This window comes from Miscanthus floridulus, chromosome 16 (genome assembly GCF_019320115.1).
Source record: "Miscanthus floridulus cultivar M001 chromosome 16, ASM1932011v1, whole genome shotgun sequence".
In the NCBI taxonomy this organism is placed as follows: domain Eukaryota; kingdom Viridiplantae; phylum Streptophyta; class Magnoliopsida; order Poales; family Poaceae; genus Miscanthus; species Miscanthus floridulus.
In genome coordinates this window covers 103,449,485-103,519,416 of record NC_089595.1, presented here as the reverse complement: position 1 = coordinate 103,519,416, position 69,932 = coordinate 103,449,485, and the positions used below count along the sequence as shown (strand labels likewise).

At 48.1% G+C, this 69,932-nt stretch overlaps 4 protein-coding genes and 1 pseudogene across 6 annotated transcripts; 3 read left to right on the top strand and 2 right to left on the bottom strand.

Annotated features, from left to right (window-relative positions):
- Positions 1-31,960: 31,960 nt before the first annotated feature.
- LOC136512155 (uncharacterized) lies at positions 31,961-36,282 on the top strand. Its single transcript, XM_066506139.1, has 6 exons — positions 31,961-32,232; positions 32,898-33,006; positions 34,904-35,034; positions 35,131-35,205; positions 35,448-35,597; positions 35,730-36,282. Exons 1-6 carry the CDS (start codon positions 32,002-32,004, stop codon positions 35,874-35,876), a joined length of 843 nt encoding a protein of 280 aa, XP_066362236.1. The 5' UTR covers positions 31,961-32,001; the 3' UTR covers positions 35,877-36,282.
- Positions 36,283-37,341: 1,059 nt separating this feature from the next.
- On the bottom strand, positions 37,342-38,211 carry LOC136513126 (uncharacterized; annotated as a pseudogene).
- A 5-nt stretch (positions 38,212-38,216) lies between these two features.
- LOC136513125 (single-stranded DNA-binding protein, mitochondrial-like) lies at positions 38,217-42,927 on the top strand. The gene is made up of 8 exons (XM_066507116.1): positions 38,217-38,430; positions 39,620-39,696; positions 39,841-40,005; positions 40,117-40,324; positions 40,426-40,526; positions 40,772-40,831; positions 41,178-41,233; positions 42,474-42,927. The coding sequence occupies exons 2-7, from the start codon at positions 39,627-39,629 to the stop codon at positions 41,192-41,194; spliced, it is 621 nt and encodes a 206-aa protein (XP_066363213.1). The 5' UTR covers positions 38,217-38,430; positions 39,620-39,626; the 3' UTR covers positions 41,195-41,233; positions 42,474-42,927.
- Positions 41,924-43,034, bottom strand: LOC136511169 (uncharacterized). The gene is made up of 2 exons (XM_066505348.1): positions 42,937-43,034; positions 41,924-42,206 (listed from the first exon to the last, which is right to left on the bottom strand). Exons 1-2 carry the CDS (start codon positions 43,032-43,034, stop codon positions 41,924-41,926), a joined length of 381 nt encoding a protein of 126 aa, XP_066361445.1.
- A 3,600-nt stretch (positions 43,035-46,634) lies between these two features.
- LOC136513151 (signal recognition particle subunit SRP54 2-like) lies at positions 46,635-51,046 on the top strand. 3 transcript variants are annotated; one of them, XM_066507140.1, is made up of 9 exons: positions 46,635-47,250; positions 47,400-47,499; positions 48,386-48,539; positions 48,614-48,764; positions 48,857-49,004; positions 49,840-49,932; positions 50,019-50,179; positions 50,284-50,379; positions 50,464-51,046. In XM_066507140.1, the coding sequence occupies exons 1-7, from the start codon at positions 47,068-47,070 to the stop codon at positions 50,147-50,149; spliced, it is 960 nt and encodes a 319-aa protein (XP_066363237.1). In that variant the 5' UTR covers positions 46,635-47,067; the 3' UTR covers positions 50,150-50,179; positions 50,284-50,379; positions 50,464-51,046. The 3 variants fall into 3 exon arrangements, with proteins under 3 accessions (XP_066363237.1, XP_066363236.1, XP_066363238.1); XM_066507139.1 differs by having other exon boundaries at positions 46,636-47,250; positions 50,265-50,379; XM_066507141.1 differs by lacking the exons at positions 50,284-50,379; positions 50,464-51,046 and having other exon boundaries at positions 46,637-47,250; positions 49,832-49,932; positions 50,019-50,156.
- Positions 51,047-69,932: the final 18,886 nt, after the last annotated feature.

Here is a 69,932-nt window from a genome sequence, read left to right as displayed (position 1 = left end):
CTTTAGGACTCACATTTTGTCTAGGGTATAAATATTGACCCTCGACCATTGTAATAAGGGTTCACAACCAAATCAATACAACCGGCCCCGTGCCAACTTTTGAGTCCTCTTGTCGTGTCGTCGAGTTCTTCGAGAGGAATCATCGATCCGTCGACCTCCGTAAGTTCCGACAACCTTGTTATCATGTTTAGTATCATGCGGTGGATTTAGACATGGTGCAAGTAGTCTTGTTTGTTTTCAATGGTCGTGCGGCGGATCTTTGCTTGACAATCAAGAAGTCTTTGCTTATGCTTCGTTTATGAGTAGATACCGTGCGGCAGGCGTTTACTCATATGCTTAGTGAAAGCGAGATAGTTATCGGCTCTATATTAGATATGGCAAATCTAAATAGATTCATTAAGTTATCCAGTGTTGCATGTTTTAAACCTCTTATATATTTGTAACACACTTCTGCCCAATCTAGATTGATATTGTTCGGCCTTCTTTCTCTTGTGGTTTTATTCGTGCTTCAACGATCATTGTTTATTTTTATATTACCCTTGCAAAATAGATAACATGCTCATAGTGGCTGAATTGTCTTAATCTAGATTGTCACATGTTGCGGGTTCATGCATGTTAATCACGTTTAAGCTTTAACGAAACTAGGTGTCGTGCGGCAGATGCAGGTTTTAGTTTAGTTTAATCGCTTTTATTTGTACGTTCCTTCTTCATGGATCCCAATTCGGCTGGATTGCCGAGCTTGGTTATGCATTAACTCATAATTAATTTCACTTGTTCAAACATGTCTTCCCATGCACATGCATTCGGCAATTAGGTCTTTACGTGCATTTACCCTACAATTAGCTGAATGGTTTATGAACTGGTTGGCAGACAGCTCTCTATAGCCGTATGTCGTTGTAAGTGGCTTCAGGGCCGTATATGTGGAACTGTCCGGTATTACCCGACATGTTCCGGTTTGACATTTAATTGTTTTATCCCTTGTTAGTTTTTTCAGGTCAAACTGACTGGCACGCTTCCGGATCACGAAACACCCGGGAACCCAATTAAAGCCACGCTTTTCGGCTTGCTGTGTGTGAGGCACAGTACGTCACATTTTGTGTCAACAGATAGTTTAAGATCTATAAAAATAACAAATTGCCTGTATTGCCTTACCCCTATTCTGAATAGGCCTGCAAGATTAAATTAATTGGCCTAGTTAGGTTATGAATCATGACTTTGTGATAATACATGAGTTGTAGTACTTTTATTAAGCTTTTCAAAAAGCTAAATATCATGATTTTTGGTTAAGTAGATCTTGAGTTATACTTGCTTAAATATCAGTGGTTGTTTCTGCCCAAACTCTGACAGGGTTACCTTGTTGGTATTGTGGGGCCTTCTTAATAGTAGAATTTGCTTTAGGTGTTTACAACAAAGTTGTTTAGAATTTGATAAGCTTTCTAAAAAGTCTAGAACCACATTTATTGGATATGTATAACTCCATTTATAGCTGTTTAAAGTGGCATGTCAGTTTCTGTCTATGTTTTGGACAGAGATGCAATTATTGGATTAATTGACCCTTCTAACTGTAGAATCATCTTGAGATGATAATAAGAAAGTTGTAGATAACTCACCTAACTAGCTTGTGTTAAATTTTCATGGCATGTGGCCAAGTAGTTTGCGAGTTATGACTGTTCTAAGTTGGTCTTCAGAAATTGTAGCTTTCTGGAATTTCTGGACCAGCCTTGATAAATGTGCCTGTTTAACCTTGTTAACTTTGGAATCATGCTGATAGGTTTAAATATGAATTGTAGAAAATTTCATAAGCTTTCCATAATGTCTTCTTGCAAGTCATTTGGATTTGTGTAACTCCAGTTATGGCTAAATCTTATAGCTGCTGTTTGCATGTCCAGAAATTGGCAGATTCCAATTATAGTGCTTGCTTGTATATTGTTAAGTGTGACGTATGCCTTGAATGATGACTGAGTTAGAGCACTTGAGATCTTGGGAAAAACTTGTGTCATGATTGGTGTTGTCGTCTTCTTTGCCATCTTAACATAATAGATTGTGTGATGTTTAAGTTAAGCATCGCAAAGTACTTAAGTGTGTTAGTGTAAACTATGCTTGTCTGCTTGCTATTTTGTGATGTGTCTCATGGTACTATTCTTCATATTTATGCACTTGCATATTGCATCTCATCTAGGAACGCTAGATGAACCACGTGAAGGACGTGATGTTGGAGCCAAACCCGAAGACGGTGTTTGATGGATCTATCCCGAAGATGGAAGGACTAAGCGCTTGCTAGGATCTGAGATGTCACCAGGATGGTGCAAGCTAACTGAACTGACTTGTGTCGGATCCCAGGCAAGCCCCGGAGCATTATAAGTCTCCTAATTTATAAAAGCAATTCTTTCTATATATGAGTTATATATTGTTGCATTAAGTTGTAGGAGTTGATTGAAACCGTTGATGCATTTATTACTATCCTTGCCTACCTTATTACCTTTTTACCCTATTAGGTCAGGATCGAATAACTGCTTAGCCTTGCTTAGACCGGTAGCGATCGGTGATATCCGGTCACCTACATTTATAGGTGGTTACTGGAAGAATTTAGCTATGGAAAGAATGATATCCTGGAATTAACCATGTGTGATGGATAATTGGAGACCGGATGGAAAAAGTTGGAGGCAACCAGACAGGGTTCTAGGGTGCTGTTAGTTTCCGTCTGTGTCGATTAAGGACCGACCGTTGTTGGGCCTCGAGTCATGTTAAACGCATGCCTTACATTTAGCTGGCCGGATAAAGTACCTTCCGACCGCGAAGCTGGGAGATTTTTTAGGCCGAGTAGATTACCCACAACGCACTGTGCCGGAGCAGGTGTGGTAGGACACGGGGGCGAGATGATAAGACCAAAGTGCAGTCGGTCGGCCCCCGGGTACATGTGGTTCCTGGCAAACTCGAGATTCCTGGAAAGTTGACTCGGTGATCAATATCTCACTTTAGCGGGTGAGTGAGGTTTGTGTAAGGAATAAATCACCAGCTGGTTAGGAATCGATTCGAATCGCCATCGCTCCTGGATAGTGAGCACTTGACTCGAGTTACTTCATCGTAGTAATTATTATGGAACAATGATGGTTATCTGGATGGTATGGGATATGCTAAATCTAAATTGGTAACTGGATGTTATTGGTTAATCAAGTGATTGCTATAGTACAGGTGCTTACCTAGATGGATAGGTCATAATAAAGATGATGCAAAGTACTTAAAATGGTTTCTTCATGATAGCTTATGCTTTTCGCAAATAAGTCAGCTAGCCCACTAAAGAAAGCCTTGCATAATCCTTGGTGTCACTCTATTTCGGGTTTACGACAGGTAAGTCTGGCTGAGTACATTCGAGTACTCAGGGTTTATCCCACCTTGTTGCAGGTGATGTTCTCGACCTGTTGATGATGGTGGCTAACCACCAGTGGGCTCGGTGATTCTATACTTACTTCTCATCTATATGCTTTTGTCGGATGATGTCACTATGCTAGCAATATATTTGGAACTTATATTAATGTAATCATTTGAAAGCTATGTTGTTTTCACTAAGCGGTTTTGAAACCCAAACTCATACTATTATTTGTTAAACCCTTTGTAATATTATTTCCGCTGCAACCCGATGTACGTGATGTGTATTTGCTTAATCACGTGATCTTGGTTGTGATGTTGATTTACCGAGGTCTTTCGGGACACTCGGCGGACTACCAGGTTTATATGAGTGAAGGTATGGGTGTGTCAACGTGTTAGCGGGGACAACCGTACTTGATCTTGTATAAATTGGGCGGTTCTGTCACATGTCTCTGGCTCGGAACGCTGCTAAAAATTCCTCCCATTGTTAGACCTAAAAGGCTGGTGTTGTTTGCGTCCCTGTACTTCTCGTTCTGCCTTAATAGCAAGATGATACAATTGGGAAAAATTGCGCCATTCTTTGTAATCAAGTATGTTCTGTATATCATGGTTTAAACCATCAAAAAATCTAGCACTAGCATCATGATCATCTTCATTTATACCACAACGTGCTAAACCAATAAGCAATTCTTGATAGTATGCTTCTACTCCTTTATCACCTTGTTTTAAAGTTTGTAGTTTCAAACATAAATCACGTTGGTAATAAGGAGGAACAAAATGAGATTTCATACGTTGCTTTAAAACATTCCAAGTTTGAGGCACAGCAGCAGCATTATTGGCATTGCAAAGATCACTCCACCAGAACAAAGCAAAATTAGTAAACTCACTAGTAGTAAGTCTAACTCTATGCTCAGTAGAAACATTATGAGAATCAAATTTTTGTTGAACAGCAAGCTTCCAATCTAAATATGCCTCTGGATCAACATTACCAGCAAAAGGAGGTAGACTAAATTTAATTTTAGTAAAAGGATCATTATTACCATGATTATTACCTTCCATACTGTGACGATTGAAGTTGAGGCGGCGACGGGCACCACCGTCAGCATACGCATCTTCATCACCAAAAGCATCCATATCTTCATCATCAGCACAATAAGGTGGAGGGCGTTGCTCAAGCTGTTCAATGTGGGTGACCAGATTGTTCACGTTGCGCGTCAGCTCGGTCATAAGATTGCGTTGTTCAGTCATGAATGTTGTAAGCTCGCCCTTGGACACGCACTCATTGAAGTCCATCAAAGTTCCTGCCATGGTTAGAAGATAGAAAAAGACAACACCAAAGCATTATCCCTATCAACTAAAAGGAAACAAGTGGTGGTGGTGGTGATAGTGGTGAAAGTGGAATGCAAAATCACAAGCGGCTTACCATCGTCTTGCATGTATTCTTACCAATGCCAAACAGAAGCAAAACCAAAGTGGCGAAGCAATCTGTTGTTGAGCATGGGTAACAGTTGCAAGATAAACCTGTGCTGACAGAAGAATATGTGGAGCTATGGGTAGGCACACAATATGACAGCAAGGATTAGCAATTAACGAGTGCAGAGTAACGATTGTTCAATCCGGATCCAAAGTACAAATCACAGGTGCTGGCTAAGACGTGTCGAGACGTAGCGCAACAAGGTGAAAATAAAGGACGATCGAAAGAACTCACAGAACAAGCAAATAGCCCGGACTTCTCCTTTTTTCCTGAAATTTTTTCCCGGATTTTTCCAAAAGGCACTAGTAGGAAACAAACTTTTTTTATTTTTTTCACTATTTTTTATATACTTTTCTCTGAACAAGGATCACAAAAGATGCAACCACAAAAATTGGCACCTACAACTGAGGTGGGATGTGGTCTACAGAAATTCAGCACGTGCTCTGAAAAGCATGCAAAAACTTTGACAATTTTTTTTCTATATTTTCCCAAATTTTTTTGGCAATTCTGATGAAACCAAACAGGGCATAGCCAAGTTTGGGTCAGCTCCAAATGGTGTCAAGAAGCTGCTGAAAAAATTTTAGATTTTTCTGATAAACGAGCGAAAAGTTATGCCTGTTTTACCAAAGGTATCTCAAGGTATGTTTTCCGGAAGGCACAACACGGCGGCGGTAGTTAGGGCAAAGCGTCCCTAAACTCTAACACCGATCACAGGATCGTCACTATGACTAATAGCAGTAGGTATTCGCCTGATGATGTAAGGAGGGCTACGATGCAGGCAAAATAAGAGCGGCTGGCAACCTATCTAGGGTTTGCGCGGCGGCGAGAAGTTACACAAGGCGGCTAGCGGGGCAAGTCGAGTAATGTGGTGGCTTCGACTTGTTGTTTGGGAATGGTGGATGGGATAGCGGTGGAAAACAAAAATCACAGCAACGGGCGATTGAACTACGACCACAAACACAATCCTAAACCAGCAACAAGACTCGGCCACGGACACAAACTCAACAACACGAATCTAAAACGAAATTGCAAAGGCACAAAGGGCGATAGGACAGCAGAAATTGAAATATTTTTGGGCTTTTTGTAGACTCTAGGTAATGAACAAATATGAATCTAAGGCAAACGAGATTATACCTCATGGTAAACCTAAAATATCTGATACCAATTGATAAGTACAGGCTTGATCTTCCGAGAGGTAGCCGGTAAGTCGATTTTGTGGAGATCTCGACATTGGCGATCTGGCTTCCAATCAGATGTGATTCAAACCCTACAACCATTACACCACTGCTTCGTTGGTTATCAACCAAGCACAACTTGATTGACCTCGCCAAGAAGGCTTTTCCTGCAAACGAATCAAAGAGCACAAGCAAGAAGGTAAAACACGCAATTTGAAATTGCAAATATGAATGACGCGAATATCAATAGAGGATTCAAGAACTCGGTTCTAAAGGACTAATCGACACAGTGGAGGAGATCAAGAACGGGGGCCCTGGATCACTGTAAAAGGATTTATCACCATAGTTACAATGAACGATTCAGTTTCACGATGGAAAACTAAACTCTAAACAAAAACCCAATTGTGTAGCAGTGGCGGCGGCTGTGTTTATAGTCTAAGACTCGACCTAGGGTTGGGGACGGCCAGGGGTTGGGCGCCCACAACTTGGGCTTAAGGCCCGACACGATACATGGCCAAGTTGGCCCAAATAGGTGACACAGCACCTTGCCGTGGTCACACAGAATGATCCTCAGACCTTCTAGAGCTGGGACCAGATCCAAAATGACGGCGGCGGCATCCCCTTTCCAACACATCCAAGAACGGCCCGTTTCGATGTCGTATGAGAAAGTTATGACCGAAACAGTGACGATGTGTCTACTGAATCCGAGGGCAACGTGGCAGCTGAGTTGGAAATGAATTGCAACTTGGGGAAGACCATGGCGTCGGTGTGTCCAGCATGGCGATGTCCTCATCAATGTTGGTATGACTTGTCTTAACTCTAGCATCATAGTAACAACTGAAAGATGAAAGGTGATGAAATGGAACTGATTGCTCAACACTTGCTTGAAAATAGAACATGTGCTTACATAGAATGGTTAGATAATAAATTAATCATGGCTGCTAATAATAACATAAATAAGGATTCACTATTAGTATTGCTTTCTACAAAAAGAAACCTAGCAAATCAATAAGCTTATCATATTCGTTGGAGTTAGGAAATTATTCCCACTAGTCGGATAAGTCTTGCGAGTACATTGTGTACTCAGGGTTTATTTACCCCTATTGTAGGTAATGCTTGAGGAGTACCATTGTGTGAAGGATTCTTCTAGTGGGCACAGACAGATCCTTATGTCTTGTTGATAGATGTTTATTTACATTTTCCGCACTCTGAATTTGGCAATGTAATAATGAATTTCTAAGAACTCTGGATGTATGAAATGTATTAAGTATTGTAACTCATTCTCATTATTAGATCCTTGGGGAAAAATGTGGATCTTTTGGGCTTTCCCTTAGGGTGTGTCTGACAAATACCACCCGTTGTAGCTTGCTTTCGGGGTGCTTAGTGTCTAGTGGAAGACGAGCGCCTCCGTAAGTGTGTTATTTTGGGCGGTTCTACCACAACGCCCAATGCTGTTCCTGATGTGAATCCCTAGGTATGGCCCATCATGGCCACAGGTTACATCGGGGCATGTCGATCTCTTCCTTGGCATTAGAGTTTTGACCCTGGCCCATAAGCTTGGACCTATAGTGGTTGGCGGCGGTAGGGACACCATCGGGCGAGATGAAGCTCATACCCTTGGGGTCGGGCCAGGTGGAGCCCATGGCCTCGGGGTCGGGTGAGGTGGAGCTTGCCCCGAGAGGTTAGGCGAGGTGGAGCCCGCCCCTAGAGGTCAGTCAAGGCAAAGTCCATGACCTTGGGGTCGAGTGAGACGGAGCCTACCTCTAGAGGTCAGGGGAGGCAGAGATCATGGCCCCCGAGGTTGATAGAGGTAGAATCGTGGCCTCAGCGTCAGGCGAGGTAGAGCCCGTGACCTTGGGGTCGGGCGAAGTGGAGCCCGCGACCTCGGTGTCAGGCGATGTGGAGCCCATGGCCTCAACGTTGGGTGAGGTAGAGCCTACCCCTAGAGGCTCCCAAGAGGTTGGTTGAGGCGGAGCCCATGTGCCTGGGGGGCGATTGGAGCCACAGTCGCGCTCTTAACTACTCGAATGAATTAATGTTGATGACCATTAGCCCCTCCTCTTCGGGTTCCCTAGTATTGATCCCCGATAGTAGCCTTGAGCCTACAGAGGAGTAGAATACTCCTTTTGAAGCTTTTTCTGAATAGGAGGACTCTAAGGGCCTTAGCCTTCCTTTGTCACCCATGGCACGACCTAGGACAGTGATTCCCTTTCGTCGAGATCGGACCCCTCGAGGGTATTGCCGTGAGATCTGGTAGGTCGAAAAAGGTCTTTCCTGATTTCAACCCCTATGGGGGTCTATCGTTTTGTGACTGAGCGTTCGACCTTTGTGTGAGTCCGACTTTCCTTGAGCCCCTACCCATAGCAGGGGTTTGGTGGAGGATAAGCTCATCTTCATGATTGTCTTCCCTCAAGCATTTTTTCTAGTAAAAACGGAGAGGGCGAGCCGTGTCATGATTTTCCTCTATGGATGAATCATGGTGCTCGGTGGGCTATTAATGGGTTAGTGCGAGTGGGGCTCCAACATCCCGTTCACAGGGATCCGGCTTGGGTCAGTTGGTGACTGGCTCTAGATTCTCAGTGGTCAATCCATATAGTTCTCGGGTCCGTTCGATCAGTCTAGAGGGCTCTCTACCTTTCTTCGAGGAAAACCATGGATCAAATCTGGCCATGACTCAAACATGGGCTGGGATGCCCACGATGCTTGTGCACTCGGATACTAGCTGCTAGCGAACCCATCCTTTTCCTCCTCTTACTCTAAAGGTGCCTAGAGCGGTTATTGAGCCCGTCGGTGGGCCAACCTTCGAACTCCTAGGCCTAGATAGGCCATAGAGGTGTCTTCAGCTCTGTATCCCTCTTACCCATGGTGGGTCATGGCCCATTCAGAAAGGCGAAGCATCCAGTGAGTTTTCTGAGGGAATAGACATAGGTTGCGTGTGCCCACCCCATGGTGAGACGTGGTGGCAGGTCATGGAGATCTAGGCATGCGGTTGGTATCCTCACACTTGTCGCCCCTATAAAGCCAAAGGGTTAGCCCTCTGGGTTCCATACATTGCATCCTTGCCTCTACAGCCACACCACCACCATTGAGCCTACATCCATCTGCTCCCACCACCAATGGAACTATGGTGCCCTTCTGACATCACCTTCCAGCGCATAGAGGGCCTCATCCGTCATGGTCTTCTCTACACATGGACCTCGGCCGAGGAGTGGTTGCTGCTCGGTGAGGAGGATTTGCCATCGCCACCCGACGGCTATGTGGTGTCATTTGCCCACTTCCATGAGCATGGGTTCGCGACCCCGCCCACAAATTTCTTCGAGGGTTGTTACACTACTACAAGATTGAGCTGCAGCATCTCAATCCCAATGGGATCCAGCATATGGCGGCATTCATCGTCCTATGCGAGGGATTCCTAGGGATCAGCCCCCACTTTGACTTGTGGAGGCACTTCTTCGCCATCACCCTCTAGAAGAAGAGGGAGAAGAGCGGTAGGCAGGAGCTGCACATGCCGATGGGGTGCGCCGGCATCCAACTCTGGAACAATCGGGTCACCAAGTACTCATCGATGCGGCTGTCAACGTCGATTAAGGGGTGGCACTCATAGTGCTTCTACCTCAAGAACAACATCGCCGCCCCTCTACTAGAGTTCATCGAGCACCTAATCAAAGAGGCCCTGGAGCTATGGAGGAAGTGGGGCATCCCAGAGAAGGACAAGAAGAAGATCTAAGACCACATCACCGACATCCACATCATGAAGGAGAATGGCCTAAAGGGGTTGGGTGTCATTGGGGCTTACCACGCAAGGAGGGTGGTGCCATTGATGATGTGCACGCTCCCGCTATATGCGATGGCGCCTAAGGTGTCGTTCGATGGAACGGCGCTGAAAGGTCCTAATATGGCTATGGGGGGTGAATAGCCTATTTAAATTCTACAAACCAGCTAGAGCAATTTGATTAGTAAGACAAATAGCAAAATGCAAACTTGCTCTAGCTCTACAAGGGTTGCAAGCCACCTATCCAATAATTCTAGTTGCAATGATTACTAGACACACAACTTGCTATGATACTACTCACTAAGAGCTCCCAATCTTGCTACACTAAAGAGCTCCACTAGATGAACTTAAATAAAAAACAAGCGCTCAATTCTAATTACACTAAAGAGCTTACCACAACTAGTTTGCAAGAATATAAAAGAGTGAGTAGGGTGATTATACCACCGTGTAGAGGGATGAACCAATCACAACATGAAGATGAAATCAATCACCGAGAGAATGCCAAATAGCAAGAGACAATCGATTTTCTCCTGAGGTTCACATGCTTGCCAACACGCTACGTCCCCGTTGTGTCAACCAACACTTGGTGGTTTGGCGGCTAAGAGGTGTTGCATAAACCTCGTCCACATGATTGGACATTGCAAGAACCTACCCACAAGTGAGGTAACTCAATGACATGAGCAATCCACTAGAGTTACCTTTTGGCGCACCATCGAGGAAGGTACAAATCCCCACAAATCACCGAAGATGGCCACGAACAATCACCAACTCATGCCAATCCTCCATCACTGCACCAAGCCATCTAGGTGGTGGCAACCACCAAGAGTAACAAGTGAAATCCGCAGCACAACACGAATACCAAGTGCCTCTAGATGCAATTACTCAAGCAATGCACTTGGATTCTCTCCCAATCTCACAAAGATGATGGATTAATGATGGAGATGAGTGGGAGGGCTTTGGCTAAGCTCACAAGGTTGCTATGTTAATGAAAAATGTCCAAGAGAGTGGGCTTGAGCCGGCCATGGGGCTTAAATAGAAGCCCCACGAAATAGAGCCGTTGTACCCCTTCACTGCACTGAACACGGGCTGACTGGACACTCCGGTCATATTGACCAGACGCTGGACCTCAGCGTCCGGTCGTGCGATGTGTGCCACATGTCATCAGCTTCAAATGTCGATCATCCGATTTCAGCGGTCAAGTGATGACCGGACGCGTTAGTTAGAAAGTGACCGGACGCTGGACCTCAGCGTCTGGTTGTTTCCAGTAAGGTTCCAAACGTGAATTTTCACGACCAGACATGTCCGGTCATGCCCGACCGGACTCACCCAGCGTCCGGTCACTCAATGTCTCTTCTGTGCGCCCCACGTCAGCGTACGTCAGCACTGACTGGACGCACCCTACCAGCGTCTGGTCACTTTTAGCGCCAGCGTTCGGTTGAAGACCAAAACGCGCGCTCACTGCTGCAACTGACCGGATGCACCGGTCCAACAGAGACCAGCATCCGGTCACTTACAGTGACCTTCGTCTTTTTTTGTCTAGGGCGCCGGTGGAGTTTCTTACCCTTGCACCTAAACTTCACCTCCCTTGATCAAATGTGCCAACCACCAAGTGTATCACCTTGTGCACATGTGTTAGCGTATTTTCACAAATATTTTCAAGGGTGTTAGCACTCCACTAGATCCTAAATGCATATGCAATGAGTTAAAGCATCTAGTGGCACTTTGATAACCGCATTCCGATATGAGTTTCACCCCTCTTAATAGTATGACTATCAATCCTAAATGTGATCACACTCACCAAGTGTCTTGATCACCAAAACAAAATGGCTCCTATGGTTTATACCTTTGCCTTGAGCCTTTTGTTTTTCTCTTTCTTCTTTTCCAAGTTCAAGCATTTGATCATCACCATCGTCATGATCTTCGCCATTGCTTCATCACTTGGAGTAGTGCTACCTATCTCATAATCACTTTCATAAACTAGGTTAGCACTTAGGGTTTTATCAATTAACCAAAACCAAACTAGAGCTTTTAGGCGCTCATCGAGGGGATGCTCCCCAATTCTGAGATTGTGCAATGCATCAAGGAGGTGATGGAGCCTTTGTGGGACAACGCGGGTGCCACCCTCGACTTCATCTACCTAGTGCCAGGGCATCCTCCAATGCGGTCGGAGCCACGCCACGTTGTCTTCATAAGTTTCCCTTTCTCTTGCCTTCTCTTCAACTGATTTCCTGACCCCTTGATACTAACTTTGCGAGGGGCGCGACCAGCCGAGGGACCTCATCCTCATGTATCACCTAGCACCGTTGCCGAGGGATTCAGCTATGAGGATGACGAATCACGTCGAGGGTGAGCAGTTGAGGAAGGCGAAGGAGGACAAGAAGAGGAAGAAGCAGTGGAAGCTGTAGGTGTAGGAATGAGGGGAGGACACTGACAGCGATGATGACGATGATGATGAGGTAGTCAACGATATTGAGTGGGACAACCTAGAGAATGAGGATGCGTTGATAGGTATTGGTTCATCCTTGTAGGCATCAGGACCCTTCCCATTCCATGGAGGGGAGAGTATGTCCAGGGAGCCAGTAGAGGTGGGCCATACTGTCGGCCTGCCCAAGGAGCTAACAGGGGCAGGTGGCTCTACCATCGCGCTCGAGGTGCCAGCGGAGGCGTGTGGCTCCGCCGTCATGCCCCAAGAGCCAAGGGGAGTGAGCCCCTCTGCCTAAGAGTAGGGGGCGGGCTCGAAATGGCCTCATTCCCACAAGGTGGAGCAAAGGTTCGGGGGCTCACCCCCCAAATGCATCTGCTACCTGATGGCGCTAAGGTGTGTTATCACTTTCTCTGTTTTTTCCTGTTTTAGTCGGATTTCATCGTGACTTATGTTTTTTTGTCCCTTACAGTGTCAGTAGGCAGTGAAATCCTTTGGTGCTGGCGCCAAAGAATAGCATCTCCCTCCAATCGAGGCGGCAGCCGTCGGCTGGTGTCATGCCCATTTCGGGTGGGAGCGGTGCCAGTGTGACTGCATCACTGGTCGGTCAGGCGCAACCCATGGTGGTGCTCGTGCCCTTGGTAGGACAGGCAGACATGGGCGTTCAAGGGCGCCTTTAGAGGTCACAGAGCAACCGACAATGGCCAAGATACCACTACTGATGGTGAGGCAAATGGGGCTGTCGACCACGCTCATGGAGCCAACCGCGTCAGGCATGGTGTAGCCAGTCATGACCCCACCGACACCGGTGGAGGTGGCGATGGCCGTGATAGATGGGTCATTGCCAGGCACGACCATAGCGGCATCTGAGGCACCGCACGTGACCCATGCCATCGACGGCCCAAGCAATGATGCCTGGCATGGGCCAGAAGGAGGGGGACATGGTTGAGGGGTCCTTGGGAGTCATAGTGCTAGGAGAGAGGTCGGTGTCCACACTGCTAATCCCTTCCATCGCCGGAGGGGGCGTCTCAGCGGGGACATCATGGCGAGAGGGGTTAGCGGTGCTTGGAGCCAGCGGGGAGTCATCCCTGGCCCTAACATTGGTGGGTAGTGGATCGCCTATGTAAGGCAAGCCCCTGCTCTGGTGGATGAATCCATAGGATTCGACATCGATGCTTTTCACCCTTACCGATGATGCCAAGAGCATGGAGCCGGAGAGCCTCGATGTAGGGATCGCGTTTGTGCTCAAGGCCCTAAACCACGCCATGGGCACATTACACAATGTCGTTGTTGCCTCCGGCCAGGTATTGCTTCATGCTGCTTCTTGCCTTTATCTTCCTTTTTCTATTTTTTGTATCATAATCATCATCTTCTTGTAGTCCCTCATAGCTCATAGCCGATGGAAGTCTAGGTTCCTTCATCAATAGAAGGAGACCTAGGAGCGCTTCATCGAGGAGGCATGGCTACATGAGGAGGTGACCACTCAACTTATTGCCACCCAGTAGAGGGTGGCCGAGCCAACTCCCCTCATCAAGGAGGTGGCCAATCTCTAGTCATGGGTGTCCAAGGCCTATCAGGATGCTGATGAGACTGAGAAGGCGTTCAAGGCCCTATCGGCGAGGTTGTGGAAGGATGAAGAAGAAACTGCTAGAGTCAGGAAGGAGTGGGATGAGCTACTCTAGAGGGACACTGAGACCTACCAGTGGATCCTTGACCTTCTAGGCGAGGTTGAGAAGGAAAGGGGTCTGAGGCTGGGGGCCAAGGAGAAGCTCGCAACCCTAGAGAAGAGGGCAGGCCTGAATACTGCTGTGGTCGCTTGGCTGCACAAAGGAGTGGGATGAGCTGCTACAAACCATAGAGAGGCTCCGCTCAGAATGTGGCGTGGCTCACAAGGAGCGCGACCAAGCTTTCCAAGAGTGCAACCAGGCCTGCCAAGAGCGCGATGATGCATAGCAGAAGGTTGGCTCCCTCTAGGCTGAGCTCAAAAGTGTGACGACCCAGAAGCTAGAGGTTGAGAGCATTCCTATGGGGCTAGCTATGGACCTCGCCGAGGTGAGGAGGAATCTTTAGGCGGAGGGCGATGAGCTCGGTATCCTAAGCACCGCCCTTAGAGTGGCCTACGATGACCTTCAGGTGGTGCTGTCAGAGGGGACCAGGTCACTCGTGGCTCATGCTGTCGAGATCACGGCTCGAGTGTGCCAGCTCAAGAGGAATGCTCTTCATGCTGAGGTCAATCAGTCCTTCACAATTGCTCATTCTCATTATGGAGACAGCATCGACCTAGAGACAATGAGCCACGGCTACGTGCCTAGCTATGAACTCCATGAGCTAGAGGAGATGGAAGCGGCGGTGGCACCCTTTTCGTAGGACCTGGCAGACAGGATAGAAAACATAGTTCTCTCCAAAGGGGCTAGTTAGTTAGATAGGTCGGACAATCATTTTTTTAATAATTGGACAAGTTATGACCCCTGCTTTTGTTCGAACAAGTCTGTTCTTTTATTTTCGCATGAACAAAAATTTTTCTCCCTTTTTCTATGTGAAAAGGGGTTAGTGCGTTCCAACCCTTCTGTTTGTTAAGACCGTAGAGTTCGAGGTGTAGGCGGGAAACTTTAATCATGCTGGTAAGCAAGAGTGTTGTAGCCGCTAGGGCGTAGGTTTCTTGTAGTCTGACCAGCCTTACTCAGTCATTTGTTTTTGCAAACCTTGCCACTAGGATTTTTAACAAGAGGAAGGGGTGGGGCACAACGATTATTTTAGAAGGGTATTTATACCCTTATCAGCCCCTGAGTGAGACCCGACCCCTTGTTGTTGCTGGGGTCGGGTGTCACTAAAGATCGAGGAGAGGATAGCGAAACTAGCACAAAAAGTGTCGCTTGTTTTAGAAACGTTATTCTTAGTTTTTGCATGTACCCCCTCCCTAGGATCTAAGCCATCATTTTGCGACTGCGCATTTGGTCTCCTTGTGAGTCAAACTTTCCTCGAGTCCCCATGCATAGTGGGGGTTTGGTGGAGGGTCGGCTCATCTTTGTGATCATCGCCCCATCTATGGTTTTCGTAACTGGAGGGGTTGAGCTAACGTCACTTGCCTCGATGGCTCGAGTGATGCACTTGGTGAGCTCGCTAACGGGCATGTCCGAGCAGAATCTGAGTCTGTCATTCATGATGGGGTTAGCATAGCCCTCAGATGGCATTCCACTGCTCCTTAACCCGCCTCCTGGTAGATGTCCAAGTCATTCTAGAGACCGACTTAGGTGGCTCACTGGCCTCCCCTCGATGGAGATTCTATGGGCTTAGCCCGAGGTTAGGATCGAATGAGAAGGTTGAGATGACCCTATCTACTTCTAAGCGGGTTAGGCAAAGGCTGTTGGGGTTCATCTATGTTCTCCCCTGGCTCTGTTCGATGCGAGATAGCCTCAAGCCCTTCGCGGGCCAGCCTTCGAACCCTGGTCAGTTGGATTCCTAAGTTAGGGTCAGGCAGCTCAAGCCCTGAGCCCCATTAGGCTCGATAGGGGTTGACCGAGTTTCTTGTGTCACCCTATCCATGGTTTCTATAACCGTAGGGGCTGAGCTAACAACACTTGCCTCGACGGCTCGAGTGTCATGTTCGGCAAGCTCGCTAACGGGCATGTCTGAGTGAAATTCGGGTCTGTCGTTCACTGATGGGGTCAACATAGCCCTCATGTGGCATTCCACTGCTCCTTAACCCGCCTACCGACAGATGTCTGAGTCATTCTAGAGACCGACTCAGGTGGCCCGCTGGCCTCTCCTCGATGGAGATTATGTGGGCTCAGCTCGAGGTTAGGATTGAATGAGAAGGTTGAGATGCCCCTTTCTGCTTCTGAACAGGGTCAGGTGAGGGCCGCTGGGTCTTATCTATATTTTCTCCCTTGGCTCTGTTTGACGTGAGGCGGCTTGAGCCCTTTGTGGGCTGGCCTTCGAACCTCGATCGGTCGCCACTCATATCGAATGAGATGACTACAGCTTTGTGACGCAACACGAAGCGTTGTGATGCAGCAATTGCATATGCAATGCTTGGATGTATGGTATGAATGTATGAATGTATGAATGCATGCATGAGAATGGATGAATGAATGATCATGCACTAGAAAAGTACAAGTGGGGGTTGGTAAAGTTACCTCAATAGCTTGAGTGATGGGTTCAGGGAGCTCTTACTAGATATGTTCGAGTGAAATCTGGGTCCATTATTCATGACAGAGTCAGCCTAACCCATATGGGGCATCTTGCTGCTCCCTACTCATCTCTCGGCAACGGCTCAAGCCGTCCGATTGACTTGGGTGACCTACTGGCCTCTCCTCGATGGAGATTCCATAGGTGGGTCCCTCCAAACCCTTCTTGGGAAGGCAGGGGCTAAAGTTTGGGATGCGGGGACAAAAACTCTGATCACGCTGGTGAGCAAAAACACCATAGCTACTGGGGCATAGGCTTCTTTTGGTCCGACCAGTTTTACTCAGAGTTTGTTTCCGCACACCTTGCCTCTATGTTTTAGCGTAAGAAAGGGGTCGGGCATAGAGAATGTCTACCGAATAGACACTCTTGCCAGCCCTCGAGTGAGGCCTGACCCCTTGTCATTGCTGGGGTCAGGGGCTCGATAGCGAAATTAATAAGAAAGAACGTGCAGAAAATAAGGGTGACCCATCTCTCGGCAGCAGCCCAAACCGTTTGATCGACTTGGGTGACCCATTGGCACAGGACTTACCTCGATGGCATGAGTAACGGGTTTAGGGAGCTCTTACCAAATATGTTTGAGTGGAATCTGGGTCCGTCGTTTGTGATGGAGTTGGCATAACCCTCATGTGGCATTCAACTGCTCCCTAACCGTCTCTCGGCAGTGGCCTGAGCCGTTTGATCAGCTTGGGTGACCCACTAGCATAGGGCTTTCTTGCGGAGATAGAGGATGAGATCACCCCTAAGAAATTAGTTAGGCAGATAAGCCAAGCGGCAAACTTGTAATAAATGGACAAGCTCTTAAATTTCACTATGGCCTAACAGATTTTTAGCCCTTCTCTCCTTTTCGTATAAAAAGGTTAGTGTGTTCTGACCCCTTCTGTCATTAAGGCTGTAAAGCCTAGGGTGCAGGTGAACAAAGTCTGATCACGTTGACGAGCAAAGGCGTCGTAGCCGCTGGGGCGTAGGTTTCTCACAGTCCAACCAGTTTTACTCAGCATTCATTTCCGCAACCCTTGCTTCTAGGTCTCAACATGATAGAGGATCGGGCACAAAGAATGTTTGTCAGGTGGATATATTCTTAAATGTGTACCGACTCTTTCCTTAGTTAAGGCTAAAAAGCTCGGGGTGCAGAAAAAACTCTAATCACGCTGGTGAGCAAAAACGTCGTAGCCGCTAGGGCGTAGGTTTCTTGCAGTCCAACCAGTTTTACTCAGCGTTAGTTTTCACAAACCTCGCTTCTGGGTCTTAATGTGAGAAAGGGTCGGGCATAGAGAATGTCTACTGGATTAGATACGCTCTTATTAGCCCCCGAGTGAGGCTCGACCCCCTGCCGTTGCTGGGGTTGGGTGTCACTAAAGATCAGAGAGTTGATAGGAAAACTAATAAGAGAAAGTGTGCATATATTAAGGGTAAAAGCGACATAGCTGCTCGATGTTCTAGGCATTGGTGAAGACTACACCGTCAATGGTCTTGAGCTTGTAGGTGTCTGGTCAAAGCACCTTCGTGAGGACGTATGGTCCCTCTCACGGCGGAGAAAGCTTGTGGCGGTTCCTATTGCTATGGGCGAGGTGGAGCACTAGGTCCCTAAGGTTGAAGGCCCGACCCCACACTCGATGGTTGTGGTAATGGTGCAGCGTTTGCTGGTACTTGGCTGACTGGAGGAGGGCAATGTCACGTGCTTCATCTAGCTGGTCCATGGTATCTTTGAGGGATGCCTTGGCTCCCTGTTCATCATACGCCCTGACCCTTGGTGCTCTATAGTCGAGGTCGGTCGAGAGGATAGCCTCGAAACCATAGACCATGAAGAATGATGTGTAGTCAGTGGCCCGGCTGGGGGTCGTTCTTAAGCTCCAATGGGAAGCTCTGCGACCCATCATCTGCCAAACTTGTTCAACTGGTTGAAGATCCTAGGCTTGAGGCCTTGTAGGACCATGCCATTTACGCGCTCAACCTGCTCGTTCATGCAGGGGTGCACCACGACAGCATAATCAATGTGGATGTGGTATTCATCATAGAATTGGAGGAACTTCTTTCTAGTGAACTACATGCCATTGTCCATGATGATGGAGTTTGGGACCCCAAAGCGATGGATGATGTCAAGAACAACACGGCTTGCTCAGACTTGATCGTGTAGATCGGTCGAGCCTCTATCCACTTTGTAAACATGTCTATGGTGACAAGCATGTGCGTATAGACCTAGGGCGCCCTCTTGAGAGGTTCAACCAGATCAAGCCCCTAGACTACGAATGACCACATGATGGGGATTGTTTGGAGCGCTTGGGCTAGCAGGTGAGTTTACTGAGCATAGTATTAACATCCTTCGCAGGTACACACAATCTGTTTGGCGTCGGCTACCGTGGTCAGCCAGTAGAAGCCCTATCAAAGTGTGTTTTTGACTAGGGTTCTAGGCATGGCATGGTGACCGTAGGCCCCACCATAGATATTGCTCAGCAACTGCTTCCCCTATTCGATGGGGATGCAACGCTGCAGGATCTAGGTGTGGCTTCTCTTGTAGAGTTCACCCATAATAAGGACAAGGACTTGGCGCAATGCGCGAGCTGCTGAGCCTCTGTCTTATCCATCGATAGTACCTCACAGAGGAGGTAGTCGAGGTAAGGCATCTTCTAGCCAACCAGAGGGTTGGGCTCTATCACTGGATCCTCGTCAAGCTCCATGACCTTAGGGTCGGATGGAGTTGACGACTGGTTAGCCCCTGAGCCTAGGGTAGGTGGCCTATTGCTAGCTTGTTCCAGCTCATCATAGCAGATCAAGGGCTTGTACTGATCACTGACGAAGATGCCTATCAGCACTAGCTCTTGGCCAGACACCGTCTTTGGCAGTGCATTAGCTGTCTCATTGAGACGCCTCGGGATGTGATTGAGCTCAAGACCGTCAAACTTGTCCTCTAGCTGGTAGACTTCTCGATAATTTGTAGCCATCTTAGCATTGTGGCAGCTCGACTCCTTCATGACTTGGTCGACGACCAGCTGGGAGTGGCCCTAGACGTCGAGGTGTCGGATACCCAACTTGATGGTGATACGTAGGCCATTGATGAGCACCTCATACTCGCCCACATTATTGGAGGAGGGGAAATGGATGTGAACCATGTATCTCATGCGTACCTCAAGGGGTGAAACAAAGACTAGTCCCGCATCAGTGCCTTTCTTCATCAGTGATCCATCGAAGTACATCATCTAGTACTCTTGGTCGATGACTGCTGGCGGCATTTGGATCTTGGTCCACTCTGCAACTAAATCAACTAGCACTTAGGACTTGATGGCTGTCTGAGGGGCATATGAAATGCCTTGACCTATCAGCTCGAGTGCCCACTTCGTGATTCTTCCCATGGCATCCTGATTCTAGATGACCTCGCCGAGAGGAAAGGACATCATGACCATCACTGGATGTGACTTGAAGTAGTGACGCAATTTCCTCTTGACAATAAGGACGACATACAAGAGCTTCTAGATTTGGGGTAGCAGGTCTTGGAATCGGACAAGACCTCGCTAATGAAGTACACAAGATGTTGCACTTTGAGGGTGTGCCCCTCTTCTTCTTGCTCCACCACTAGGGCGACACTGACCACTTGTGTGGTGGCCGTAATGTAGAGCAGAAGCAGTTCTCTGTTAGTCTGAGGGACAAGGATCAGGGCCTTCAGTAGAAGCTGCTTGACCACGTCAAGTGCCTCCTAGGCCTCAGGCGTCCATTCGAAATGGTTGGCCTTCTTCAAGAGCTGATAGAGGGGGAGACATTGTTTGCTGAGGCACGGGATGAAGCGGATGAGTGCGGTGAGGCACCCTACAACATGTTGTACCCGCTTTACATTCTGAATCGAGCCCATCTTCATGATGGCCGAGATCTTCTCTGGGTTGGCTACGATGCCATGCTCAGAGATGATAAAACCCAGCAACATACCCCTTGGGACCCCAAAAACGCACTTCTCAGGGTTGAGCTTAATGTCATTTGCTTGGAGTTTTGCGAAGGTCTTCTCTAGGCCGGCTATGACCTGGTTAACCTGTTTGGACTTGACCACAATGTCGTCTATGTAGGCCACAACGGTTCACCCGATGAGGTCCCCAAAACGCTTGAGCATACAGCGCTGGTAGTAGCCCAAGCGTTCTTTAGACCGAACGGCATCGTGACATAGTAGAACAATCCAAATAGGGTGATAAAAGATGTCATAAGCTGGTCAGACCCTTTCATTGTGATCTGATGGTATCTAGAGTATGCATCAAGGAAGCAAAGGGTTTCACGCCCTGAGGTCGAGTCAACTACTTGGTCAATGCATGGCAAAGAAAATGGATCCTTTGGACACGCTTTATTGAGACCCGTGTAGTCAACACACATTCTCCATTTCCAACTCTTCTTTCATACAAGAATGGGATTGGCTAACCACTCGGGGTGGTATACTTCTTTGATGAACCTGGCCACCAAAAGCTTCGCAATCTCCTTGCCGATGGCCCTGCGCTTCCCCTCATCGAAGCGACATAGGCGTTGCTTCATTGGCTTGGAGCCTAGCCTAGTCTTCAAGGCATGCTCGGTGACTTCTCTCAAAATGCCTGGTATGTCTGAGGGTTTCCATGCAAAGATGTCTTTGTTGGCGTGGAGGAAGTCGACGAGCGTGCTTTCCTATTTAGAGGAAAGCGTGGTTCTAATGCGCACCACTTTGCCCTTAGAGCCGCTAGAGTCTATGAGGACCTCCTTGGCACCCTCTACATGCTCAAAAGACCCGGCCGACTGCTTGGGGTCAGGTGTTTCTTCGGAGATGACGATTGCCCCGACGTGTTTGCAGCACTCGACCTCGCACTTGTAGGCGCACTAGAAGGAGGTGCCGATGGTGATGATCTCGCATGGTCCTAGCATCTTCAGCTTTAGATAGGTGTAGTTAGGGATGGCCATGAACTTCGTGTAGCATGGACGTCTGAGGATGGTGTGGTAGGTTCCATGGAACCTGACCACCTCGAAGGTAAGGGTCTCCATCCTATAATTGGATGGATCCCCAAATATGACGGGCAGATCAATCTGCCTGAGTGGCACGGCCTGCTTTCTAGGCATGATGCCATGGAAAAGGCACCCTGGTCGGCCGAATGCGCACTCGGTCGATGCCCATGGCGTTGAGTGTTTTGGCATACATGATGTTGAGACTGCTGCCTCTATCCATCAGTACCTTGGTGAGCCACTTCATGCCAATGATAGGGTCCACCATGAGCAGATATCTCCTTGGTTATGGGACACTCTCTGGGTGGTCGATCCGATCAAAGGTTATAGTGGACTCCAACCATCAGAGAAAGGTAGGCGCGGTCGGCTTGGCCGTATAGACCTCGCGGCGCGTGAGCTTCTAGTGGCACTTAGAGTCATAGGTCACCGACCCTCCAAAGATCATAAGGCAGCTATCCAGTGTCGGAAAGCCACCGTCCTTCCCCTTGGTGTCATCCATAGTTGGCTTGGGGTCCTTCCCATGCTCCCCCTTGTTGAAGCTTTCAGACAAGAACCGCTTCATGAGGCCATAGTCCTTTCATAGATGCCTGACGGGAAAACATGGTTCGGGTATGGCCCTTCGAGCAGCTTCTCAAAGTGGTCCGAGATACCCTCAATGGGCGTTTGACCCCCTTGCGATCGACGGTGGCCACGAGCGAGCCCTCACACTACTGCTTGTTCTTCTTCTTGCTAGGACGATTGGAGGCGCCTTCGCTGGCGTCCTTGTCCTACTTCACCTTGCCCTTGAGATGGTCAAAGATTGCTTTGACCGCCTCCTCGCCCAAGGCATGGCTGGTGGTGATGTCGAGTAGCTCCTTGGTGGTTTGCCGGCCCTTACGTCCTAGCTTATGAACCAGTAACTCATAGGTGGTCCCTGATAGGAAAGCTCCTATGATGTCGGTGTCGGTGACGTTAGGCAGCTCATTGCACTGTCGGGAGAAGCAATGGATGTACCCATGAAGGGTTTCCCCAACCTTCTGTCAGTAGTTTTTAAGATCCCATGGGTTCCCAGGATGTTTGTATGTGCCCTAGAAGTTCTCCACAAAGATCTCTTTTAGATCCACCCAACTTTTGGATTATGTTAGGCGGAAGGTGCTCCAACCATGTTTGTGTCGAATCGGCCAGGAACAATGGAAGGTTGCGGATATTGAAATCGTCATTATTCGCTCTACCGGCTTGGCAAGCAAGCCGATAATCCTCAAGCCATAGTCTGAGGTTTCTTTCCCTAGAGTATTTTGGGATGTTGGTTGGTGGTCGGTACCATAGAGAGAAGACGGCGTTGAGGATGTGTTGGCCAAAGTCCTAAGGTCCTAGCAAGTCAGGGCTTGGGCTTCGGTCCTCACCGCTGTCATAGCGTCTACCATGATGAGGGTGGTAGGCACGGCTAGGTCCCTCCCTCGCATCGCCGTAGGCACGCCTATGGGCATCGAGGGTGTTGCGCGCATCACGGTTGCGACCAAGACGCTCATGCACTAGGATCGCGGTGCATAGCCTACCACCTTATAGCGCTTGGTGGACTGACGCGTCCTTGTTGGGTCGCTCTGAGGGTGTGCGCTAGCTGGTGTCAAGCTCGCATCATCAGGACAACAAGCTCTTGGCCTGTTGTGCCGTTGCTCACTTGAGTAGCGTGCAAATCTCACAATGGGCCCGATGATCCTCGGGCGTCGTGGGCCTCGAAAGCCCCTAGAGCAAGGCCACCGCAACAATGATGTTGTGGCTTGCTTGGGTGAAGTGTGAGAGGGCTTCATCATCCTCGATGATCATCCGGTTCACATCGCGGGCCATGGCGCGCGCATGTCCACCATCTCCGTGGCGCTCAATCTCTCGATCGAGCTCCATGCGTTCCTGCTCGAGCTGGAGTCATGCTTCCTCGAGCTCTTGGTGCTGGGCCTTCAGCTGCTCCATCCGCGGGTGAGGTGGGGCCTCCACATCCCCCTCGACCTTGTCGTCAAGGTCGTTTGTCGGAGTAGCCTCTTCCTCATGTTTGCTTTCGATATGTCCGTCGGAGGTACCTACCATAAAACATTCATGAGAGGGGTGATGGCTCCCCTTGCTAGAGTAAGAGGTGGAGGGCGACTCTGTTTCTCCCGTGAGGAGGTCATGGAAAGACTCCGTGACATATTTGGTCATCCCCATGAACTCGTCGTTCATGGGGGATGGATGCGTGTGTTGCACCATAAGGTGGCCAATGGTCTCGATGGCATTGCAAAGACTGGATGGGAGCGCTATCGGGGTGCTCCAGATGAGGTATCCCAAGGAGAGTGGCTCTCCTCTAGCAAGCTATGCCATGACATTGGTGAACAAGAAGGTGAGGTGGCACAAGTCCCTCGGGATGGTCGGGGTCCCAGGAAGGCCCTAAGCTGGTGCTCTAACCTCCTATAGTCGAAGCTGAGGAGCTAGTCGCTCTCAGGGGCGCATGCCTCTGGTGCATGTAGCTATAGCTCCTCAAGCACCTCGGTGATGGCGTCGAGGCCGGCGGAGTGGAGAGGTTGGACAGCGGCGGGAGCCTACACCAACTCTTCCTCTATCGTGATGATGAAGTCTAGGTCCTCGAAGCACACGTGTACGCCTAGGACCCAGCTGATGTTGTGACTAGCCTCAAAGGCCTGGTGTGGATGTCGAGACACGTAAAAGGCCCCTATCTGGTGCGCCAACTGTCGGTGTTTTGAGTTACCACCGATGAGTAAATTTCTAATATTGCGTGTCTAGCTCGAATGGTGTGCTAAGAGGACACAAGGTTTATACTGGTTCAGACAGAATGTCCCTACGTCCAGTTCATCATTGCTGCTCATGTTACTAGCACTAAAAGTTTGCAGTAGGGGTTACAAATAGGTGAGAGAGGGAAAGGATCCTAGGTCTCTGATGGAAGGAGTGAAGGGTGCTGAGAGCTCGGTTGCTGCTCAGCCGTGTGCTTGTGTCATGTTTTGATTGGTTCAAGGTTCGATGGGTTCTTGATGGTTCGATCGGGTCTGGCCTGAATCGATCCCCTTCATGGGACACCTTGCTTTCCCTTTTATAGGCCAAGGGAAAACAGGGTTATAGCAGAGGGAAAGAGGAGAACGAGAGAGAGAGCCGAAGGCCATCAGGATCGCTGGGTCCTTCTTCTCCCTTATGTGGGTCCCATCGACCCTGTAGATGTCAATAGGGATAGCTCCACGTCATGACCCTGTCCATCACTAGCGCCATGCGCAGGCATCGTCTGTCGGTCATGGTGTTCCATTCCATCGCAGTGGACGTCATGGTGAGCTGATGCGCCTATCAGCGTTCATACGGGGGTTAGGCGGAACAACATCGGTATGCTTGACGCTGTTCCTGATGTGAATCCCTAGGTATGGCCTGTCACGACCACGGGTTACATCAGGGCGTGCCGGTCTCTTCCTTGGCATCAGAGTTTTGACCCATGCCCAAATGCTTGGACCTATAGTGGTTGGTGGCGGTATGGGACCCCATCGGGTGAGACAGAGCATGTACCCTTGGGGTCGGGCGAGGCGGAGCCCGTGGCCTCGGGGTCGAGCGAGGCAGAGCCTACCCCTAGAGGTCAGGCGAGGCGGAGCCTGCGACCTCAGGGCCGGGCAAGGCGGAGCCCATCCCCAGAGGCTAGTCAAGGCAGAGCTCACGACCTTAGGGTCAGGCGAGGTGGAGTCCGTGGCCTTAGGGCCGGGTGAGACGGAGCCTTCCCCTAGAGGTCGAGCGAGGCGGAGCCTGCAACCTCGGTGTTGGGCAAGGCGGAGCCTGCCCCCAGAGGTCGGGCGAGGTGGAGCCTACCCCAAGAGGTCGGGTGAGGCGGAGCCCACGGCCTCAGGGTCGGGCGAGGTGGAGCCCGTGACCTTGGGGTCGGGCGAGACAGAGCCTGCCCCCCCCCCCCTCGAGGTCGGGCGAGGCAGAGATCATGGCCTCAGGGTCAGGCGAGGCGGAGCCCGCAACCTCGGGGTCGGGCAATGCGGAGTCTGCCCCTAGAGGTCGGGCAAGGCAGAGCCCATGAGCTCGGGGTCGGGGGAGGCAGAGCCCGCAGCCTCGAGGTCAGGCGAGGCAGAGCTCGTGACCTTGGGGTCGGGCGAGATAGAGCCCGTGGCCTCAGGGTCGGGCGATGCGGAGCCCATGACCTTAGGGTTGAGCGAGACAGAGCTTGCCCCCCTAGGTCGAGCGAGGCGGAGATTGCAGCCTCAGGGTTGGGTGAGGCGGAGCCCACGGCCTCGGCGTTGGGCGAGGTGGAGCCTGCCCCCAGAGGCTCCCTAGAGGTTGGTCGAGGCGGAGCCTGCGCACCTGAGGGCCGGTTGGAGCCATAGTCGCGTCTTAACTGCTCAGACGAATTAATGTTGATGACCATTAGCCCCTACTCTTTGAGTACCCTAGTATTGGTCCCTGACACTATTGCTTTTACTAAATTTATAAAAAGCTTTGATATATTCTTATCAAATGGATGGAGTAAGCATGTGATGAGTTGATGGCATCTCACATGTCCGGAATCTAGTCCGAATTGGATCAAAAGATCTTGGGGGTGTCCGCTGCACCTACAGTAACATATGGGGTGAGAACAAGCCGTTGTCGCTGCCACTGCCGCTGTAGACGAACACCCCCTTAGCTCGATCCCGAGGACAATTCAGAAGCACTTGGTCAGTATATTATACTCCCTCCGTCCCAAAAGAATGCAATTTTAGAACAGTACCGTATTTTATTATCTCACATTTGACCAATTATAGATAAAAAAAGTATAAATATTTATAATATAAGATAATTATCATTAGATTAATTATGAAATGTATTTTTCATAATAAATTAATTTAGAGCCATAAATGTGAATATTATTTACTAGAAACTTGGTCAAACTTGAAGCACTCAAAGTGACACGTAACCCATAGTTATATTCTTAGTGGTACTTGCTGTAACCGCCCTGTGAGGGCCTATTTGGAATGCAGGAATCAAAAACACGGGAACAGGAAAAAGCACAAGAATGGGGTGAATGTGTAGTGGTAAAACGGAGGAAAGAAAAAATGCAGAAAATAACTAGAAGAGGTGTTTGGAACGCAGGAACCCATAAAATAGGAAAAACGTAGGAATCCATGACACAGCGTGAGCGCAAGCACCGTAGGAAATTTTCCATCAACTCAGAGCTCATTTTTTGTTTCCTACAAAAGTACATGCTTCTCTACCGTTCCTATGAAAAGTTCGTTGCCGATTCCTCCATACCAAACGCGTAGTGACATCAGCAAAACAGAGGTTTGGGTTCCTTTGAAATTCCTTTGAACTTCCTCTATTCCAAACAAGGCCGGAATGCAGAAGCACCACCAGCACTCATCAAGCACCATTGAAAAATTGAAATCAAGCTGTCATAACTGTAGCCTTAGCTCTAGAAGTGCAACTGAGCACTCCCATAATACTACCAACTAGTCCATCACGCGCGCCCTCGCACGCACCGGCCAATACCTGGTTAAGGAGCAGGTAAAAAATATGTTTAATATCTGTATGGAAACAGTATTATGAGTTTAATGTAGATATCTGTTGTACAAAAGCTGAACGATTGGAGGTCTTTTTATATTTAATACGGTAAAACAACAATAACGAATAATTATGGGTTCTATAGGAAAATAGAGTAAAAGAATACGTAGTTCTGTGACCGAATCCTGTAGACACATATCAACAATCTTTTCTTACTATATGACGCCTTACCTATTCATGAGGTTGCTGTATCTTTTAGCGTTCCATATAAATAAGTTTAAAACTTTCCTAATCTCTTCTTTCCTAGGACTATCTGACATATCAATAATAATCTTAAAAAATGTATAAAAAATGCAGCAATTGGAGCCAAGAATTTAAGCTTATTGGCATCTTAGTGTCAAAGACTATGTAAAGCAAAAGAAGAGGAAACATATTTTATATCATACCATTTATGACAATATCCCTATGTATGAGTATTGTGATATAATGTTGAAAGGACTACTGTTCTGAACAATAAAATTGGTTATGTGCAACAAGGAATTTTAATGGCTTATCAACACACACTATAGTTCACAAGAAATGGTGGCAGGTATGAACTGCGCTGTGTGACTTCAGACGCAAAGTAGATAGTAGAAGCTAAAGATTTATGGCTAAAAGGTTGAATTTCAAATCGTTTGATCATCAAGTATCCAGCATGAACACCAACCGCTTAAAAGGGTGATGAAGGTGTGTAACAACCAGAGAAATAGGAGGAAGGTGGAGCTATTAATTGCCATAGACAGGTTATCAGAGCTAGAGCTCAAACTCATGCATAGCTCAGTCATTGGAATTAAAAGAGCAATTCCCATGAACCTGCGGCAAAATGCAGAACAGTGAGGCCACACTGAAACTATTTTCCCATCAGAAATAGTAGTTTAATCAATATAAGAAAGTGTGGGATAACCTTGTATTAAAACAAATGATGGAATGAGATATTGAGAAACAACCGTCAGATGGTGCGTGAATGAAGAGAGCTGTTGAATTAGCAATATAACAATGGGGCTTCAAATGTAATAAGCTGTGTAGGCCCACATTCAGTTAATGTAATATAGCATGGGACATGAATTACCAACTCCAGAGCTATGGTTGGCAAGTACATGTAAACGGTAAATAATTGGCAAATAATTTCTGATTGATATAGTATGGGCTCTCGCTGAAAATGCTGCAGTGAACAAGGAAATCAGAGAATTGCATTATAGATGTGTGGGCAGCATGGAAGGCAAAATAAAAGGCCAGTGTATATAAGTAGAGCTCTAAATGGTTTCAGACATTTTGGTATTCAAAGCTGAATTACTTTATAGTGACGCACCGGTGACATGACTGCATTAGCAGAAATAATGAATTGAATTTAGTTTGTAGGTAGGCTACTTTGCGGAAAGTAACCGGGAACAAATCATCAGTGAAGAAGAACAAATCATAAGTCTAAAATATTGGAGCCTGATATATTCTGTGGCTATGAAGAATATAGGAGCCTAATACATTCTACAATTTGGTACTGAAGCATAACCAGAAAAACCTAGAATTTTGCTCTGTGGACAAATACATTTTTGCTATGGGTTTGGCAGTACAATTTCGCAGAAGCAAAAGTTACAATTACAAATGCTAACTTGCCAGTGAATTTAGATGTTTGCGGTGGAAAATAATAGCAGCGGCGTAGTTGCTTTTCGTAGAACAAATTTAAGTACCCTATTACTAACCTGGAGCAGCTGAATCATGACAGGTAAAGTCTGTTTTATGAACTTTTTTTTAAACCATGAGGTAGTTACTTCCTGATTTAGTAGGCTTACCTGCTTAGGCAGTCAAGCTGAAGCCTCCTGATGGAAGGCTTGGTCCTAAGCACTGGCATACTTCTTCATTTGAAATATAAATATAAGGTAGCAGAGAAAACAAAGGCAACTATTTTTATTCATAGAGCTGCTATTGATTATTATTACTTCTGCAAATACGCTTGTGTAATTAGTATGCACTCAAATGTTCTATCCTTGGTAATGCAATATCCTGATATCTGTATTACCAAAAATATGTAGTCCTATTTTGGCATTGACACTATTCTAGCAAGCACTGCTGGGGGCCAACCATGTATGAACAAACCAAACTATTAAGTTTCATCGGGCTTTGTTCTATTCTCAGAATCAAACACACATGATATGAAGGTCATTATTTTGTAAGCTAAGAAATAATTGTTGCAATAGAAAGATATGTAAGCTCTGAAACATCACTGATCAATGGAAGGTGAAGGAAAAGAAACAGGTCATATTTATACCCCATAAATAGATACCAGTAAGAAAGAAGGAAAAAAATGGATGAACATACCTTAGTCCTGTGGCTAGCCAGATGTCAATTGCATCTATGGCAAAAACAACTTACATGGGGAAAAAATCAGCTTAAATGAGAGGAGCAACCTAATGTACCTTTAAGAAGAGGGTGAGGAGATTAATCCAAAGAAGTACCTAAAAGTAGCAGGTATTGACTGGGTTATCAAAAGGAAAAAAATAGTGGAGCGATTAATCCTGCTCAATTGATGAAGCCCAAGCAACATAGCTGTAAAAAATCAGTAAGATGAAATGAGATTGGAAAAACATCAGAATGCAGAGACCCGATCAAGAAGAGGCTTGCTTACATTGAGTTGGACTACTGCTGCTTAAGCCTATAAAGGGGATCAGTAAAAACAAGGGCTGCATGCAGTATATTTCTCAGAATCAGCATACAGCTAAAAACACGGGAACTCGAGCTCCAGGATGCACCCCTAATTTCATTTCCCTAAAGCTGAAAAAAAATTTAATGTCACCTCAGCTTTCCCATCTGAAACAATGTAACAAAAGAAGGCACTCCCTTGGAACAAAGAGGTATGTCTATTTTACATGAGGCGCTTGCGCCGGGACTGCCGCGGCCGAGGGCCGCCGCGCCAGGGAGGCAACGCAAGCTGCAGCGCCGTCCAATCCACCTGTGCAAAGGGGAGATGGATGGAGAGAGGACTTGGGGAGGAGCGATGAGACAAACTAGGAGGAGGAAGAGAGGGTGAGGTACCAGGAGGTATGCGTGAGGAGCTGAGCCGCTGGCGAAACCCTAGGTTGGCGTCACCGTCGCGGCGCTGGCTGGCCGCCCAGGCCAATGTGGCGATCCGGGGGCGGAGAGGCGGACGCGGCATCCGCCAGTGGCAACCTCGCCGGAGGGGCAGCCTGGGCGAGGGCAGGGGCTGATGTGTCGGTCGGCGGGTTGGGGACGGTGCGGGTGAGGAGAAGCATCGGGAGGCCGCCCGCTGCCTTATCGGGAGGGAAGAGGAGAAAGAGGAAGGGGAGGGAGAAACGGAGGGAGAGGCAGGCGAGGGAGGGAGGGAGGGAGGAGGAGGAGGAGGGCGAGCGCCGCCGCGGCGGGCGGCACGCGCCTGGCGTCGTCGGCGCTATCCGCGTCGGGAGGAAGAGCGCGAGCGAGCGAAGAAAGAGAGAGCAGAGGGGGCGAGAAGAACGATCGGGAAGCAGAGGTGGGAGGCGCTGTAACGGTCGGTGGAGTCGTTTTTGAGCGTCCATCGTAGAATCGGAGGGCTGGAACTATTTCGGGTGACGTGGATGGCGTGGGCGGCGGCCAAAGTCTCCCTGTTTGATAATAAGAGATACCGAAGCATGTATGTATTAATTCTTTTTAAGGAAAAGCGTTCTGATGTGTATTTTTATAAGCTTCTTAATGTGCTTCTCTGATCCGTAGACTCACGCTACTTGCTACTAGTACTTGAGATCGCAGCTGAGGCTGCTGGGTCCGTGGCTCCGTGCCTGTGCTCCCCAGTTGCCACTTGCCACTACTGCTAGTGTGCAGCTGTGCACTCGTCGTCTCACCGACTCGCCGAGCTCTTACACCTGCCGCAGCCAGCAGCGCGCGCTATGGAAAAACGCTAGTCACCCTTGGTACTGTTGAGTGTTGGTGAGGTGAGCATGGGCATGATGCTAGTGATCTTTGTGGAGGATCTGGATCTCCTGAAACGGGATGGTTTTCGACGGGCGAAGGGACTCCCTGCAAGAGGTGCTGCATGCCATTGTCCGAGATGTTTGAATCGTGGGCATGTAGGTATAAGCCAATGAATACGATGTGCTATGTGTGTTATATACTTTTACTTTAATCTTTATTTGCATATAATGACTGTGTTCTTCCAAATCTATTAATAAAAAGGAAGATACGTAATATTAGCTAAATTGAGTAGATATCCGAATGTGAATTCGAATCTGACTTATTTGTTTTGTATTCGTACTCGAGAATATTTGTATATGTATTCGTATCTGGCAAAAAATAGATATCTGAACTGTATCCGTATTTGTTCCATCTCCACCCTAGTATACAATTATGCCGCAGGTCGGGTAACAATGGTTCTTTCGCTTCTTTGCTGAACTTGCCTCGCCTCATCAGCGGTGACAATGAGGAACTTGCTAGCCGGAGCGAGCCGATTTGGCTCTCCTAAGACAGTAGGCTCACACATATATAAGTCATCATGATGAGAAAGGTTCACTTGACACTAAGGGTAATTTGGAAGAAAGGTGGATGCACATCCAGGGATGGAAAAAACCCTCCATGAAAAACTAAATTGTTATTCAAATTATTTATCCATGGATTTCCCACTCTGAAAAAAATCAGGGATCCAAGAGGATTTGAGTTTCCAAATTAACTCTAAATACATTACTGGTTCGGCAAGTATATATAATGCTTAGCATAAAAACCAAGTAAATCCTAAAACCCTGTTTGGTTTGAGCCCAATCATAAATCATATATGGAGACATATATAATTTTGAAAGCCTTGGGCTAAGATTGATGCATGGGCTGGAGGATGTCTCGGAGGCCTCTAACCAAATAGTCCCAAGTCAATCTAAAAAAAAACTGTCTCATTACCGACAAGTGGGACCAGAAAAAGAAAATAGAGTTCTGACAGGAAGGGCCCGTTGGAAGCCTCTCCTGACCTGCCCTCCGCTCCGAACCGACGCTATCCGCGTCGCAACGTGCCCTCTCTCCCCCCTTATTACGCCTCCGTGTTCGGGGATCCCCCGTGTTAGCTCCCTCCGCAGCGTCAGATCGTCCGTCGCTCGCCGAGCCCTAGCGCCGCCGATTTCAGTGCGAACCGGAGTAGCACGAGAGCCTTGCGGATCGGAGTCGCGCCGCGGCGGCAAGAACGATGGCCGAGGAGGCCAAGTACCTGGAGACGGCGCGGGCCGACCGCTCCGTGTGGCTCATGAAATGCCCCCCGGTCGTCTCCCGCGCCTGGCAGGCCGCCTCCGCCTCTTCCTCCGACCCCGCCAACGCCAACCCCGTCGTCGCCAAGGTCGTCCTTTCCCTCGACCTACTCCGACCAGAAAAGCCCCCCGAAGAGCGCCCCGAAGAGCGCCCCGAAGAGCCTACGCTCCAGGTAAGTATCCCCCAATCCCCTCCACCCCGCTGGTCCCTTCCCCGTGCTTCGGCTATAGATTCTAGAATCTCCTCGATCGAACTGATGGGGAATTTTTGAAATTCCTGTCTTTGTAATTGGCTGCCACACTGAAGGCGTATGCTCGAACAAATTGTGAACCTGTTTGAGTTACTCCAAGGGTTGGGGAGAAAATGTGCATAGGAATTGGAGTTGTTTCTAGATTCGAGGACTGGTTTTGAATATATTTGGCACGAAACAGGCTGGTAGATAGAGACTCATGAAACAGGCTGGTAGAGACTAGAGACTTACGAAACAGGCTGGTAGAGACTCATTGGACCACAGTAAGAACAAGAGGAAGAATCCCTTGTTATTGTGGACAAACTAAATTGATATTCAACCAAAGTAAGTGTGCATATTTCATTTGACTGCAAGCAAGTGTACTTATTTCATTTGACTGCATAGTTTCTGTGGTCTACATACGCTACATACCACACATCGGTTTTTGTTGAAAGTGATTGCAAATTGTTAGGTGACTAATTTTAAGAGCAGATGCCGTAATCGGATTCCTTGGTGGTTAATGCTGCTCATTGTGTGTTTGTTTCATGTATATCATCATCTCTGCTTTTGGTGCCTATCATTCTTACATCATGCTATTGCAATGACAGTTCAAGATGGAGTTGGCTCAAACTAACACTGGGAATACACCTAAGAGCTACTCTTTGAATATGTTCAAAGATTTCGTGCCTATGTGTGTTTTCTCCGAATCTAACCAAGGTAGGATCCAGATTCACATGCTTGTCAACTTTACATTGCTTAAATTAAATGCACGTCTCTCTATCTATGATTGAAATCAAGTTTACTGCTGAGACAGACATGATTTGCCTTTGTTCTTGCATGGCAGATATCCATTAATGCTTAGTTCTAATGATGCCATTTTATTTAGCACAGTGATTTTGTTTGGTACAATCAGAATAGTATATCCTCATATGTTTTAGCATTGTACATTTCTGGCTATATTCTTGTAACATTCTTGTGGGATAGGAATTCATTAAAATCTCTCTGTTTCTATATTACCTTTTACTCCCTCCATTCCAAATTATAAGATGTTTTGGCTTTTCTAGATACATTGTTTTTATTATGTATCTAGACATTGTGTATATCTAAGTGCATAGCAAAAACTATGAACCTAGAAAAGCCAAAACGTCTTATAATTTGGGATGGAGGGAGTACATTATAGTGATTTAGTCATCTGAAATAAGTTTGTGCAGTTAGGGTTAGGCATATGTGCAATTACATGTCTGACATAAATAAATGTGGTTTGATGGTTATTTGTTTACCACAATACTTCTAGAATTCTAGATCATTTGATTCACAGTAGGTTTGGTTCCTATATTATGTTAATATAGGGAAATTTTTGCTAATGCTAAGAAACTTCCACATAATTAGTGCATATTGACTTATCTTGTCTGAAAGTTATTTGGAAAGAGATAGGAAAATAAGGCCATATCTTAAGTTTCCCTTAAACGGTTAAACTTGTCTGAGCCAACGGTTTCCACTTTCCAGACTGATTTAATTATTATATTATGCTCACTTTGGTTGCTAATACATGTCGTTTCCCGAGTCCCGACAACCTAGTAGAAATAAATTAAGGACAGTGCTTTTTTACTCTTTTGCCCCATTATCTATTCACAAAGCTAATCTCCCAGACGGTCACCCTTCCTAGCAGATAAATGTCACCACTGTAGCAATGCAGTGCCCCCCCCCCCCCTCCCCCCCTTCCATCCATGCGCGACCTAGCGTCGCTGCCTTGGTCTACATCCAGGATCCATTGGTTTCCTCCCTTCACACACTGCTTCTGTGCTTACAAGCATGATCTGTCGATTCCGACGTCCCTCATACACACACCGCCACTGCCATGGTCCGTAGGCACAATCCTTCAAATTAGGGCTTCGGTTGCCTCCAGCACTTGATGACCTATGATTCTACAGTTGCTCACCCTTGTATGCAGCCATGAATCCACCTTTCCTAAGCACTGCGTGCTGTTGATGGTTGTTGACCTCCTCTGGCGTCCTGAGATCTGCATGCCACCGCCCATCCACAAACTCCTCTGCCCAAATTGAAATCTTACAATAGGCAGATGCCTATTTCCCTCTTTCCCCCATGGAGTAATTTCTGCCTTAGTCTAAGACCCGGTGTGCCCTACCCCTACCCTACTTCAATTTTGTGCAAGGGGCAGCACTTGCTTAAGCTGAAGCTTTTGTGAACCAGCTGGTCTGCAGGCATGTATTGTCTGTGGACGTTTGAGAAATCTGTCAGTTTTTGTGTGGGACGTGAGAAAGGTCGAGATGCCTGTTTGCCTTTCCTCATGTGGAGAACCACGTAGAAATCTGAGCTGGCATACAAGTTTGTGGGGACAAATTTGGACAGGCCAAATGCCCAAACATCATGTTTCTGTGATCATTCTGCAGCATGATATATAAACAGCTAGAGGGAGTATTCTTTTTTGAATAACCAGCTGGCATCAGTGGGTGTTACTAGTAACTGTTTGCTTGCAGGTTTACTGATTGTAACCAGCTAGGAACCTTACCACTTCCCAGCAGTTTTTTCTTTTCTTTTCTTTTCTTTTTGAATTGGTGTTTTGGTTCATCCAATAGTGCCCTATTTGTTGCAGGGAAACTTTCATGCGAAGGAAAAGTAGAGCATAAGTTTGACATGGAACCTCACAGTGATAATTTGGCGAACTATGGAAAGTTATGCCGTGAAAGAACACAAAAATATATGGTTAAATCTAGACAAGTGCAGGTGGAATTCTTTGATGGTTGAATTATTTTACCATATTATGCCATTTTTGAAGTATATTGTGGCTTACCAATATGACACTTTCTGATCACTTGGTAGGTACTTGACAATGACCACGGAATGAGCATGAGACCAATGCCTGGCCGGGTTGGTCTCATACCTTCTGGTTCAAAGGTAGTTTTGTCTTCCACTTAACATTTGAAATTATTCATTTTGCTGTCGTCTTTAATGAGAGATCAACATTTTTTGTGTTACCTAAATATGGTCGCTGCTTGGGAAAAAGTTTGCAGTGTTGAATTTTACTCTCCTTCTAGGTCTTCCATCACATTGTCGGTCTCAATCATGTCTTGTCAGTCTCTTTGACTTGCGCTGCCAATTATAACATCTTATGACTTGTTGAACTTTTTGCTTGCCAGGAAAAGAAGAAGCAAGCACCAGCGAAACCATCCGATGTCAAAAGAACTCGTAGGGATCGCACGGAGATGGAAAACATTATATTCAAGCTTTTTGAAAGGCAACCCAATTGGGCCCTAAAGGCACTAGTGCAAGAAACTGACCAGCCAGAGGTATTTCCTTGTCTCTTCCCTGATATGTCAGTGGGGAAATGCTTCTAAGATATGCAGATTGCAACTACAGATATTTCTTTTATTGTTCTCTAACTGCTCATGTGGTTATTATTTATGTTTGTTTCTATGCAGCAATTCCTCAAGGAGATATTGAACGATCTGTGCGTGTATAATAAACGAGGACCAAACCAGGGAACGCATGAGCTCAAGCCAGAGTACAAGAAATCCACAGGGGACGCTGACGCCTGCTTGAAGATGACAGACGATTTGTTGGTCTGACGTGTAGAATCGTTAGTTCTATGTTGGTAACTCAGGCCACACAAACACAAGTGTGATCCAGTTTCAGTTGTATGCTTTAAGAGGCGTTATTTGAAACAATATAAGCTGGATACACATTTGTTTTGGGAAAGGAAAAAAAAAGAACCAAATGTAAAGAGTCTGAATTTCCGGACAAATGTGCTTCATGGGTATCAAATTTAGCCAGTTAATGCAGAGAAAATGGACGATCTGAAATTTGAATGAGGGTAGCCATGGCTCCCGAATCTGAACGAACTTCATGGTGCTGTCCGCTAGAGCTACACTTTATGCAGAATCATGATAGTTGTCAGCAGATGCATGAGTTGTGAACTTGTGATCCGCCTCTTCCATACCGAGGCCCTGTTCGGCTTACCTCATATTCGGTTTGTTCAAATTTTTTTTAGCTGGAATAGTGTTTTTCCTTCACAATAATGCACTTATATTCGGTTTGTTCGATTTCTTTTTTAGTCGGAACAATGTTTTTTTTGTTCACAATAATGCAGTCGGAACAGTGTTTTTCAGCAAGTTTCAGACCAGCGATGGGGCCTCAGGCTTTGTTCCTCCCCTAAAGTTTACTCCTTATCTCATCGAATGTTTGGACACATACGTAGAGTATTAAATATAGACTAAAAAAACAATTAATTATATAGTTTGCGACTAATTTGCGAGACGAATCTTTTAAGCCTAATTAGTCAATGATTTGATAATGTGGTGCTACAGTAACATATGTGCTAATGACGGGTTAATTAGACTTAATAAATTCGTCTCGTACTGATTCTGTAATTTATTTTTTATTAATGTCTAAACAGCCTATAATAAACGACGTGACACCCTAAAACTTTAAACCCTATATTTAAAAAGGCCTCTGATTCAGCACAGCATGCGCGCTGTCAGTGTAATCTGAGTTCCCTGCAGGGAGCCTGCGCCTGCATGTTCGCTGCGCACGCTCAGATGCCGGCTTGCCGCCTCCTTTCCGAGGGATCTCAGCGGCTGGTTCCACAAACTCGCCGCCGCTCTCGATTTCAGGTTTCCCAGCATCACTGAATATCCAAACATTTTCAAAATGTGGTGACAGATCACGTTGATAACATCTTCCCCATCCAGCCATCCTCAACTGCATCATCGCATCTAGTACATCACTTCGACATTTTTCTTTGTTTTCCTCTTCAGTCTTCAGCCAGGTGCCCTGTAATTTAATTGTGTTTTTGCTAAGAAGTTATCAGTTATTGAGTATTACCAAAACACCGTTGGCTGTCAATTCCCTTCCCAATAGGGCAATTATCCTGAGTGGTTTTTTTTTTTGCTGAATTACTAGTTCAATTGCCCCTTTTTCTGATATCTGTATGTGTTCATATCAAAGTAGTAGATCACACAGAAGTTTCAGCAGTGATATTGCTACACACAGAAAGCTATGGTGTTCAAGTTCAATAAACTGGAGAGTCAAGGGCAAAGGCTACTGAAGCAGCATAAAACAACACATAACAATAACATGCTCAAACTTTCATACTTCTGTGAGCTCTAGGAACACACTGGTGAACTGATGTTGTTTCAGACGTGCGGCCTGTGGTCGCCCTCGTCGTCGATGCGGAGGTTGACCTTGACCCCGTGGCTGCGCAGCGCGTTGAGGATGGCCATTGCCCAGACCTTGGTTTGGTTCTTGAACACTTTCTTCGCGACCTCTTTCTCCGCGTTGGCGTATATGGGCTAGCTCCCGCGCGAGGCCGAGGCCGTCCACCTGAGGCGCATGGCGAGGACCTCGCCGACGGCTGCCGCCGCCTTGGCGTTGCAGGCGCGGACGCGCTCCAGCCCGTCTCGCAGGTCCGCGGTCGTCACGATGCGGCCGCACTGCCGGTCCACCACGTTCGCCGTCACGTACTTGAGCGAGATGAAGAGGTGCAACACGTAACGCTTCACGACGGTCATGGATGGATCGGTGGCCTCCCTCCGACTCTGAAGTCAACTGCGGGGTGGCGGAGGAAGATGGAAGTGTGACCCGCGTGCGGCGGACGCGTCGGTAGCTCCGTGGCGTTTCGTCGTTGAACCGCTGGAGGGTGCGGCCGTTGACGTGCGCGACGGCGCAGCGAACGGGCGCGTGGGCGCAAGCCGACGGCGGCAAGGGGGAGGCAGTGGGGTGGAATTGGTTGGGTTATCGCCGCGGCGGAGGCTCCCTGTCGTCGGGCTCACCGCCTCCGGGATGCGCCGATGCCTGGGTAAGGTTTTGCTCGCCGGGGAATGGTGCGCCGCCGTACGCGCGGTGCGCCTGCGCACGACGAGGGAATGCCTAGGCCACTTGCGGTTGCGGCTGGCGCCTGGCGGGTCAGGACTCAGGAGTCAGGACCCTTTGCCTTGGCGTAGCCCAGCTCTTATAAAGAAAAGAAAAAAACCCCGGACCCGAAAGAAAAACAAACGAACCTCAGGAAATGGTAGCGCCGCCGTTTTTCCCGATCGCTGTCTCCCTCTCCCATTAGCGCGGAGAGGCGCCTCTGCCCGCCGCCACTCCAAAACCCAGCTCCGACGGCCCCTTCCCTACCGTACGGTACGTTCTCCATCTCGGTATGAACTGCAATCCCCATCTAAAACTGTTACCACCTCTGGCTTGCTGCGAAGGCATCCGCCGCGCAAATGTTGGATGCTTCTGTATGTAATCGGAGATGGGGTTCCCCGATTGATGAATTTGCTTGCACGGTTCGTGTTTCCCATCTTATGGCGCAGCAGGCAACTTCTATGCACCATGCACGAGAGGTGTTCGTTCATATGCCTGTATGGCTTATCCTTGTCCTTTGATCTTTGCCTTGATGCCTCATTGACTTATCCTTGCCCTTTGATCTTTTCTATGATCCCCCTTTTGAGTGACCGGATTGCCTTGATGCAAATTGTACAACTCGACATGGATTATAGGCGAGTATGGACAACAGAGAACATGTGGAAATGGGTGGAGGATGTGTTTGATACAACATGTCCGTGCTACTTGTTATGGGGAGCAATACTGTACTGTGCTGAGACTTAAACCCTGTATTATGTGTTAGCTTAGTTTAAAGGGATTGCCTCTAGAAAGGTGAGGAAATAATGGAAGGCCAATTGACAGTAGTGTGCTAGGCATATTATTTAACCAGAACAGAAACAGTTTAGTCTTGCAATACGTTATGCTGTCCAGTCCAACACTGGTATTGTGTGTTTAATAGAAAATGCTTATGTTGCACTACATTAAGGAGGGAAAAATAAGTGACTGGGTCATCTCTGCTCAAATTGCCATCCCTTGTATTCGAATTGTCCCCCCATTATGGGTCATATACCTCCTAATAATTAGTTCACGTTTTGATAGTTGGTTAATGAAAAGATGTGCTATCTAGGAATACAAACGATTCGCTCTAGTTTTATCAAAGCAGGCAGACTGCAGTGGACAGCTATCTGCAGTTTACATACAAAGTGTTCCTCAGATGCATATAATTATGAGTTAGTTATTCTGAACCTTCTCCTGTGAAATAATTTCTCACCATTCTGATCACGCTGTCCATGGTCAGTTTTTTTTTTTCTGACGTATCATTTTCGTCATGTTGTTTTTTTTACTGTTAAGTGTTAACATTAAGGTCATAAAAAGTTTTAAATGATACACTGTTAGCTTGAACAAAATTGCTCTGATGTTTTCTTTAAGTTCATGGATGAAACAAGAAAATCCCATTATTGTGTTTATGGTTATATCTTCTTCATTTTCTCTGTTCATGTAGTTTCACCATGACTCATGTCAGCACCGGATTGCTGAAGGGCTTGAGGAGGGTCATGGAACAGCAAAGGGTTTCAACCGGTAGGTATTTGGTTCAATTGTTCCTCACAGTCACAGATTTCACCTAGCATAGGAACATGGAAACTGTGTTCACTGATCAATCATTTTATATGATATATACATTTACATTGACGTGCAAGATATATTAAACCTTTCTCTCTGCAGTTTTCTGCAGACAATCACGAGTTTGGAGTTCTACCGTATCTTTTTCTGATGTTGATGAGAAGGGTGATATGGAATATGATGATAATTATTCAGATTCAAAGAGAGAGTTACGACCCCAAAGCGTAGATCCCAAAAAGGGCTGGGATTTCCGTGGCGTGCACAGAGGTATGGACATAAAAAATTGGATATCCTATATCTTTTATATGAAATTCTGCCTGTTGTTTTGTTTTTGAGGAGCCCTACTTTACGTTTATAATCTGTTGTGCTTTTGCTAGGCCATCATCTGTGGCAAAGTTGGACAAGTGCCTGTGCAAAAAATTTTAAGGAATGGGCATACAGTAACTGTTTTTACCGTTGGAACTGGTGGCATGTTTGACCAGAGGGTAATTGGGCCTAATGATTTGCCGAAGCCAGCTCAGTGGCATCGCATAGCTGTTCATAATGACCAGCTAGGTGCTTATGCTGTTCAGAAGCTGGTGAAGAAGTATGTGGTTTAAATCAAAAGATCCTCTTTTTACCTTGAATACAACTATATCTATCTTTTTCGCCATGGATGCTTATATTTTTTCTTTTACCTTATGTCAGTTCTGCAGTCTATGTTGAGGGCGATATTGAAACCAGGGTCTACAATGACAGTGTTAATGATCAAGTCAAAAACATACCTGAGATCTGTGTTCGACGTGATGGTATGCTGATTCACACAAGCTTCTTTCCTAGTATGTTGATTAGTGAGACTGTATTCTACATAATTAGTTTTCATAGGTAACTCAATGGCAATGACCATTTTTTATGTCCTAACAATCACACAGCTATGTGTTTTTTTTTTCAGTTGAAATAGGATGTCCTTGTATGGTAGCTTACATCTACCTTTTATTTTCCTGTCTCTCCATTGAACAAAAGCCTAATGTTTGGATAACTATTCTATGTGCAGGCAAGATTCGATTGGTTAAATCTGGGGACAGTGCTGCTAACATATCATTAGATGAGCTAAGTAAGTTCACTGATTATATTAAGATTCTGATATCGTAAGAAAGTACACACAAGCAACCAAACATATGTGTTTGATTTCTTAGACAATCAAGAAAGCTATTTGATCTATAAAGTCTGACCTTTTTGAATGGTATGTATGGAATTATAATTATCATTTAAGTGTCTACCTAAATTCATGATTTGGTAATACAGTTAACAGCATGAGAAGCTCCAAACATTTGAAATGTGGAAAGTCATTAGTACTTAATCATACACTTGAAAAATGGGAATGGCCATCCATATGCTACCTTTTCTGAGTCCAAGTTTTCAATCATGCAATTGATAATAACAATTGTCTTTGGTTGCAGGAGAAGGACTGTTCTAGCTATAGTTAATGATCTCAGGAGTATGCTTCTAGCTTGAGGCAAGTTTGAATATGTTTGTTCTTCTTAGTCTCAGCACTACTAGTATGGATTTTCATTCATTTGAGCTCTAGCTTATAGTGCCAAATTTACATATCTGCAGAATATTTGAGCCCTCAATATCTTCCTGTGTAATTTAGTGCTACTGTCTTTTCCATGTGATGCACATCTGTAATTATCCAGGCCTCCTTGATACTCATGTTGGCTTTCTTTTAGTAAAAAAAAAAGTACCCTTTGTTTCCAGTACTCTTCAAGTACCTTATGATTAATAATCAAGTAAAAGTTTGTAAAACTACTGTTCACTCTTCACACCATTAGAACTGAATAGTAAGAATTGACTCCTGACAGCAAATTATCAGAATAAATAAATTGAGTAAAAGAAACAAATAACCAAATTTATTTTCTAGATTTGAGGGAAACAAATGCAGAAGATAAGAAAATAAAAACAGAAAATAAGCTAGATGTATCTCATGTGGACGGCACTTGATTCATGTAATGATCATGAAACCTCAGATTAATAAGATTGCTCATATTTACACTTGACATGCTGCCTGTATATATATAAAAAAATATACTTATAGGACACAAACATTTAGTAGATTGAGAGGCTCTCACATCAATGCACTGACCTTAAGGCGACTGAAAGCATCTCCGTTGACAGTCCTCAACTGCGAAGGTTGTTACCTACCTTGCTATGCTGAGTGTGCCTTTGATGGTGTTGTTGGCCTCCTCTTGTCCCCTGACCTCCTCCTAAGCATCTCCTTCATGCCATCAGCTACCCGGACAGCTGGGCTTGACAGCGGCATCCTGCAGAATTCCATATGAGCCTTGATAGCCTCTTCAATTCCATCCTGGCTGCTCCTGTGTTTACTGAGTTCATCCCTTACAGCCTCTGAGCATAAGCCACAGAGCCATTTCCCTCCAAAGTTGCCCTTTACATTGTCTATGTATTCCTGGGTGCAGTCCTCTTTGAAGCTACAGCAAGCACACCTCACCGATTCAATGTCCATCTTCAGTGCTCATGAAAGCAAGGTCTGTGAACCAGCAGAAGCATAGAAATAGAGCTGGAAAGCGATAGCAAGCAAGGTAGAGGGGGACAATATATACCAGCAGGGGAACAATTGGGGCCTCATCCCTCTGGACTAGGTTGCTACTTGTATGGAAAAATTGGACAGCTTGTCTTTTCCTCTGGATTGTATTGCTTAGCTCTGATCGATGATTGAAATTTCGTGATTTGCCCAGGCCCATTGTATCTTGAGCAGTGCACTAGCTGGTGAAGGCCTATGATCTGCGTTGATGGCTGCCGCGGTTCACATGGCTGTAACTGTTATGAAGGTACGAGTATCAGCAGAAGCCTGTACTCTTGATTTGAAGATGCAGTAAAACTTGGTAACAGGTCGTTTATGGTTTTATACCTGAAATTGGGTTTCATATGCTTGGTATGTTGGCCCTAATTACTGAACTTTTAACTTTGCTCACGTTACCTCTAATCTATGGTTTGCGCTTTGCTGGCACTGGGCAGGCTAGCAACTCGTGTATTATGTCCAGATGAGAGGCTCTGTGGTGAGGTTGTTTTGCTGAATACTTGGATCATGAACTGGTTGAATTGAAGGAGTGCTTGGGTGAGAGAATTGCTCTAAGATGCAAAGGTTAATGGACAAGAAAAAACGGTTTTCCCTTGCTTCCTCCGGTTTCCATCACTCACCGGGAACGCAAAGCCTGCACTTCTCTTCCCTGCCCATGCCTATAGGCTTGGACGTTGCCGTAGCCAGTAGCCATGGCGGCATCGCCATCACTGGCCATGCCGCCGTAGATTTCAGTCGACGGTCGCTCTTCGCCATGTTCCCGGGCCTCGTCAATGTCTCCCTGTCCGTCGAATGGAAATTGGCAAATTGCACCCGGGAGTTCTCACCGAGAGGACAAAACAATGCAAAGAGGTCCCAAACGCTACTGCTACGCGAACAAAGTGACAACGAATTGTTGTAGCTACTACTACTAGCATGATACTGAAGCAGATCGTCGGTCATCAGCTTGGCAGATTCCAAGCAAGGTGGTATAGTGAACGTTTCCTCTGCCCGAAACACCAGTAAAAATGGCAATGGAAGCCATGCATGCCGTTACCCTTACCTGCAGGGAGGAGTAGATGCGCACGAATAGTTGCCATCTTGTTTTCACATTCTCAACGACACAGTGACACACTGTCCGGTCTCGTTCTCGTCCACCTGCTAACACTCTTCTGTGCACACCGGGATGGGCGACGACTGACGACAGGACACAGCATGCTGCCATGCACCCTAAATTTCACAGCGCCTGGAGCCCTACCTGCTCCCGATCGACCGCACCGTATACGAAGGGCCCGGGATCACGGCGCGTTGGCGTACGTGCATGTGCCGTGAACAGGCGCCTCGCTCTGTCGCCCTCGACCAGGTTTGCCTCCAAGGCCAGCCCCGCGCCGCGCGTGCACGATCGCCATCGCGATCGCGAGCCGCGCCAAACCTGCTGCGTGCGCCGCGCGCGTTTCTTCCGGGGACGTCGACGCACGGTCACGGGCCGCGCGGCGGGCACCTGAGAGGCTGAGACAGCGCCCTCTGCGCGGCGGAGACATACGCGTCACGCGTGGTATGTTGAGCCGTCCAGCCGGCCGGCCGGGTTTCTCTCTCGCCCGGGCCGGGGGCCGCGCAGGCCATGTCCATGTGCCCGCGCGCGCCGCGGCGGGGGTCACGGGCCGGCCGCATCAGGCACGCGTGGCCGCGCCCTGGCGTTTGGCGCGTTCTGCGCCGCGGCTCCGACAGCCCGGTGGCCATACCCTCGGCCAGCGCCTTGCTGCATGCCTGGGCGCTAGCTCACTGCCGCCTCCACGTGAAGGCTTCAATTCTCGCCGCGCACAGGGATGGTCGATCCGCCCCGGCGCGCCAAGATACCCGGCCCGCGCGCACGGCACCGATCAGACGATCCCGTGCGTACCGTGTCGGACGCCGGACAAGTTTCCGAAATGGTCCTGGAGATCTGGGATTGACACTAGCCGCCAGTGTGTACCTGTCGTCGGTACCGCACATCCAAGCAGTGGGAGACCAAAAGATGCGTGCAATCGACCGAGTTGTAGGATGGGCCATGAATTTTCGTACAGGTGGTCGATCTCCTTCAGCTGCCTGCAGCTTTCATTTTTTTTTAAGGATCCATCATTCTAGTTTCTGGACGGCCCACCGCCGAAGGATTGTACGAAGTGAACAAACAAAGAATTGGCGAGAGGCAGGCAGGGTGCCATTTTATTATTTGTATATGTTGTACACACATGGATTCATTTATCGCCTTGTTTAGATGCACGTACATTCTGTTAGATTAATTTAGGCCAGGTCCATTATTTATTCTAATTAATTAAATAAACTTTAAAGGCCCACAATTATTGTTAGGTGGAAAAGTGATTAGTACCATATGGGAAATTCACTAAAAAGGTTATCATCTTAAATAGTGAGTCTTAGGACTCTCACATAGACAAGTTGAGAGGGAGAACCGGGAGGCCACACGCGCGCGCCGCCGCCGAGCCGAGCCGCCCGCGCGACGGGCCGTGGGCCGTGGTTTGGTTTGGCCTGGTTTTGTCGCTGGGCCCAACCGAAACCCTAGCCGCCGCAGCCAACTCCCAACGCCCAACCACCCTGTTCAGGTTCATTCCCCCGACAGGGCCTAACGGACAGATGGAGAACTGCGCGGCTATAATGAGGGGGGGGGGGCCCTGTTCCGGGTGTGCGAGACCCGACTCTTCCTCTTCCTCCTCACAGGAAGCTTCGGTAGCAAGCCTCCGGAACTTCCCCCGTCAAGCGTACCTGCACGGGTAGGCGGGGAATCAAGTTTTTGGGGTGCGACTGCTGCCCCGTCTGCAGTTTCCTGTTCGGGGGCTTCTGCTGCAGTTTCCTGTTCGGGGGCTTCTGCTTCCTGACGGGAGAGTCTCGTTCTACTGCTCCGACACCGCACCTGCAGGAGCTTCCCGTGCCACTGCTTCGACACTGCACGGGAGAGTCTCGTTCCACTGCTTCGACACCGCACCTGCAGGAGTCTCCCGGCGCGACCTCCTCTGCAACATGGTGGACACGAGGAGGACTGGTGGCCGCACCAACACCAACGACGGAGAAGATGGTGGCTCACTGTCCGCGGGGTACCGGCAGTCCCACCCTAGGGTATAAATCTAATCCCACTGTGCGCTATTGTTCATATGCTATTCTGTTAGCGTTTTTAGCTTACTTGGTTGCTGCACTGTTAAATACTATCTGCAGTAGTTGTGGTGTTACAGTATGGTTAGTGGTACTGTTACTATTGTTTAAGTCGTATTTATGGATTAATATAAGTCGTAAATTGACCAAATGCTCAACACATTCGTTCCAATCCACATGTGTTGGAGTGGAATAAAATAAAACTTAGTTTAATTCTATTATCAACATGTGTGGATTAAGATAAATATAGGTACATGGCCTTGCCCGTGCTCCGCGTCCTCCTCGTGTCCGCACGCGTAGCGGAGCCGGAGGAGGAGCAGCGCGAGGAGGGTGTGGACCCCGAGGTGACAGCGCGCAGGCAGCGGCAGTTCGGCGCGGCCGAGCGGCGGTACTGCCTGCGTCAGTGCGACGAGTACGGCCGCGCCAAGCGCCGGGAGGAGCAGCGGGAGGAGGGCGCCAAGCGGGAGCGCAACCGCTGCCTGCACGAGTGCCGCGCCGGCCCGCCAAAGCCCGGCTGCGAGCGCCGATGCCTCGAGGCGTACGAGCGGGCCACCCGCGGGCGCGGGGACACCGGCCCGCGAGATCTGGCCTCCGTGCCGGCCCGCCGGGTTGGTGGTGGCAAGTTAGAGGCCGCTGCGGCCTAGCTAGTTACTCCGTACATGTTTGAGCGGTTCATGATCGTGGCACTGCCTGCTGGCAGTGGCACGATTCCTGGAATTCTGATCCTGTGGAAGATTACGTGCATAAATAAAAGTTAAATTCTGCTTTTCTTTTCTTTGGGTGTTATTTTCTTGTTTCGTTTATCGTTGTCGAACTCATCGGCATCCAGAAAAATCCTAAGGCCTCGTTCGTTTCTTACGGGAAGGCCCGGAAGGAGACCCAATCCGTCCGGATCAGAACAACCTGAACAAAAACCCGCCCATAAAAGATTGCAGTTCGGTTAAGCTTGGCCTGAAACGGAATCTGATCCGTCTTGGACATTCTACGTGATCTACGGCCAGGTTTGCTTCCTTCTCTCGACATCCGGAACCGATCCCACTTGTTCCCCTCCTAGGACCATTCCTGCTGCAGTTCATTCCTAACAGAACGAAGGCCTCAGGTAGGTGGCATTCGGTATTTCGGTTCGCATCATCAGACGGACTCGGCTGCCAAGCGCCCGGGATTCGGGAACCCAGGCTACCATGGTACACACGAAGTCAGAAACCGACTCGTTTCTTGATCGGTTTCTTGGTCGACTCGTAGCAGTACAGGAGGTCTCTCCGTCTCCCACGCCGTAGCTACGTATAAATACAGCCGCACCCCGCAAAGGCGCAAACCACGCAACCACATTCTCGCGTTGGTGGACCCGATCCCTTCCGTTCAGAAACGCCGGATCGCTTGATCCAACGGCCCCAACCCGCTCGTTGCGTTGGCAGCCTCACAACAGCGCCCGCTAGCCGCGCGCGAGTCACGAAAAGAGCCGCCGCGCCTCCGACTCCGGGTCGGTGATCAATCGTCTCGGTGACCCGTCCGTCCGCCCACCGTCCTTCCCGCCGAAGAGGAGAGTGGGGGGGTCTCGCGGGGCGTCCGACCGACCGGCCGAGAAGGTGCTCGCGGAGCTGGGCGGGAGCATCGCCCGCGCGCTGGCGCGGATGAGCAACGCCACCGTGGTGGACGAGAAGGTGCTCGCCGACTGCCTCAACGAGATCTGTCGCGCGCTCCTACAGGCCGACGTCCGCTTCGAGACGGTCCGCGACGTCAAGGCCAACATCAAGCGCATCGTCAACCTCGACGCGCTCGCCGCCGGCACCAACAAGCGCCGCATCATACAGCAGGTACGCACGCACGTCGCTAATAACTTCCCTCGACCCGCCCCCTAGCGAGTCGCGAGTCGCAACCGCAGTCGCAGGCCCTAATTCGATCGGAGCCTACGGAGCGGGCGGCGGACGGAGGGCTAATCTCTCTGTCTGTTGCGTGCTTGCAGGCCGTTGTCGATGAGATACGCAGGATGCTGGATCCCGGGAAGCCGTCCTTCACCCCCAGCAAGGGGAAGCCTAATGTGGTCATGTTCGTCGGCTTGCAGGGTCAGTATCATTCATCTGCCCAATTGCTCGTTACATCTTACATAACAAAATTTGTATCGGAAGTTTGAACTTACGGACTTACGGTAGAAGATGTTGTCTGTGTTCATTGTTTATTTCCGAACGCCTGCGATAAAATATCACAAGGTGTTTGTTCGAGAAGCAACAAAACACTCATGTTAGTCATGTAGTTGTTTCCTTTTTCATGTTTTTATTGGGTGTCTTAATTTCTGATGATAAGATGTATATATGATTCAAATGCTTGAGGCTGTTATTTCAAAGGTTTCGGACCGTGTTCAGAAGAATTTATGAAGGGGTTAGAAAAGTATGAATGGCTGTGATTTGGATCGCTTTGTTATTTTTTTCTGAAATTTTTGATACTCCTGTTGGTCATAAGGGTTAACCACAATAACTTCTCATAGCCTTGCAGTCTTTATCGCCTTATCTGGAAGCAAGTTCATGGTCAACTTCATAACTATTGTTATGTTATACCGACAGGAATTGTCAGTTTGATTTTTAATATGTTGATTTATTTATTTTGCTACAAAACTTGATCAGGCATTTGTACAACTAGTTATAGACATTTTATTGTTATGTTATACCGGCAGGAATTGTCAGTTTGATTTTTAATATGTTGATTTATTTATTTTGCTACAAAACTTGATCAAGCATTTGTACAACTAGTTATAGACATTTTATAAGAGACCATTGACCCTCTTGTTTTATTTTCTGTTTACTGGTATGGACTTGTGAATTGTCACATGACATTTCCTTCCTTCTTTTCCTATTTCCAAGACTAATGTTTTCTGCTGATCATTGTTTTCATGTTCTTTTCTTAAGATCAAACATAGAAAATTTCATTTCACTGAGTAACATTTCATTATTGCAGGTTCTGGGAAAACCACTACCTGCACCAAGTATGCAGATTATCATTGGCGTAAGGGATTTAATCCTGCACTGGTTTGTGCTGATACATTCCGAGCTGGTGCTTTTGATCAGTTGAAACAGAATGCAACAAAAGCCAAGATACCATTCTACGGAAGGTGCTTATTTAAAAGTTTTCTTGGTTAGAAACCTACATCCAAAATTGACATAGATGAAATATTTGCTCTTGCAGCTACACCGAATCAGATCCTGTGAAAATTGCTGTTGAGGGCGTGGACATGTTCAGGAAAGAAAAGTGTGATCTCATTATTGTTGATACAAGTGGACGCCACAAGCAGGAAGCTGCCCTCTTCGAAGAAATGCGCCAAGTTTCAGAAGCTACGGTATTCTCACTTTCTCAATCTCCAGCATATTCAATCTAGCCTTGCACTGCTAATGAGAATTTAACCAACCTTTTTTAGTGTGTTCTATGCAGAAACCAGACCTGGTAAAATTCGTTATGGATGGTAGTATTAGTCAGGCTGCATTTGATCAGGCACAAGCGTTTAAACAGAGTGCTTCGGTTGGTGCTGTGATTGTTACAAAAATGGATGGTCATGCGAAAGGCGGGGTGCACTTAGCGCGTAAGTATCCTTTATCTCTTGCATACGTGAGAGACTAGGGGTAGCGCCTATTGAAGAAAAGCTTGTCCAACACCGGTTGAGATGGTTTGGACATGTGCAACGGAGACCTCCAGATGCACCGGTGCGTAGTGGAATCCTAAGTCAGGATAGTAACGTGAAGAGAGGCAGAGGAAGACCGAAGTTGACTTGGGTAGAGGCAATAAAAGGAGACTTGAAAGGATGGAATATACCCAAAGACTTAGCATTAGATAGGAGTGCTTGGAAGACAGCTATTCACGTGCCTGAACCTTGATTGCTTCTGATGGGTTTCAACTCTAGCCTACCCCAACTTGTTTGGGACTTAAAGGCTTTGTTGTTGTTGTTGTTGTTGTTGTTGTTGAGCTGCACACTTAAAAGCTCTCTCTCTCTATATATATATTAAATTCCACACAAGTAAAATCAGACAGGACATATTAAATTCAAAAGGAAATGGAAAAAGCAATCTTTCATTTAATGGAAATATCATTCTTTCATTTAATGGAAAAGCAAAAAGAAAAAGAAAAAAGGTAGGGGATTCACCTATCGTTTTGGTCAAAAAAAAAATTCAAAAGGAAATGCGTCTGTCTTTTAGGTTACTTTCAGTTAGGTTTAATGTGCATTTTTCTTCGAGAGCAAATGTTTAGTATGAATGAAACATTTCAAAGTTCAAACTATTACACATGTAATATTTGCTCACTCTAAAAAATAATCCTTGTTCACTCCCTTAAAATGAAGTAATGGTTTTTGTTTTTTCGAGTAGATAGGTGAAGATTCTGAAGAACTTTTATTTACAATTTCTTTGTTTTCAGGGTTGCAGCTACAAAAAGCCCTGTGATATTTATTGGAACTGGAGAACATATTCCAGACTTCGAGGTTTTCGAAGTGAATCCATTTGTTAGCCGTCTGTTGGGTCAGCAAAATATGTTCAATATACTCTGTAACTTCGTGATTCTTCTTTCCAGTTTACAGTTTACCTAACTTCAGTGTACTTGTCAGGTATGGGTGACTTGTCTGGCTTGGTGAACAAGATCCACGAAGTTATTATGCCTCATAATCAGCCACCGAAGAGTGTTCCTCAGTTGGTTGAAGGAACCTTCACACTCAGGCTTCTGTATGAGATGTTCTAGAGTCTCCAGAGTATGGGCCCTCTTGGACAGGTTAGCTATCCTTTCATTGCTATAAATGTGATTAAATTCGATGAAATTATCCAACAACATAGGAAGATATAAAATTCTCTTGCAGGTCGTCTCTATGATACCAGGATTTAGCGCTCAGTTTATTGAAAAAGGAAAGGAGAAGGAAGGTCAAGCAAAGATTAAGCGGTACATGACGATGATGGACTCCATGACTGATGCAGGTGAGCCTGTGCAACACTTTCTCTTGGGTAACCACAGTCTGGACAGGCACTGTGAAACTCATTTCTCTCTTACCGTCTACTTAGAGCTTGACGGGATAAACCCGAAGCTGATGAACCAGTCACGAATCAACCGGATCGCTCGGTGATCTGGTAGGCTCGTGGAGGAAGTGGTGAACATGCTGGAGGAGTACAAGCGAATTGCCAAAATGTGGAAGAAATTGCCGCTGCCGACCAACAACAGGAGATTAAATACTAACCGCGACATAAGGCCCATAGCCAATGCCATCCCTCCGCATATGCTGATTCAGCTTGGTGGCTTGGTTGGGCTGCAGAATATGATGAAACAAATGGGCGCTCAAAGTCGTGGATAGCAACCGTTAGGTATAGGTAGGTTGTGAGTACTACTCTGGAGTGTTGACCATGGAGGGCTATCATCGGCTTGGTGCTAATCGTTGATTTTGCTGCATTGGATCCAACCACCACTACTTGGGAATTGGGATTGGGCTGCTTTTGAGCTTCTCGTGTCAAGTTAGTTTTGCCAGGCGTGCTTGCACTGTATAGAATTTTTACAAGTTGAAATCTGAAGATTCCCTGCACTATTCTTGATAGAGGTCTTCCTGAAAATTTCTGGACGCCTGGACCTATGGATATGCATTTACTTATTCCTTTTTGTGGTCCTCTGTTTCTGACTATGTTCAGATCTTTGCGAAAGAGGCCAGTGTAAAAATTTTACTCGAGGGAAACTTTAGTCATTTAGTGTTGCGTCAGTGGCTTTGCTAAAGCTGTAGAAATTGTGCTTGGAGCCGGTGGAGCCGTACCAAATGCCTTTTACTTTTAAGAAATCATTTTCTGGTGAAAAGTAGAGGAACCAAAGCCGTTTTTAGGTGAAAGTGCGCTGTAAAAAGTGGTCTTTGAAGAGCACTTGAGGAGAGTTTTTAGGTGAAAGTGCGCGGTAAAAAGTGGGCCTCGAGGAGCACTTGAGGCGAAGTCGTACAGGATTAGGAGGTTTGAATCCTTTTGTCCTAGATTTTTTTCAGATAAAGCGAAACATAGAATCATATTGTGTCCTGCACAATACGAAAATTTGTTAATAAATAATAAATTATCTCTTATGAACAGCATTTCTAAGCATTTTTTTCTTGAAAAAACAGTGTCAAGTCTAGTGAAATTTAATATTTTATTTTTCATGATTTTTTTGTCTATCAGGCACATTCAGGATATGGCACTACTATTCATTGCTTATATGTGTTTTGAATATGTGTTACGCAAATTTACAAAAACAACCATGAAAGAGTGAAAGTGATTAAGTTTTAAAGTACTTAATATTTGGACGACAATAATATTTGCACATTTTTTAATTAAACAAAATTAAATTTGTTTTTTTAGATGGATTATAAGTTCTTCCATATCCAGTACAATGAGTAACGACGTAATTTAGTAAAAAACAATATAGAGGAAATAAATAAATCAATAGTGGTTGCAGCTGACAAAACAATGAGTTAGATAGGTCGAGAAAGCTAGAAAGATATTCATCCATCGTTACTCCTATTCCAAATTATAAGATATTTTGACTTTTTTATATATATTGCTTTTACTATATATCTAGATATATCATATATCTATTATATAGCAAAAACTATGAAAAGCCAGAACGTCTTATAATTTAGAACTAAGAGACTATCATACATCCTACTATATCACTGCTACAGGAATCTTAACCGAGGCGGGCAAGCCAACCGCCTCTGATGAAAGGTCACAGTTAAGGAGGCAACCACCTCGGTTAATCGATTAACCGAGGCGGGCGTCTAAAGGCAACCGCCTCGGTTAATGCTATTAACAGAGGCAGTTGAGTTAAGTAGCCTGCCTCGGTTAATAATTTTATGAAATAAAAAAGCCCACCGAGCCTGGTAGCCCACCGAGCCCGGTACCACGTGCCACCGTTGCCCGTGGTAGGATCCACACCCCTGCAGCCGCCAGTGGTCAGATCCGTTGCCGGTGGACGGTTGGAGACCGGATCTGGTGGCTGACACACGAGGGACAAGAAAGGGGTGCCATGCTCGAAGGAGAGGGAGGGGCCACTGTGTCGTGCTCGGAGGAGGCGCAGCACTGTAGATCCACCGCCAGGGGGTCGCCTCGTGCGCCGCAGTCGTCGGTGCGGGCCTTCCCATATGCCACCACCGCCAGTGCGGGCCTCCCCACAAGCCTCCTCCCCGTGGGCCGCCGGCGCCGAAGGGGGCTGGCCTGTGCGCCTCCTCCTCCCCATCATGGCGGTCAGAGAGAACCGAACCACTGCGAGGCCGCGCTTCTCGTCCTCCCCTCTACCGCCGTAGGGCGCGCGACCGCTAGCCACCTTCGCTGCCTCCACGCCGGAGAGGGAGACGTGTGTGGAGGGATGGACCAGAGAGGGTGCTCACATGGAAGACTGACGAGAGAGAGACAAGAGATGGACGAGAGAGAGAGAGAGAGAGGGACGGATGAGACGGACAAGAGAGGGATAGAAGGACGACGAATGAGAGAGAGAGAGTTATTTCCGCGCCGCTCAGATTCGTGCTTTCTCACTATGACCGTGGCGAGCCACGAGTGGCCATCAGCCCCGCTTCCGGATCACTTACGTGGAGTAGCACACAGATCACCCTAGGGTGCAACACATTTGTGCTTTCTCACTACGACCGACAGGCGGGCCCCACTTCCACTCCCATTCCTGTTCCTGTGCGTCCGCACCTCGAGGTCTGTACGCGACGTTGAATAACCAAGGCGGGTGGCTTCTAGTAGTCTGACTCGGTTAATGATTTGTTAACTAAGGTGGTTGTTTAGAAGCGACCACGTTGGTTAATGTATTAACCGAGGCGGTTGTGTTAGGGCAACCACCTCGGTTAATAGATATTAACCGATGCAGTTATTTTATATTGCCCGATGGTTGTGTTAGGGAAACTGCCTCGGATAATAGGCATTAACCAAGGTGGTTCTTTTACATTGCCAGCCTCGATTAATCATTAACCAAGGTGGTTGTTCGACTGGCTGCCCTACCACGAATAACCGAGGTGGGCAACCGGCCCGCCCGCCTTCGAGGCCAATTTGAAAACGCATCGCAAAAGATTTTGTGTAGTAGTGTATTATATATAAGCTAGTGCGAATTCAATCGATAAATAGAGTCAATCAATTGAGCAATGATAAATGCATGAGGCACAGAGAAAAAGGGAAACACCACTATTTTCTTTCTATTTTCACATACCTAGCTGGCTAGTCCTACTTTCTTCTCTCCATGGAGCGGCCTCCAAAGTCCAAAGCCCCAATCCCCCACTGCCATGATCTTCCTTCGTGCCATTGCAACTAAGGGTATGTGCAACCATGAACGCTTAAATGGACTTTTAAGGAAAGAGAATAATCAAACAATTACCTAAGAGCCTTGATCTACAATGGGGAAAAGCTAACCTTACATGTAATAATGTACTTATCCATCCTTGTAACTGTGGCTTCTTCAACTATGAAATCTCCTAGAGATGCTTGCATGAGTAGCGATGCTTTGTGCCAAGCGCCTACCAAACATACATGGTGGCATAAAATCCAGGAACTGCTGATTGCGCTACCTCAAGCGGTCGTGCTGTACATGGCCTAACATTTTCTTAACTTTGAAAAAATGGAAACAAACTACAACTTGCTGAGATACAATTTAGATGGTCAAAAACTTTGGAGGAAGTTTGTGGATCACAAGTATGAAAAAACCATCATTTTTGATAGTCCTACTATTGGTGTTTCTCAATTCTTTAAAGGCATGATCTGGGCAGCCTCTACCAAGATGGGTTATCTTGGAAGATAGGAAATGGGAGGAAGTGAAGTTTTGGGAAGATAATTGGTTAGGTCCCTCTAGTTTAGCTATTCAATACTGGGAGATTTACATATTAGTGAATGAGAAATCTAAGACAGTGGCTAGCTTGTGGGATGGTGTGAATCTCAAATGCACCTTTAGGAGATGTTGAAAGCATCTAGGCCCCTAGTTGGGTTTTGGTGATTAATGATGACACAAGATTACTGTGACTAATGTGTGTTTTGTAGAGGCAATTTGAGTTAGGTCATGGTAATGATAATCATTTGGGCAATTATGGTTCTCATGCCCCTGTCAATGAAAATTGTTTTGGTTTTCAAAGGATGGATGACAAGGTCAAGGACGGACTAGTTCTAAGTGTTATTTGGCATTGTAGAGATACTTAGAGTAGTTTAGGACTTTGTTTTTCCTTTGGTCATACTATTAAGGGGAGTATGAACTAGTAGCTTGACCTAGGTGAGTCTAATGGGTTAGGTGTGATGCACACTTGTCAAACTTAGCACTAGATAGCTCAGGAATAGCCCAAAGATCAAGTGGAGTCAACTTCATTCACAAAGGATTTTGAATTGGAAGTGAATAGAGGGTCAAAATGTTGACCGAACGCTGGTTTGGTGATGACCGAACTCAGAGGTGTTGCGTCTGATCAGTGATTAGAGCACACAGCAGAAGCCGAGGAGCGACCGGACACTGCACAGTGTTTAGAACCAGACACACCTCTAGTCATATCTATAGCAGTGGGGCCTCGCTATCAGGAAGGATCTGACGTTAAACAGTAAATGATCGGATTCTGAGCTTGTAGCATCAGGTCGACATCAAAGAGGGTCTAAAGACCAAAATTCCTGATCGGATGTGTCCGGTGGATGTTGACCGGACGGTGGTCAACGTCAGGTCACTCCAACGACTCTCTCTAACAAGGTCGGCCAATTGTAGCTGCGTTGTATTGACCTACGCGTCCGGTCACCTCGTGTTTTGCTGAGTTGGACAATAATGGTCATGTTTTGAATGGGGGAGTATAAATACTTCTACTCTTATCTCTCTTGCCCATTGGTTGTTGAGGAAACCATTCGGTATGCAAGGGAGAGCAAGAGCCTAGTGGGGTGATTGAGATTTGCTAATCCAAGATTAAGGACCTCATTAGTGCATAAAGAGTAGCAAGTATGCATCAACTCTTCTCATTAGGCTTGGTTGGGTCAAGTGAGAGTTTATGCTTGTTACTCTTGGTGATCGCCATCACCTAGATGGGTCGGTGGTGATTGGAAGCTTAGTGATCATCCGGCGGAGCTTGTGGATGACCCAAGTCATGGTGTGAGCGGTTGTGGGTGATTTACCACAATGGAGTGTCGAAGAATCAGCCCATAGAGAGCACTTGATCCTTGCGTGGATCAAGGGGGAGCTACACCCTTGCGTAGGTGCTCCAACAAGGACTAGTGGGGAGTGGTGACTCTTTGATACCTCAAAAAAAACATTGCCGCGTTCCTCTCCTTCTCTTTACCTTGAGCATTTATATTTGAGCAATTCAATTCATGTCTTTACATTCTTAGAATTACCATGCTAGAGTAGGATTGGAATCTAGTGTGTAAAACTTTTGTGCAGTAGAACAATAGAAACACTTCTATGCACAAGAGGGTGAAATGGGCTAAGTGTAGGGCTTAATTATTGCAAGAAATTTAGAATTAGCCCAATTCACCCCCTTGGGTATCTTGATCCTTTCAATTGGTATCAGACCCTCATGCTCCTTAAATTAAGCTTAACCGCCTAGAGCAAGATGTCCCACAGGGATGGACCCCCTCTCGTCTTTGATGAAGATGATTTTCCTTATTAGAAAATTCGCATGGAGGCATACCTAGAGGCTTTAGATGTTAGAGTGCTTAGAGCCACCTCACAAGGCTTCCTAAAACCTAAGGATCCCACCAACCTTCAAGGTGATGAGGTTCACTACGAGAAGTGGAATACAAAGGCTAGAAACACCCTTTTTAGAAGCCTTTTGTCGACGAAATATGGTCGGCAGTCTACCTAGGGGTATGCCCAAGGTAGTAGATTATCGGCAGACAGATGCGCAAGCCCCAAACAAGACGGTGACGCAAGACAGACACGAGGTTTTATCCAGGTTCGGCCGCCAATAAGGCATAATACCTACGTCCTGCGTCTGATTTGTATTGCTGTATGTCAATGAGAGATATCTTTTAGAGGGGTCCCCTGCCCGCCTTATATAGTCCGGGGAGCAGAGTTACAGATCTGGAAACTAATCCTAGTCAGTTACAATTGCCATATGTGGCCGGATAAGGATTCCTATTCTAACCGACCAGGATCCTGCTTGATCGCCAAATCCGTCTTGATTCCTTGTGCGGGACTCCGATCAGGTTAACTGGGCCGCACGTCATCTTTCGAGTGGACTGAACCCATCGATCCGGGCCATCCCAAGCTTAGCCATAAGGCTATAGGGGTTAATACCCCCACAGCTAGTCCCCGAGCATCATGTATTATGCTGCGACACGCCATTTTAACCTTCTCCGACAAGCGAGGCTTGAATTCTTGACGCCTCCGACCACCGTCATCACCGGAGAAGTAGGTTGTCCGAAGAATGTATGGTGCTCTTAAGAAAAAAGAAAAAGATTTCCGTCCTAAGAAGTGTGCCCACTTGTATTTCTGAAAAGAAATGTAAGTGTTCTTGAAGCATAACACCCTTAAACATCAGAAGCGTAGGGGTCGAAAAACAAACACATTCACCGCAAGGTGAAGTGTGCCCACTTAGTCCCCGAGCTTGCTGGAAGGCAAAGTATGAGCCTTGTAGCAAGGTCTAAAAGAAAAGTCTCTTAACTGTATGTGAGTACAAATCACATGTAGCTAAGGAGAACCATTATTCAAGCAGTGGTCTGAGCAGTTCCCGATCATACTAATAATCCTCATAACCATCCAAAACACAGGGGTCGATTTAAACAAACACATTCACCGCAAGGTGAAGTGTGCCCACTTAGTCCCCGAGCCTAGTAGTAGGTGACGCAGGCACGTGGTGCCAGGGTCTAAAAAAGAAATTCCGCTGAGGTTAAGAATCCAATTGCCGTACAAGCAAAACAAAATACACCGGCAGGTGCATCGTATCTACGTAGTCCCCGAACTTGCTGGAAGGCGAAGTATGAGCCTTGTAGCGAGGTCCAAAGAAAAATCTCTTAACTGTATGTGAGTACAGATCACATGTAGCCAAGGAGAAACATTATTCAAGCAGTGGTCAGGGCAGTCCCCGAGCACGGCCGTGGTCGGAGCGATCCCCGAGCACAAAAGTGGTCTGGGCAGTATCCAAGCACCGTAGTGGTCTGTGCAGTCCCCGAGCACATTAGTGGTCTGGGCAGTATCCAAGCACCGTAGTGGTCTGTGCAGTCCCCGAGCACATTAGTGGTCTGGGCAGTATCCAAGCACCGTAGTGGTCTGTGCAGTCCCCGAGCACATTAGTGGTCTGGGCAGTATCCAAGCACAGTAGTGGTCAAGGCAAATCCACGATCACTTGCGCTGCTTGTACTATTATTTTGTATATTTTTCTCTATTCTCTGCCAAGGCCAGTCTGACATGTCTGGTCAAAAAAGTAAATAGGTATAGTACGTCGTTCTGTCTTCCCCCCCCTTTTTTTTTTTTGCAAACAGCCGGTTGACACCTGTATTGAGGTGTGTCAGTGTGGGCCCCCTTACACCATCAACGAAGAGGCGCGTACACTGTTAACGAAGGAGCGCGTTTATTGGCGCAGATTTCGAGGTTGTGTGAACAACCGTCTGCGGCGCGTGCGCACGACTCCCAATATTCTCGGGCGGACGAAACGACGGTGCTCTTTGTTTTATATAATGCAGATCTGGTAAGTTGCTCATACCATTCATCATTGTCATCCACCGCCGCAACCTTCTTCTTCCTCCTGCCGAACCCTATTCCCCAAAAATCATCACCAATCCCCTCGGTCTCCCGCATCCATCCACTTAGTAAGGACGAACCAATGGCGAAGAGAGACGCCCAGAAGAAGGGCGGGGTCATGGCGAAGGAATGGTGGAAATCGCGGAGCAACGAGCAGACCATCGAGGACCTCGTCGCCATGGGAGTGCTCCACAACAAAGCACTCGCGGGATGGCGTGCGCCGGAAGGAGAAAGCTTCCCCGATCCACAACCAGGTGAGATTGTGGTCTTTGAAGATTTCTTCAAAAGGGGTTTTGGGATTCCAGTGCACCCTTTCCTTCAGGGTCTCTGTTTGTACTACGAGATTGGGATTTGCAATCTGCATCCCAACTCGATTCTTCTTGTCTCCACCTTCATCCATCTGTGCGAGGCTTATGGCGGCTTCCAGCCCCATTTCGACCTCTTTCGCCACCTATTCTGTCTTCGGAAGAAAGGGAGCGGTGGCTCGAAGATCGCCGGAGGCGTTTACCTGAACCTGCGCGACGGCATGAAGGCTCAATACCTGCACTGCCCCTGGAACACCTCATTGGACGAGTGGTACAAGAAGTGGTTCTACATCCGTGAAGAGCCGAACACCATCACTCTGTGCGATGTGGGACTGATTCCAGAGAAGAAAAGCAGCTGGTCGGAGAGGCCCGAGAACTTGGAGCAGATCGCCGAACTGCTCGGGATGATCCCGTGGGGAAGGCTTGATGGCCCGAGCGTTGTCGGCAACTTCATCAGTCGAAGAATTCAGCCTTGCCAGAAAAGGATTCACCCCGGCTTCGAGTACCAAGGAGGCGCTGATCCGACGAGGACCAGAAAGGAGCCGCTCGACAAGATGGAGATCAAGGCCAGGATTGGAGAGCTATTCAACCTGGCCGATCCCAATTATGTTGCACTGAACGCCATTGAACACGCCTTCAAGCTGGCTCGCCCTCCCCCAAAGGTAAATGACGCCTCCTTTTAACTGTAAAGTCATGTTGTATCAAGAAAATAACTGTCTTTTCCTTCATTTTGTGTCTCAGTATAATGGCCGTGACCGGGCAGGAGTGTTTGTGTCGCCTCCCCCCGGTGTAGAGTGGCCGCAAGCTACTGGGCCAACCGCCCAGACCAGCGCCAGGACCGATGGCGTTCACTGGGCGGTACTCGAGACCGTAGAGGACGCCTCGACCAGAGCCGCCGGCAAGCGTCCGGCTGCCAGCAAACGACGCCAAGCCATCATCTCCCAGTCGGACGACGAAGCAGAGGATGCGGACATCTTCCGGCTCGTCCCCCGAAAGAGGAGAAGGCAGGTGGGGCCGTCGGAGCAGGGTGGCTCCTCTGTGCCAGCAGTGGTCACAGCACCGACCACGGCAACACAGAGCACAGACGAAGGGAACGTGCCGCATCATCCTCCGACGCCCGTACCGGAGGTTGAACAAGTCCCGGTGGAAACTGCCGAGCAAGCAGAGCAGGGGCGGTCGAGGAGACGTTCCTTCGCCACATCCTTCCGCAAGTCAAAACTATAAGTATATATATTTTTGATGTAAACTTTGCATTTTGCATTGGATGCTATTGTCTTCTGAATTTGTCTCTGAATGTATTAGATCGGCGTCCACCGAAAGCCCCGACCAGCTAGCTGGGTGCGGAACGTCCTCTGCAAAAACGGCGGGACAAACTGCTTAGCAACCGGCCGTGGAAGAGCCCATGGCAAGGACTCTGCCTGGGCCTCAGCAGACGGACGACCAGACGCCAGTCCCCGAGCAGAATGCAAGTGCTCCGAGCACAAACTCTGATGAGGCGGATACCACAGCGCCACGGGAGCTAGATCTAGCCGAGGAGCAGCAGCCAGAAGTTGCCCAGAACCAGGGTGCCAACGCGACGGCTTGTGGGAAAGCCCTGGTGGTCGTGGAGTCTGCGAACTCCGGACCACTGCCGCCTCCCGAACAGGAGGCTGAAGAAGATGAAGTGGAAGAAGTCCTGGGCCGTCCCCAAGATAGACGACAACATGTATATGTGTCGCGCTATCGGAATGACGAATGGGTCATGCACGAGGAGATCCCAGAGGCCGAGGAAACCTTAAGAGTTGAACGAGCGGCCAAACGCCTGGTGACTGAAGTCCAGGTATATTTGGCTTTAGTCCTTAAACCTTTTGTGTAGTCGAACTGTCTGACGTAGCTTGTCTGTATGCAGGACGTGATGAAAACTGCAAGGTACCGAAAAAGGTGCTTCGACCAGATAGAAGTAGTCATGAAGACCAATAAGGAGCTGACGGCTGAAGTGGAACGCCTACGGCGCCAACTTGAAGCCACCGACCAGGAGAGGACGAACCAAGAAGCACAGAACCAAAACCTGGTCGGCCAGCTCAAAAACAAAGAACAGGAGAAAACAGGTAAGCATTCACCGTATCATAGCAAGTGCTAGACTTGTGTTTTTTTTTTGTTCTTGACAGTAATAGCTGTAATGCAGGTTTAGAAGCTGAAGTGACCCGCCTCCGGGGGGAGAACAGCCGGTCGCTTGCAGAATGTGGTCGTCTGAAGGAGGACAACGAGAAATTGGCACGCCGCCAGTTGGAACTCCAAGACCACACTAACAGAATGAAGGACGACCTGAAAAGTAAGCACTCCAGACCGCCTTGCTCATTCAATTGCCCACATTGCCTTGTCGTGTCATCACGTTTGATGTCTTGTACTGTTTTCAGTTTTGAAAGTCAATGCCAAGAGGCACCTTGAGGCCGTGATCAAGGAGCGCGACGACTGGAAAGCACAATGCCTTAAGGCCGTCGAGGAGCGGGACACGTGGAGCAAGCGGTGCCAAGAAATGGCAACTGGCATTGTGCCCGTCCTCGACCTTATCGACCCGGCGCTCACAGAGGAAGAGCTAAGGACGCCTCAGCTCGGACTGGTCGAGAGATGCAAGCAAGCATGGGGATGGTTCCAAGACTTCGTGAAGGAGGCGGGTGAGTACACGGGTGCCCATGTGCTAAGCATGGTGCATGCTCACTACCCCCTGATCGATCTCGAACGCTTGGAGGCTGGGTACCCAAAGGAGATAGACCCAGACAAGGCCGAAGAGCTTCGGACGGCCCAGCTGGACTTGTCGTCTAAGATAATTGGCGATATTAACCTGTGCGGAGGTGGGACAGCACCTGTGCAGGGTATGCCATCGACAAGCCAGCTGGAAATGCCATCAGCTGCAAGCCAACCGACGAAGCCTGTGGTCTCGACCAGCCAGGCACCGGCGGGGCCATCCCCTTCAGCTTGACTAGCTCTAGAGTCCCCGAGACTCGAGTAGGGTATCAGAGGCGGCAAGCAGTAAATGCCATGCGCCCCGACCAGCCAATGTAATAGGCTTAGAGCTATAGAAGGAGGACATAGTTGTGTTATTGTAAACTTGAGCCTTTTCAGGCAAGCTTGTAATAACGTAACTGTATATCATTATAAGCTTGTTTGTTTTATACAAAACGCACTTTAAGCTTGAAAATTTTTGTTGGTGTAACTAAGTGGGAACGTGTTAACATTCTGTTTAGTTGTACCGTTTTGCTCGACACGTCCTCCTGAAAAGTTTGTGCGGCCCTAGTCTGGCATGTGGTCGGAGTATGAGGTACTATGACCTGTGCATACGTGGACACAGACAAGTCAAACCAGGGGGGACCTGCCGATCACCCGCAACGCAGAGAGCAGATCCCGTGCACGTGTTGGGAGGAACCGGAGACAGGACCAGCTCCGAAAACCGTAGAAGGAGTGGTGGTCGGCTTGTACTGGCTTAAGTTAGAATAACCATAAAATTCGGAGTGACACATTAGAGTGGTCGGAGAAATCATAGTTGCTTTAGTAAAGTAAATCGAAAATACAAGTAGAGTACATATCTCAGTAGTTAAGCATAGAACCGTCTAAGCTTGTCGATGTGCCATGAGTTCGGTACGTCCGTGCCGTCTAGATGAGCTAACCTGTAAGACGTTGGACGTGTGACTTCCTTGATCATGAAGGGTCCCTCCCATGGGGTTGCGAGTTTGTGGACACCAGCCTGGTTCGTCTTCCACTTCAGGACTAAGTCCCCGACCACGAAGAAACGCTCTTTAACGTTCTTGTTGTAGTACCTGTGCAAAACAGCAAGGTATTTGGCCGTGCGTACGCAGGAATCAAGCCTTTTCTCTTCTGCGCTGTTGACTTCTAGCTCCCGTACTTCGTCGACCTTGCCTTCGTCGAAGTTCTCTATCCGTGCTGATCTGAAAGCTATATCTGGTGGAAGGACTGCCTCAGCGCCGTAAACCAAAAAGTATGGTGAGACACCGATGTTACGACTGGGCTGAGTTCGGAGGCCCCAGACAACGGCTGGTAACTCCTTGAGCCATCTTCCAGAAGCTTTATCGTTTTCTCTGTACATCCTCTTCTTCAATGCGTCCAAGATCATGCCATTTGCCCGCTCGACTTGTCCATTAGCTCTAGGATGCGCCACCGAGATGTATTTTACAACTATGCTCCTTTCATCGCAGAAGTCCCAAAAAGCGTTCCCGGTGAACTGAGTACCCAGATCAGTAATGATGCTGTTGGGCACGCCAAAACGGTGGATGACCTGGTCGAGGAATGTGACAGCTTTCTCTGAGGATGCCTGTACCAGAGGCATGTATTCTATCCACTTAGAAAACTTATCAATCAGCACGAAGACGCATGTAAATTTCCCAGGGGCTGGTTTGAAAGGCCCGATCATGTCCAGTCCCCAACATGCGAAAGGCCAAGAGGCTGGAATCGTCTGGATCTCGTGTGCTGGTACATGGATTCTCTTGGAGAAGAACTGATAACCCTCACAGCGGCGGACTAGCTTCTCTGCGTCAGCCACTGCTGACGGCCAATAGAACCCTGCTCGGAAAGCCTTACCGACCAGTGTTCTTGAGGCCGCGTGGTTGCCGCAGGAGCCAGAGTGGATTTGGTCTAGGAGATGCTCACCTTCCTCCTGGGTTATACACTTCATCAAAATTTCCTCCTTAGCGTTTTTGCGCCATAACTTGCCATCGACGAGCAGGTACTGCTTACTACGACGCATCAGGCGCTCATTTTCTGTTCGATCGATATAACCGCTACCATCTGTCAAGTACTTGATGAAAGGCGTTCTCCAGTCCGGCTCATGAGTGGTCGGAAGCGGCTCGGTTGTGCTCGGCATCGGAACCGTAGCCACTAATTGCTGGTCTGAAACTTTGTCGGTCGTTGAATCTTCGTCTTCAATGGAAGGCGTGAGCAGGTCTTGGACGAATACGCCATGTGGGATTTTGGCTCGGGATGATCCTAACTTTGACAACGCATCCGCTGCCTGGTTCTTGTCCCGGACCACGTGTATGTACTCGATGCCATAGAACCTGCCTTCCAGCTTTCTTATCGATTTGCAATATGCGTCCATCTTTTCACTGGTCGTGTCCCAGTCCTTGTTGAGTTGGTTGATGACCAGAGCCGAATCTCCGTAGACATAGAGACGTTTAACTCCAAGCTCAACTGCGATGCGTAGACCATGCAGGCATGCTTCATACTCGGCGGCATTATTAGATGCTGGGAAATAAATCCTGAGGACGTACCGGAGCTGCTCCTTGGATGGTGACACGAAAAGAACTCCTGCTCCCGCACCGTCAATGTTGAGAGAACCGTCGAAGTACATCGTCCAATATTCGTCGGATCCCGGAGAGGCAGGCGTGCTTAAGTCTGTCCACTCGACGATGAAATCGACGAGTGCCTGAGACTTGATTGTGGTACGGCTTGCAAATTCCAAGGAAAGGGGGGATAGCTCCATTGCCCATTTGACGATGCGCCCGTTCGCATCCTTATTGCGGATGATGTCCCCCAAAGGATACTCGGTCATGACCACCACACGATATCCATCGAAGTAATGTCTCAACTTTCGGGATGTTATCAGTATGGCGTAGAGCAGTTTCTGAATCTGTGGGTACCTGGTCTTGGATTCGTTGAGTACCTCACTAATGAAATAAATTGGCCGCTATACCTTGTAGGCGTGGCCCGGCTCGTCGCGCTCGACGACCATTGTAGTGGAAACCACCCGATCGGTTGCCGCAATGTAAAGTAGGAGAGTTTCGTCTTCTCTCGGAGCAGTAAGTACCGGAGGTGACGTGAGGTACTGTTTTAGCTACGTGAAGGCAGCGTCTGCTTCCTCCAACCACTCAAACTTCTCGGACGCTTTGAGCAGTTTGAAGAACGGTAGGCCTTTTTCTCCTAATCTTGATATGAAACGGCTTAGAGCAGCCATGCAGCCGGTAAGCTTCTGGACATCCTTCACCTTTTTTGGGGGCTTCATGTCTAAGACAGCTTTGACTTTTTCCGGGTTAGGGCGTATGCCGTCGTAACTGACGATGTTGCCGAGCAATATGCCAGAAGGGACACCAAAGATGCACTTCTTTGGGTTTAATTTCCATTGGAACGTATTAAGGGCAGCGAAGGTGCGTTCCAGATTGTCAACAAGGGTATGAGCTTCCTTGGTTTTGACAACTACATCGTCGACGTAAGCCTCGACGAGGCCGTCTTTTATCTCGTCGTTGAGGCAGGCCTGTATAGCGCGTTGGTAGGTAGCACCGGCGTTTTTGAGCCCGAACGACATAGTCGTGTAGCAGTAGGCGCCGAAAGGCGTGATGAAAGATGTCTTGATCTGGTCGTCCTTTTTGAGAGCGATCTGGTGATAACCAGAGTAGCAATCGAGAAAGGAAAGCAGCTCGCAACCGGCGGTTGAATCTACGACCTCGTCTATGCGAGGTAAACCAAAGGGGTCCTTAGGGCAGTGTTTGTTGAGATCAGTGTAATCAACGCACATTCTCCATTCATTATTCTTTTTGCGTACAAGAACCGGGTTGGCTAACCATTCCGGATGATACACTTCTTTGATAAATCCGGCTGCCAAAAGCCGTGTAACTTCTACCCTAATCGCCTCCTTTTTGTCGCGAGCGAACCGTCGTAGCTTTTGCTTGATTGGTTTGGCTTTGCTGTTGACATTTAAGGAGTGCTCAATCAAGTCCCGAGGTACACCGGGCATGTCGGAAGGTTTCCATGCAAACACATCCACGTTGCCCCTCAAGAACCTGACGAGCGCGTCTTCCTATTTGGGATCCAGGTTGGCCCCGATGAGGGCCGTTTTGCTGGGATCGCCCTCGACCAGCTGGATCGTCTTGTGCTCCTTGGATCTGATGTTCTTGCGCGGAGCCTCGAGCTCTGGGATCTCCAGGTGGTCGGCCGGGGTCTTCTTAGCGTCGAGCATGGTCTCGGCCATGCGAATAGAGAGGTCGTGGGCCTCTGCTATTTTGAAGCTGTCGTCCTCGCAGGTATAAGCTGCGTACACGTTGCCCCTGAGGGTTAAAACTCCTTTCTCAGTAGGCATCTTGAGCACCAGATACCTGTAATGAGGTATGGCCATGAACTTGGTGAGCGACGGTCGACCAAGAATAGCATGGTAGGTGCCGTCGAAGTCAGCGACCACGAAGTTGACGTAGTCGGTGCGAAAGTGGTCCGGAGTCCCAAACTGCACAGGTAGCGTGATCTGCCCGAGAGGTGTGGAGCTCTGTCCGGGGAGAACACCCCAGAACTGTGCCTCGTACGGCTTCAGGTCCGCCTGGGCTATTTTCAGAGCGGGCAGGCTGTTCTTGAACAGTATATCAATGGAGCTGCCGCCGTCGATCAGTACCCTGTCGAATTGAACCTTGTTGATACAAGGATCGAGGACCAGGGGAAAACGCCCTGGCTCGGGTATGGCGGCCCATTGGTCCTTCCTGCTGAAGTAGATTTCACGGTGAGACCACGGAGGAAGCCGTGGATCGGTGAGAAGGTTGTCGGTGTTTGCCACGTTCAAGCAAGCGCGGGCGAGCAGCTTGCGTTCTCGTTTGGTCTCGATGGACACCTTGCCGCCGATGATGGTGTGTACGCGATCAGTCGGCTTGACGTATTTGTGACGAGGGTCTGCATCGTCGTCGTCGTTGTCCTCGTTGCGTCGTTCCCCCGCGTCGTTAGGCTTGTCGGACGTATCCGGAGCCTGTTGACGCGTGTAGATAGTCTTGAGGACGCGGCAATTCTCCATGGTGTGGTTCGACTTAGGATGGAGCTGGCAGGGCCCCTTCAATGCTTTGGCGTAGTCGTCCTCGTAGTTACGGCGTCCGCCGCCCTTTTTCACGGTATTGACCTCGCCGTCGTCCTCTCGAGCGCGCTTGTTTCTGTAATCGTCACGGCGGTTGCGCCGCTGATTACGTTGATCACGGTGGTCGCGGGAGTCGTTGCGCTGGTTGCGGCGGTCAAAATTGTCGTTCCGACCACGATTACTGTGGTAATCGTTGCGGTGTGGGGGGTGGTCGGAGCGTGGAACCCTTGCTGCTTCTTCAACGATTATCTTTTTAGCGTCGTCAGCGTCCGCATATTTCTTAGCGGTGGCCAAAAGCGCTGTGACCGATTCGGGTCTCTTCCGGAGGAGCTTGTCTCTTAGGGCGTCGTGGAAGCGGAGGCCGGTGACGAAAGCCTCGATTGCTTCGTTGTCGGATATTGATGGGACCTTGATGCGCATCTCCGAGAAACGCCGAACGTACTCGCGCAGTGGTTCATCCTTTCGATCCCGGATCCGCTGCAGATCGTACTTGTTGCCGGGTTGTTCACAAGTAGCGATGAAGTTGTCGATGAAGGCCTGCCTGAGCTCCTGCCAAGAGTCAAAATAGTTCGCTGGCAAGCTAACCAGCCATTGGTGACCTGCATGACCAACAGCGACTGGGAAGTAGTTAGACATGACGTGCTCGTCAGCCATGGCTGAGCGGCACGCAGTTTCGTAGAGCATGACCCATAATTCGGGGTTTTCCTTGCCGTCATACTTCTGAAGCTTCTCGAGCTTGAAATTCTTGGGCCATATGACTTGGCGCAGGTGTGGAGTGAACTGCTTCAGACCCGGCGGACCGTGGACGGTGTCATACTCCATACGGCGATAGCTTTCATGGGATGCACGATTGTCGGCTCTCTGGTTGATGCGAGCACGCAGATCACGTCCACCGAGGTGATGGCGGAGATCGTTATTGCCATCGCGGCGATCTCGATTGCCATCTGGGTTGGCCCTGCGACCGTGGTTATCACGGCGATTGTCGCGGTTATCTCGGCGGTTGTCGCCTCGAACGTCGTGGCGGTTATCCTCCCGGCGGCGGTTGTCGTCCCGACCACCATCACGACCACCGTTTCCGCCTTGACGGTTGTCTGATGGGTCGTTATTGCGCGAGCCACGTTGGTTGAGTGGCTGTGAGCGACTTGAGTATTGGCGGCTGTGGCTTGATTCGACAGGAACGGATGGAGCCCGGGCTTGGTTCATCTCTGCGGACTGAGCCATAGCAGCCGTCAGGTAAGCTTGTATGTCATCACGGATTACTTGAGTCTCGGGAGTGTTGGGCAGCCGCTGCATTGTTGCCATGGCGACGGCTACGTTGGCGCTTGGGGTCCTGAAGACTTGCTTATCCCCCACCCTGTCGAAAGCATTGTTGAGGTCACGTGGTTGGACCCTCATGCGTCGTGCCTCCTGGTCTGCTTCAGCTTCGGTTTGCCGGCGATTAAACCGGTCAATGTTGCGTGCTTCACGTGCAGTCTTCTCTTGTTCTGTTTCGCCAACTGCTGGCGGCTCGTCGTTGCTGACAACATGGATCAAATCCCCCCGTCTTGGTGGGAAAGACGGAAATTGGGGGAAACCCGGGGCGTGGTCTGGTAGATCCAGATCGTATTTGACGCCTTCATCTTCGTGACGCTGAAGCTCGGTGTGGACAGATGCGTTGGACGCTATGCCGGATGAGGAGCTGGAGTCACCCTCTCGGATGGTGTGGACGGATCCTTCCTGATAATCTTCAATCCGGACCATGTTGACGATGTTGCATGACCTCGGCCGGGATCGGTGTACAGGACACAGATCCGAGCGGCGTCGCAGGTTGTACGCGTAGCTGGAGGCAGCGTTTTGCAGGCCGTAGGGCTGGACCTGGTGGTTCTCCGTCGGGGCTTCGTACTCGCAGAGTCGGAGATCCGTCGCGATGTCTGGCCGGCGATGAGCGGAACGCCCCTCAGGAGTTGATACGACCACAAGATCTGTTCCAAGTCGCACAGGACGACTGGTCCGAGCCGGTCGGATAGATCTGTTGTGGAGAGCTGTTACCTGCTCGTTAGGTTGGATTTGAATCGTACTTACCAGAGCTAGGGTTTCAGCGAGTTGGATGCCGACCCGATCAACGGAGTCGAGCAGGTCGGTGTTGTCGATCTGCTTTCCTCTGTAGTGGGGAAGCGGATGACGGGTTGTTGGCGTGGCTGTAGGCGTGGTCGGAGCCAGATGTCCCATGGTCGGAGCCAGGTCCATCGTGGTCGGAGCCGTGTTCACCGTGGTCGGAGCCATGTTCACCGTGGTCGGAGCCGTGTTCCCCGTGGTCGGAGCCGTAGCCGATGCAGGTGAAGTAGTCGTCGGCGCGGGCTGAATCCACGCCTCCTCCGCAGTCATGGCGATGGAGTCATTGGAGCGGGTGGTCCAGGTGATCTGGCCGACGGTGAACGTGAGGCCATTGGGCGTAGCCATGGAGCCGGAGATGATGACCATCTTGTTCGCTTGGAGAGCAGTACGCACACCCCCTACCTGGCGCGCCACTGTCGACGAAATATGGTCGGCAGTCTACCTAGGGGTATGCCCAAGGTAGTAGATTATCGGCAGACAGATGCGCAAGCCCCAAACAAGACGGTGACGCAAGACAGACACGAGGTTTTATCCAGGTTCGGCCGCCAATAAGGCGTAATACCTACGTCCTGCGTCTGATTTGTATTGCTGTATGTCAATGAGAGATATCTTTTAGAGGGGTCCCCTGCCCGCCTTATATAGTCCGGGGAGCAGAGTTACAGATCTGGAAACTAATCCTAGTCAGTTACAATTGCCATATGTGGCCGGATAAGGATTCCTATTCTAACCGACCAGGATCCTGCTTGATCGCCAAATCCGTCTTGATTCCTTGTGCGGGACTCCGATCAGGTTAACTGGGCCGCACGTCATCTTTCGAGTGGACTGAACCCATCGATCCGGGCCAGCCCAAGCTTAGCCGTAAGGCTATAGGGGTTAATACCCCCACACCTTTGCAAGGATATCTTTAACCATGTGCAGAACCACAAAGACACCCATTCACCATGGTCGGACATTTGTGCACTCCATGAGGGAACCAAGGGTGAGTGTGAGGAATGCTATCACCTTGTGATGAAGAAGCTTAATTTATTTAAAATGCTTCCTAGTGAAAGTGCTAATGAAATATATTCACGCTTGAATGTTCTTGTAGAGGAAGTCAATGGGTTTGGACTCACTCAAATGCAACCATTCGATGTTGTGAGAAAGATCTTGAGTGTCCTCCCCATTGACAAGTATAGGCATATTGTGACGGTGCTTTATCAAGGTGATTTTTCCACCGCTACGCCAACTCAAATATTGGGGAAGATCAATGCATATGAGATGTACATGCACATCACTCCATAAGATGGCTCTTCTTCCACTAAGAAGAAAGATTCAACATTCAAGGCTAGCCAAGAGAAGAGGGGCAAAACAAAAGTTGATCATGATAGCTCAAGTGATGATGAGATTGATGATGCAAGCCTTGCTCTCATGGTGAGAAGAACCACCAAGATGCTCAAGAAGCTAAACAAGAATGGTGTCAAGTTTGATGACAAGAAGAAGAAATTCTTCACTAGTAGTAGAAGGAAGCACATCTCCAAAATGGATTGCTACAATTGTGGAGATCTTGGTCATCTAGCTCATCAATGCCCTAAACCTAAAAAAGACAAGTATAAGAAGAAGTACAAGGGCAAGAAAGATGACTCAA

Coding starts and splice junctions, on each gene's coding strand:
- LOC136511169 (XM_066505348.1), bottom strand. CDS start 43,034: ATGGCCAGTGATGGCGATGCCGCCATGGCTACTGGCTACGGCAACGTC. Junction 42,207..42,936: donor GTGCAGGCTTTGCGTTCCCG/GTGAGTGATGGA, acceptor TGCTTGCTGTAG/CTTCAAAGAGGACTGCACCC.
- LOC136512155 (XM_066506139.1), top strand. CDS start 32,002: ATGGCCGAGGAGGCCAAGTACCTGGAGACGGCGCGGGCCGACCGCTCC. Junction 32,233..32,897: donor CCGAAGAGCCTACGCTCCAG/GTAAGTATCCCC, acceptor TTGCAATGACAG/TTCAAGATGGAGTTGGCTCA. Junction 33,007..34,903: donor TTTCTCCGAATCTAACCAAG/GTAGGATCCAGA, acceptor TATTTGTTGCAG/GGAAACTTTCATGCGAAGGA.
- LOC136513151 (XM_066507140.1), top strand. CDS start 47,068: ATGAGCAACGCCACCGTGGTGGACGAGAAGGTGCTCGCCGACTGCCTC. Junction 47,251..47,399: donor AGCGCCGCATCATACAGCAG/GTACGCACGCAC, acceptor GCGTGCTTGCAG/GCCGTTGTCGATGAGATACG. Junction 47,500..48,385: donor CATGTTCGTCGGCTTGCAGG/GTCAGTATCATT, acceptor TCATTATTGCAG/GTTCTGGGAAAACCACTACC.
- LOC136513125 (XM_066507116.1), top strand. CDS start 39,627: ATGACTCATGTCAGCACCGGATTGCTGAAGGGCTTGAGGAGGGTCATG. Junction 40,325..40,425: donor GTTCAGAAGCTGGTGAAGAA/GTATGTGGTTTA, acceptor ACCTTATGTCAG/TTCTGCAGTCTATGTTGAGG. Junction 40,527..40,771: donor GATCTGTGTTCGACGTGATG/GTATGCTGATTC, acceptor TTCTATGTGCAG/GCAAGATTCGATTGGTTAAA.